General features: G+C 36.5%; 7 protein-coding genes across 11 annotated transcripts; 3 read left to right on the top strand and 4 right to left on the bottom strand.

Annotated features, from left to right (window-relative positions):
- Positions 1 to 4,267: 4,267 nt before the first annotated feature.
- LOC117921003 lies at positions 4,268 to 9,650 on the top strand. Its single transcript, XM_034838738.1, has 6 exons — positions 4,268 to 4,511; positions 5,467 to 5,729; positions 5,838 to 6,049; positions 6,261 to 6,528; positions 8,474 to 8,798; positions 9,350 to 9,650. Exons 1-5 carry the CDS (start codon positions 4,418 to 4,420, stop codon positions 8,768 to 8,770), a joined length of 1,134 nt encoding a protein of 377 aa, XP_034694629.1. The 5' UTR covers positions 4,268 to 4,417; the 3' UTR covers positions 8,771 to 8,798; positions 9,350 to 9,650.
- A 397-nt stretch (positions 9,651 to 10,047) lies between these two features.
- LOC117920865 (germin-like protein subfamily 3 member 2) lies at positions 10,048 to 10,924 on the bottom strand. Its single transcript, XM_034838529.1, has one exon. It carries the CDS (start codon positions 10,918 to 10,920, stop codon positions 10,240 to 10,242), a length of 681 nt encoding a protein of 226 aa, XP_034694420.1. The 5' UTR covers positions 10,921 to 10,924; the 3' UTR covers positions 10,048 to 10,239.
- Positions 10,925 to 14,375: 3,451 nt separating this feature from the next.
- Positions 14,376 to 22,064, top strand: LOC117920062 (protein ABSCISIC ACID-INSENSITIVE 5). 2 transcript variants are annotated; one of them, XM_034837413.1, is made up of 5 exons: positions 14,376 to 14,572; positions 15,673 to 16,755; positions 21,154 to 21,225; positions 21,316 to 21,351; positions 21,652 to 22,064. In XM_034837413.1, the coding sequence occupies exons 2-5, from the start codon at positions 15,751 to 15,753 to the stop codon at positions 21,745 to 21,747; spliced, it is 1,209 nt and encodes a 402-aa protein (XP_034693304.1). In that variant the 5' UTR covers positions 14,376 to 14,572; positions 15,673 to 15,750; the 3' UTR covers positions 21,748 to 22,064. The 2 variants fall into 2 exon arrangements, with proteins under 2 accessions (XP_034693304.1, XP_034693305.1); XM_034837414.1 differs by lacking the exons at positions 14,376 to 14,572; positions 21,154 to 21,225; positions 21,316 to 21,351; positions 21,652 to 22,064 and adding an exon at positions 20,440 to 20,588 and having other exon boundaries at positions 15,546 to 16,755.
- Positions 22,065 to 25,211: 3,147 nt separating this feature from the next.
- LOC117919573 (F-box/LRR-repeat protein At1g67190-like) lies at positions 25,212 to 27,629 on the bottom strand. Of its 2 annotated transcripts, none has more exons than XM_034836754.1 (2): positions 27,285 to 27,629; positions 25,212 to 27,177 (listed from the first exon to the last, which is right to left on the bottom strand). In XM_034836754.1, the coding sequence occupies exon 2, from the start codon at positions 26,752 to 26,754 to the stop codon at positions 25,477 to 25,479; it is 1,278 nt and encodes a 425-aa protein (XP_034692645.1). In that variant the 5' UTR covers positions 26,755 to 27,177; positions 27,285 to 27,629; the 3' UTR covers positions 25,212 to 25,476. The 2 variants fall into 2 exon arrangements, with proteins under 2 accessions (XP_034692645.1, XP_034692644.1); XM_034836753.1 differs by having other exon boundaries at positions 25,212 to 27,121.
- An 878-nt stretch (positions 27,630 to 28,507) lies between these two features.
- On the bottom strand, positions 28,508 to 35,023 carry LOC117919580 (iron-sulfur assembly protein IscA-like 1, mitochondrial). Of its 2 annotated transcripts, none has more exons than XM_034836764.1 (3): positions 34,802 to 35,023; positions 31,582 to 31,702; positions 28,508 to 28,940 (listed from the first exon to the last, which is right to left on the bottom strand). In XM_034836764.1, exons 1-3 carry the CDS (start codon positions 34,989 to 34,991, stop codon positions 28,847 to 28,849), a joined length of 405 nt encoding a protein of 134 aa, XP_034692655.1. In that variant the 5' UTR covers positions 34,992 to 35,023; the 3' UTR covers positions 28,508 to 28,846. The 2 variants fall into 2 exon arrangements, with proteins under 2 accessions (XP_034692655.1, XP_034692656.1); XM_034836765.1 differs by having other exon boundaries at positions 31,582 to 31,699; positions 34,802 to 35,021.
- Positions 35,024 to 36,108: 1,085 nt separating this feature from the next.
- Positions 36,109 to 53,901, top strand: LOC117919578 (cell division protein FtsZ homolog 2-1, chloroplastic). 2 transcript variants are annotated; one of them, XM_034836763.1, is made up of 8 exons: positions 36,109 to 36,412; positions 37,246 to 38,016; positions 39,077 to 39,376; positions 41,785 to 41,875; positions 46,038 to 46,162; positions 46,961 to 47,053; positions 53,316 to 53,381; positions 53,469 to 53,901. In XM_034836763.1, the coding sequence occupies exons 2-8, from the start codon at positions 37,360 to 37,362 to the stop codon at positions 53,595 to 53,597; spliced, it is 1,461 nt and encodes a 486-aa protein (XP_034692654.1). In that variant the 5' UTR covers positions 36,109 to 36,412; positions 37,246 to 37,359; the 3' UTR covers positions 53,598 to 53,901. The 2 variants fall into 2 exon arrangements, with proteins under 2 accessions (XP_034692654.1, XP_034692653.1); XM_034836762.1 differs by having other exon boundaries at positions 36,109 to 36,431.
- A 346-nt stretch (positions 53,902 to 54,247) lies between these two features.
- On the bottom strand, positions 54,248 to 56,658 carry LOC117919577 (pentatricopeptide repeat-containing protein At4g14850-like). Its single transcript, XM_034836761.1, has one exon. The coding sequence runs from the start codon at positions 56,630 to 56,632 to the stop codon at positions 54,587 to 54,589; it is 2,046 nt and encodes a 681-aa protein (XP_034692652.1). The 5' UTR covers positions 56,633 to 56,658; the 3' UTR covers positions 54,248 to 54,586.
- Positions 56,659 to 57,426: the final 768 nt, after the last annotated feature.

Genomic DNA, 57,426 nt, shown 5'->3' with positions numbered 1-57,426 from the left:
AATATATGTAAATTATTTTCCTTTCACCTGGCAGAATAAAATAATTAGGAGTGTTATTGTTTTAAAAGGATTTAGATCTTTATGTCATAAAAATTAAGTGGGAAGTGGGAGCTTAGATGGTGGAATTAGGAAGTGAATATTACTATTAAGCTTAAAGAAATTCTTATGAAAAATTAACATAATCTCGATAAATAAATAAAAAAGGTTGGTTGAAGAATTTGCTAAATATGACATTTTAAAATGCTATTTTATTTTAAATTTTGAGTTAAAGTTGTTTTAAACAAACATAAGATCTCTTACATCCAGATTCTTACTTGTCTATACAAAGTAATTTTTTAATTTTTTTTATTTATTTGGTTTTTTAAGTTTAATTTTTTAAAATTTTTAATTACATTAAAAATTAAAAATTATAATTTTTATAACTTTTTTTATTTAAAAATAAATTTTATTCTTTTATATGTATTAAATATAAAAAATAACAAAATTATTTTTAAAATATACATAATGGGGTGGCCCAAAATAATACTCTTTGCAAACCCACTTAAATTTCAGAAAAAAAAAAAAAAAAAAAAAACATCCATTACCATCCAGCGAGCGTGATGATGGGTCGCAAACCATCGACATTCAATTACTGTTGGCCCAACCTTCTCTTTTGTAGTCTTTAGGCAATAGGTTTTGGATAAGGTGGGTCAAAGACTCAAAGGATTCCCAAATCTCAAATCCAGCGGCACGAGGGTCGACTAGTCAGAGTTGGAGGGCTTTTCGATACCTGCTGGGGTTGATCATTGAGTCCCAAGCTTGAGAGGGACAGGAATATTTGAAGATGTAGAGCCCATTTTTGCCAAAGGTTAGGATTTAGGGTTGCCAATTCAAATTCAAAGCTGGGTTGGGCCATGATTTGGGTTTTAGGGCATATTTGGATTATCTTCAAATCTAGGGATTTATTTCCCCACCTATTGGCTATTGCCACTTGTAATCACATGTGGAATAATTGGTCACATGACCGTCCACCTCAGCAATCGTGCGGAGATCCTAGTGGCATTATAGTGTGGAGAGTAGGTTTACCTACGTGATGACTAAAGAGTAACTTTAGGACATGCCTATTGTTATTCTTCCAACACATTTTATGACCTATTTTTCCCATAGAGCACTTTTTACGAAAAGCAAAGGGTCTTTTTTAAAAAGTGTTTTCAAATTCAGGTACGAAAAAATCATTTTTTTTTTAAATTTTTGGTTGTGATATATATATAGATATATATTTAAAAAATAGTCGTTAAACAAAGTAAAATTTTTTTACTTACTTTTGGTAATTGTTTCTAAAAATAGATTTTATTTTTATTTAACAAATTTTGATAAAAAGTTATTTAAAAAAAGTTATTTTAAAAATAAATTATTTTATGATAATATATTTAATCATTTTCATTTGTTTTATAACAATTATTCTAAAAAATAACTATGTAGATATATAGGATGATCGAAAATAAAACATTATAGATAAAAAATAAAACTTATTTTTAAAAATATTTGAAATCAAAATATGTTGGCAACATTTTAATTTTTAAATAAATTTTATTATAAAAAAATACATGGATTTTATTTCTATTAAAGATCAATCTAACATCATCCAAACATCACTTATACGCATCGGGTGTTAGTTATTAGTATTTTTTTAAATTGTGAGTAGAAAAGGAAACAAAAAAATTCTGTAGGTTTTATGTTCCTTCCTATCAATGAATCGTCAATTAAAACACGAATTTTACAAGTGTTAGTTTATCGAATTTAATATCATCCAAACTCATGCATAGAAAATAATGAATCATACCTGTAAGGACCTCTCCTTGGCAACCATGTGGCAGGTTGCCTCAGTACCCCAGGCACCCTTCTGTTGGACATGTGGCGTCCTTCTGCCTCTGTCCGAACAGGCGCAATCAGGTAGGGACCCCTAATCCGACCCCAAGAGTCGATGATCGGCTATCTTGTACCCCTCTAAGAATGCATGATGCGTTCCGAGTAGGATCCCTAGTCGGCTTCCATGAGCAATCATTCTTCCTCCCACCAAAAGTACGCTTGATGGGACGTCTTCCTATCATTTCAGTCGACCTACTACGCTCTGCACCACGCTGCCTGCAGAGTGAGGTGACTAATGAGCCACCAGGTCCCTCGACCAGCAATCCTTGTCAGTCGTCTAAAGAGTGATGATTGTTATACCACCATATGTGTAGCCATCATGACTGTAAAAGTCAAAAGACCATCTCAATATAGATGTGACGGGACTCCAAACACTATAAAAGCTTTCTTGCAACTCAAAGGAGAGAGAGGTATTTGAATCCATTCTTTTTCAAGCTCCTAACACGGGGAGGCATTCTCTCTAACTACTCATCTGACTTGAGCTTCGGAAGGTATGTTCGAACATCCTATTCAGACATTTTTTATAGGAACAAAGAATGAGCGTTTCTTTCAATTGACTCAACATCGACAATATATATATAATAAAATGTAACATTGTCATTAAGTGTACTTTCGATTCCAACACCAATACCCAAAATCTTTAATTATAATATCTATTTGAATTAATTTTATTTAAAAAATCTCATTAATATCCCTAGATTTTCTCATTAGATAAACAAATTATAAATTGACCTATATTTAATAGATAGAATTTATTAATTTATTAAAATAATTTAGAACCCAAAAACCAAAATAATTAAATCAAGTAAAATTGAATGCATTTGATTTTTTAAGAAGCCCATGAGCTTTAAAAGATATATTGGAATTAAAAAACCAACTAAAATTTTGTTATTTAATTTTAAAATATTTTTTGAAAACAATTTTAAGAAAATGCCACTAAAAAGTATAAGTTATAAATAGGGGTGATAATGGTGTTGATTTTTTTCCGGTACCTACATCACAAAATTGATAATAGAAAATATTTAAGATAAAGATAAATTGATTCAAAACAAATTTGAATTTTTTTTGAAAACCCTAGACAATATGACTTTTTCTCGTTCCACCTCATCCAGATTATATATAATTTTTAATAAAAAATGATTTTAATTGATTATTTTCATTTTTTTTAAATATAAATAAAATATTAATCTTTATAAAAATTTATAATAATTTTTATTTATAAATTATATTTATTTTTAATAAAATAAAAAAATAAAAATAATGAAAAAAAATGAAAAATGTTGAAAAATTTTTAGATCGGATGAGGCATAAGGTAATAGTATTTCTTATATTTGCCCCATTCAATTTCAATTATTTTTTTTCGATGAAAATAGTTATAAATAATTGGGACGGACTTGAGATGAGAAAGATTCTCGTTCTTATCCTAGTTGTAAAAGAATTTAAGTTTTAAAAAGTATAAGGTGGTGTTTGTTTTTTTACTTAATTCCAAATAGAACCTTAATACTTAATAGTATTAAATATCAGGTTGTTTGTTTTTGTAGTATTTTATTTATATTAAGTATTAAAAAGTAAAAAAAAACCATTGTGTTATTTTTTCTATTTAGAAAAAGTAACATATTTTGACTTTTTCTATTTAGTAAAAAGTTTATAATAAGTTAAGAAAAAGTAAAAAAACAAACAACCTAAATTCTAAGGCTATGTTTGGTTCCCGGAAAATTTGAGGGAAAATTTGAGGGAAAATGCAAGGGAAAGAAAATACAAAGGAAAAGTAGAAGAAAAAAAAAGTGAAGGAAAATAAAAAAATAGATTAAAAGTTGATAAATTATTTTTTTTATTACTTCAAACTTATTTTATTTATTTTAACTCATTAATATAAAGATTAAATAATTTAAAAATACATAAGTTTTTAATTAGTTTTAATTATATTTGATTTTTTTTTATATTTTTCATAAGACAACCAAACATGAGAAAATCATTTTCCTTATCAGTTTTTTTTTCCTTTGTACTTTTCGGGAACCAAACGTAGCCTAAAACTAAATGGTTTTCAATAAAAAACAAAAAAAACAAACACCACCTAAGTCTAAACTGAAAAGATAAGAATAATTTTTTCACAAAATAATTTCTACTGGGCAAATATCATTTTGTTTTTCTATAGACATGGTTTCATACCTTATTTTAAGAAATTGTTAAACATCTCATGAAAATGTAATGGCTAACATAAAGAGAGCATCCAAACGCAGCATCAAAATGTAATGGCACTTTCAGTAATAAAATTCTATCGATTGGGGTATTTGAGTATTTCCCATGTTTTGAAATTACGAACAAGTCCTCCAGTCAACTCCAGTGTCTTATCGAACGCATTGCAGTCGAGTCCAGGGTGATTTGTGTGGAGAGAGAGAGCAAATCCAGCCAGATCTCTCAACCTTGCTCCGTTTCCGAGCTTCTGCAGAACTTTTGGGCATTTTTGTTGGTGGGTATTTGAAGTGGGTTTTGGGGTCGGGGTCAGAATATGGCGGGGGGAGTGAACAGGAAGATATCGGCTGCATCAGCCCGGGCTCATACCAGAAAATCTAGGCAAAGTTCTTCTTTTCGTCTTCCTTCTGGTGGGTGCTCGTTAATTTTTTTTTTATTTTTTTTCTGGGATCTTTTTTCACTTTACCCTTTTTTCTTTCATTTCTTTTTCATTTTTCTTTTGAAGTTGATTTATATTCCAGTTTTGTTGTTATTGTATTGTTTTTCAAACTGCCTGCACAACCAAATTGAACGAATGAGCGATCAAAACGTAATTAATTGGTGTGGTAAGGCATTATTAAGAAGGGGAAAATCACGATGAAGCGATCCACTAATGGAGTGAAGAGACGCCTGTAGGTTTTTTGCGAGGAAAGAAATGGGGAAATGATAAAATTCAGTGACTTGTGTCTTTGAACCAAACTCCTTTGAACCTTCTCTATAAAAAGCTATGAACAAAAACCCAACATTTCATGCCTTTGTTTCCAGTGCAATTCTGAAAGCAACGCCTAAACCCAACAGTTCTTTATCACTTAACGTGGGCCTGTAACATATGGACTAGACTCCAAGATATGGTATATACTTGACTCCAACTTAGCAATGTTTCTTTAACTACTTGTGGCCAAAATGGGCAGCAGCATTATGCATTCTGCCTCAGTTGGGGAAAGGCAATGCTTGTATGCAATTTGGACAGCAAGGAAGTTACTCCTCTTGAAAAAGTAAACAGTTTGTATCTTGTATCAATATAATAAGACATGCATGAATTTGTGAATCCTCCCAGCACTGGTTAAAGCATGATCACAATTTGGATGTGCCCTTGATGTTCATTGTTACTGAAGATGCTCCTTATTTGGATTTTTAGGCGTTTATTGGACCATATTGAAACTGTAAATTGCAATGGTTGGTCGAAGAGGAATTTTGCCTGTGAAACATGAAATCTAGTATAACAAATTCATTCCCCTCTTTGTGTCTAGGCTTTAGTATGTTGCTTCTCAGTTTATTTGGTTCAATATTTTTTGACTATTTTCAATTGGAACTTAAAAATTCCAGGGATGTTCAAGAAAATACTAGTGGTCTTATTGATGGGGTTCCTGGCCTGGGCTTATCAGGCAATCCAATCTCCTCCTCCCAAGATATGTGGCTCTCCAGATGGTCCCCCTGTTACAGCTTCTAGAATAAAGCTCAGTGATGGAAGGCATTTGGCTTACAAAGAACATGGAATCCCAAAGGATAGAGCCAAGTATAAAATTGTTTATGTTCATGGCTTTGATTCCTGCAGGCATGATGTCGTTGTTGCCACTTCTCTTTCTCCGGTAGCTATATTGGTTTATTTTTCTGGTACCTTTTTGGCTATGTTCTTGGACTTTTAATGCATTCCAGTTGAATTGAATATTATTTGGCTCTCTTGTGGGTTCTTCCAGGAAATTGTTGAAGAATTGGGCATCTACATTGTGTCCTTTGATAGACCTGGTTATGGAGAGAGTGATCCTAATCCTAAAAGAACTGTGAAGAGCATACCATTGGATATTGAAGAGCTTGCTGATCAGTTAGGACTGGGATCCAAGTTCTATGTAATTGGTTTTTCCATGGGTGGACAGGTGATTTGGAGTTGCCTCAAGTATATCCCTCACAGGTATGGTTGAACCTGCTTTTTTCCCTTAGGAAAAAAAAAATGGAAAGAAAATGTTTCCCTTGGTCTCTAAAGAACTGTTTGTTGTTTATGAATTTTCTCCTAGCATATTCTTCTCAGTTGCATGCAAGGGAGGGAGGGAATTGACATGCCAAAAACAATAGTTCAAGATCACATGTTTTTATCCATCTTAAGTCTGGTACTTGTGACACAGGCTAGCAGGTGCAACACTGATAGCTCCAGTGGTCAACTACTGGTGGCCTAGCTTTCCTGCAAACGTATCTAAAGAAGCCTACTACCAACAGTTTCGGCAGGATCAGTGGACACTTCGTGTTGCTCACTACACGCCATGGCTTACCTACTGGTGGAACACTCAAAAGTGGTTTCCTGCTTCTAGTGTTGCAGAACACAGCACTGATATTCTTTCTCACCAAGACAAAGAGCTCATGCTTACTAAGCTTTCAAAGAGAAAGGGATATATGGTATTCATCTTTTTCCAAGAAATTCCCTGCAGATGTCTTTATTAGTCATTCGTGGCACTGTTAGAGAATGCTATCAAGCAGCCTTGTTATTAACAGAATGGCCTGAACCATAGCATCTTTGGTGTTGGTCAACATCAATGACCACCATCAGGATGTTATCATTAACTCGTGGTTCATCATCACTAAATATATAATTTTGTGTTATCAATGATGACGTGGCTCATTTAGGGCTCTGTGGTGCCATCTTTGTGGCTATGTGGCTTTTCCCAAAATATGCCAACTATTATTTGGGTCTTGCTTAAAAGAACAGTTAGCACCTCATTTTTTTTTGATGAATAAAGAGACAATATATTAATAAAAAGAGGCACTTCAAGGACAGTTAGCACCTCATAGTAACAAGGTTGAAGGAATTTGTATTTTACTGAATGTTTAGTTTGAGACACTCCCATGCAATATTTTTCATATGATTTAAATGATAGGAATTATATTTTTCATATGATTTATATATACATAGTTAATGCTTTCCTCCAAATTTTTTGTAGAAGCTAATTGTCACGAATTTAGTCTTTTCCTAAGCTTGTGCGACACTTAGACAAGTCAAGACACTTGATCTTGCTAAGTCAGCCTTTCTCCCAATGCTTAGTTGCTAGACTAAAATGTTCACAACTTGGAAGCTTTAGAAGGCATAGTAGGCAACTCTTAAAGAATGAAATCTTTTATTACTTAAAGGAAGCTTTACAAGTGCTTTGGGAACTCACTTGCTTGGTTGGTTAGGTTCTTGGGAGGTGCCTTGGCCAAATGAGGCCTTTACTTATTTATAGGCACCTGAGGAAGTCTCTAGAACCTTGGAGGGTTCCTTACAAATCAAGAATAATAAAAAAACTCTTACACTAATCTATGTACAAGGGTATGTACAAGATGACTTTGGAAGATTCTAGAACACCTCATACTATTCTAATGCTCTCATAGCCAAGTGTAGAGATGTGTGGATATCTCTAGCCCTCTCTAGAAGCTTCCATGCTCTTCCACTTTGTAGCTAAGTATAGATGTCTCCAGAGGTCTCTAGAAGCTTCCCACCTCCTATATAAGCCCATGGGGAAGGTCATTTGAAGCATCTTGTGACATAATGCTCTCCTTTAAATTTTGACACCATATGTCTCAATAATAATGACTATGCTGTTATATTTTTTATTTCATCCTTTGAATGTAATGGATGTTAACCACAAAGAGGACTTCTACCAGTGGTGTGGAGTTTTTGTCAGTATTTGTGCTAGGGCCTTTGTGGTCTGTCCTTTTATTGTCTTACTGTGAAGAACCCTTGGAGTTTGTGATCCTCTTGGAGTAGAATTTAATAACATCCTATTTGTTTCAAAAATCAGGATCCTATTTTTTTTCTTTCTTTCTTATATTTCCTACAAAATCAATAGGACTTCCAAAATGGTCCAATGACTTGAAAAACTCTGAACAATTGTCACCCATCTATAATTATATTCTACTCTTGTCTCCTGCCATGAGAACCACTGAAATTGGGATATTCCTTATGGCTGATTAATTGTTGATGATACTTTTGGAAATTGGATTCCTCATAGTTAGGACCTTGCATGTTTTGTTTTTTTAACCGTCCATAAATTCATCAAGTGAAACCAGGTTTAGCGACCAGAGACTAGGTTCGTATTCATTCTCAATACCCCAACGTGCAGGTTTTGGTGAAGATTTTTTTTTTTTGATCCAACTGAAGTTGGATTCTGTTTGTCTGTTTAAGTGAGAAGAATCTTTATGGTTATTCTTACATTTCTTTTTTCAGCAAAGTTTCAGTGATAGTCTTCTGTACGTACAGTAGACATCTAATCAATCAGTAATTTGTCTGTTTTCTTGAGCTTCTTTCCTTTGCTAATACAGCCATTTGTTTCTTATTTAATATTCCAATTATTTGATCCCTCCTCAGGCGCAGGTGAGACAACAAGGAGAATTTGAGTCCATCCACCGTGACTTGATGATTGGATTTGGAACTTGGGAATTTGATCCCATGGATCTAAAGAACCCATTCCCAAACAATGAAGGTTCTGTCCACCTATGGCATGGAGATGAAGACGCAATGGTGCCTGTTTCACTGCAACGCTACATTGCCCAACTGCTCCCATGGATTCAATATCATGAGTTACCAGGTGCTGGACACTTGTTCCCATATGCTGAAGGAAGGACCGATGCTATCATTAAGGCACTCTTAACCGGGGAAAAGTAGCTTCCACATATATAAAGAGCTAGCGCAGGTCGGCTTTGGTGTGCTTCCTTTGTTTATTATCTGTTTTGGAGTTTTGAAATTGCTTCTGGTCATTTTTACATTTATGGAAAATTTTGTACTTCCCATTGTTGTTTCCACAGTTCCATTTATGATGAGAACACAACTGTTACTCCACACTTTTAAACAAGTGAGGACAACATTCTGATACTTCAGTGGATTCCCTTATCTCTTGGTCTGCAGAAAAATGATGAGATGGGTATTCACCAGCCCTAGGATTGTTTCTACTAATAGAATAACCTAAGATTTCAGAATCTCTGTGGATTTGCAAATGTGGTTCAGATTCTCTCTTCCCTGTCTCAAAACGTCTGTTTCTGTTCAGGGTCTGCATCTATGTAGGTCATGCATTTTGCCCAAGTAGGCCAAACTGCCACTCTTTCCTTAAATATTCAATGTGCAACTGAGCATTGCAGCTCATCAACGAAACCGAACATGTTCAAAAAATTGATAATGATATTTTCCAGAATATGAAGTGATATATATGCCTTGATTGCTGATATTTTTTTTTCATTTTTTTTTCAGAAATTGAAGTGTATACGTAATGTGCCTTGGTTTTCCTAATATCACTAAAGCCTTCCAATGGTCATCATCATGAGATGGTTGGATGATGCCTCCCCCTCTTTGCTGTACTTTTCTTTAATTTTCGGCTTGACAGCTCCACCATGCTGTGGAATGATGGTCATGATAGTAGCCATGACTATTTTATGTAGAAGTCTTACTTTTTTATTTTAGTTTTTAATTTTCCAGTATGGTTAAACAATTAATAAAATTGTTTTCATTTGTAATTGATTCTTCCCTTGTGTTGGAAGAAATGGTTCCATAATGATGTTGTGTTGATGAGTCATCTTTGTATTATATTAAAATTTAGGTATTCAATTTGATACGTAAAGTTAAACACGACATAAATAATAATCAAATTTAAAATACTAACAAAATTGTATGACCCATTTAAAAATTAGGTTTTTTTTTTAATATGACGAGGTTTTATTTGAATTAATATGATTAATTTATTAATTTGATATATTCATGATTCAATTGATCTATCTATCTAATTAAATAAGTCAATTGTGGGTTAAATACATTATGATTACAATTATGTTAGTTAGCACAATTATTAAATAGGTCAATTTAGATCAAATTTATTTTTTCTAGGTTAATGAAAAAATATTTATTAAATAGATTATATAGATGGATAGGGATTTTCGTCCAAACATAATGAATCTATGAAAACCATCTCTCTCAAACTTTGTTGCAATATAGCATTGGAACGCAAAAAACTCATTTCGTAGTGTTCAAACAATTATTCTGCGTATCTAATTTATCTCTCAATAATCAAAGAACAAAACCAGCAAAACATGCAATTAAGTACGAGACCCAATTCACCAAAATAGCCTTTCTTGGCGGGCTCTAACTTAACCTTTGGGAACAAACTTTCTTCTCATCTTGTCTATTTGCTTAGGAGTCATTCCAAAAGCCTTCTCCAGAAGCTCATCTTTGATCTCAGACCCAAAAAGGGCAGATGGGATCTTTTGAACTCCTGGGTTTTGGCTGTTGAAACATCCAAACACTGTGGCAGGCGATTCTCCAACGTTCATTTGGAAGTGCACTAAGCCTCTTGGAAATACCATCACCTCTCCTTGCTCAAGCACCGTTGCAAAAACCCGGTTTGTGGAATCCACAAAACCTGAATATACCTTTCCTTGCAACACGTATGTTATTTCAGTAGCTCTAGGGTGGAAGTGTGGAGCATTGATTCCACCAACTTGGATATCTGCTCGAACAAACGACATGCCCAGTGTGTTAAGCCCCGGAAACATTTGTGGGGTGACCGAGACGGCTGCGATCCCCATGTTGGAGAATTCTTCTGCCTGTTTTTTCAGGCCGGAGAAGACAAAGTCATCGGTGGTGGCCTCCGATGAGTTCTTGCATGGGACGGTATCCAACCGGGCAGCTCTTCCATAACCCCATTTGGTGTTGGGTATGCAGAAATCTTGAAGTGGGTCTGGATCTGAGGCCATTGCCATATCACTCATATAGCAATGGAGGGAGAAAATAACTAACAAAACGGTCAGTTGTGGAGACATTCTATTCATGCATTTCTTTGGAGCAGGTTTACAAGGGTTATATAGAAGGGGAACATTGAAAAATTACTTGAGAGCCCCCTTTTCTCAAAATCCAAATAGTGATGAAATTAAAAAATTTAATGATTTAATTGTAGCTACCAGCCAATGTGCCCTCTTATGCAACCCCACTATATATCTAATGATGCCATTTGCTAAATACCCCACCAAATTTTTCATAAAAATATGAACCGACTCATATTTATGTGACACGCCCAAGAATTGTGACCGAGGCTAAATTTATGTTTGATGGGTATGATTAGAGGCAGGTGGGAATGATGAATATGATGACTCATGATGATCCATTTGGAGTAAAGCCATGAATATCGGAATCAGAAGAAGAACAGTTCGGTAAATTCGGCGTCACCAAGTGGTCCAATTCCTTTGCTTGTGGGTGAAGGAAAGAGAAGTGATGCTAATGCATGCATGAGCATGAATCATTAATTCCACACACGTTGGTGGCCTCATCATTCTTGGATCAAACCCAGAGTCACACCCAACAAAAGAAGCAGCAAGATCTTGCGCTTAGGCTTGGGCCTGATATGAAATAGTTGAGGCAGACCATTGGTGCCATAGGGTTGGGCTCCGTAGGTGTGGGCCTTGGAGTCCTTGGGTCCCCAAATTTAGGGTCCGGTCTCCCCTACAAGCCCACTAGATATTTCTACGAGATTCAAACTTAATCCAAGTTGATTAAACTTGTCGCCCTGTTGGGATAGCACTTACTAGGGTAGTAGTCATATTTAATATTGGTGCACAATTAGCAATTGGGGCTCAATAAGGAAGAAAATCTAGCTAGCAATGGCCTGTGTTCGGGGGTTGATTTTGATGCTACTTCTACTGCAAAACAAACGTCAGTGGGATTATATTATTGCTAAGGATTTTAATGGAAAAATTGTTAAATCACCTACAACACATTACCTCTATGGTCATCCTATGATGGCAGCACCTTACATTGCAACCATCCAGATTAATTCATGGCTCCCCAACCATTAAATCTACGCATGGCTCCCATGCCCCAAAGGGAGAGGAGAAACTTAATCTAAGAACAAGGTATCCCTCTTTTTCTTTCTCCATAATTGCCTTTATAAGATCTTGAATTTGACTTGGACGTCATAGATCAATTTTCCCCTTGGGATATTGGGCATTGATCTTTGTATTAGTTTTCTCTTACTCTAGCAAGATGAGTAAGATTGAAATGCCATGAATTGGACATTTGAAATCCACCTCATTTGCACCCCCAAAGATGAGTAAACGTTGTGAAAAATGTATATCTTTTTCTAAGTGGATATATTAATTTTATGCTAAGATGTTAAATATTCATACCCTATACATCATAAATTTATTTATGTTCTTTTATTATTTAAAAAAAAATTATATTACTTATTTGGAAAAATAAAATTTATTTATTATAAAATTAAATTTGTGATTAAAAAGGAAAAACTAAAAAAAAATATTTATCAAATATATTTTAAAATAGTATTAACATATATTCTTTATGTATAAATATACATAAAATTATTTTTATATATTGAATAATATAATATAAATTTTTTTATTTATAAAATTTAAATACTTTAATTAGAAATATTGTTAAATGTAAAAGAATTTTTTTTAAATAAAAAGTATTTGAATGTAATATAGTTTTTATTTTTAAACATTAAAAAATAACATTTTTTTTTTATTTCACAAATTTAGTATAAATATTGCATAACATAACATATCTTATTGGGTATGCTATATCAAGATATTATGTTCATTAGATTTAATATCTAACGATATTGTATCTCATGATAAATTATACCCTAAGATATAATTATCCTATCTTATCCTATCATGATAATTAAATGTAGCATAAATGAGTTTATATAGACTTCCTTGTAGGTTTAAGTAACTTAAGCCTATGTTAGGCCTAAATGACGCTTGACACTCAAGCTCCCATTCCTTGATAATACTTTATTCGAGAGACTTATTTGGTTACGCATGCATAAGGATAAGGATACTTTTATACAAGTAGAAAGTTGCACAAATACTAATAATTGACTTACCAATTATGTTAATTAATTAAATATAATCCATTGTATTATTGGATTAAGTAACTTAAGCTCACATAATAGATTTTAGTTACTTAACTAATATTCCATCTCTCTTCGATTCAGAATTAGACAATTTTTCATCTTCTATTTTCTAGAGAGAAAATCTCAAACAAAAAAGAAGCTCTCATATTCCTCTCTATGCCAGAATCTAAAAGAGTCACGGGATGGAAGACATTTGATCATCAATATACACTTTATCAACTTCGAAAAAGATGTATGAATATCCAAATCCAATGCGTGCCCCGAAAGACTAAAAAGTAAAAGTTGAAAATTTACATCCATTTTTGCTTACATGCTCCCTCTTTTCAATCGAGCATTCAACTCATAATCCACCTATTTGAGTGGCCCCAGATATATGTAAATCGAAAAGGAAGGATTTGCAGAAGGCGGCTTCTTGGGTGGGTTGTGGTTGGGGGGTACAGAATCTATAGCACCTCCACATGCGGGAAGTAAGTACCATACGTCTTCTCATCTCTTGTTGCATTATCCATGTCCGTGCATCTCTATTTCCCATATTAGGTTTGTTGGGGGTGGGGGGTGGGTGGTGTGGTGTGGGGGCTCCACACCATGTCACTTTCTTTCTAAACATGTTTCACATCCCGTATATGTTGCCGTCATTGCGTAGTAGGGCCGTATCTTTCATTCACCCTCCATACCCAACCTTAGACAAAAAGAAAAACCTAAAAGAGGTCGATAGATTTTAGGAAAAAATTAAAATTCTAAACATGACCGTCAAATCGCCACCAAATGGCCTGCCCCGAAACTACATTCTTCCTAGGAGTGTACTAAAACATTTCAGAACAGCCGCTGCCAAACCACTAACGGGTAATAACGGCGGTCAAGAATTCCACCGAAATTATAAAAGAAACCCCAGGGCAAATACGTCAGTGAAAACCACATATCCAACAAAAGCCCACCTGAGCTCCAGCCTTATATCCAATGTTCACACACATGGCATTGGCGCAGTGGAGGCCAAACTTCATCCTCATCCGCTCATTGATGGGTCCAACCATTCAAAATCGCTTACTTGAGAAACACAGATAAGAGCACTTACACCAGAGACTGCTCTCAGCGCAGAAAGAGCGAAACACACGCGTCGGCCTCGGGGCAGTCGAGGCTGCTGCAGGGGACACATGGCGCTACGTGTCGACAACTCCCTGCCCCCGAACCCATACTAGACACTAAACAGCGGACTCCAATTTTTTATTAATTGGAATTTATCCGGTGTATCACCACACGCTACTCTGGGACCCAACCAGTAGTGGAAAAAAAATTAAATACCCAGACCCCCACTTCTGGGATGCGGAATAAGAAGGGTCCACTCTCCACTCTGTACTCCCTGAGTGTTAAAAGGCCTTCCCAAGTTCGTTAATGGTGGTTGCGGATATTGCTTCTCTCCCCCCCAACCAAATGCATTTGGTTTTCTAATCATTTCTCAGGCTCTCACCACTCCAAGTTTCTTGATTTCCTCTGCTCCCAGCTTTCGATCCTTCGTCTCCTGCTTTGTGACCATAATCGCTAATCAGAATCAGGTAAAAGTATACCTCTTTTTTTTCCTTGGCGGTTCTGGTAGTTGTTGAGTAATGGGTTTGCCTGATTGACATTTTCTTTGATTTTTTTCCTTGACTTTATGTGATGAGTTTGATGTTTGAAGCTCCATGGATGATTCTTGAACTCGAACTTCCAGGCAATTAGTCGCAGTTTAACTTTTGTGGGTTTGGGTTGGGAAGACATAGGAGGACGGAATAGACTAGTATCTTCTAGCTTTTTTTAATTTTGTAAATTAATTTGAAGAATAATTAAGGTATCCAGTTCCCTCCCAGCTTTTCCGAAAGTGAAAATATTCTCGGTTGGCACCACTAAAAAATTAAACAACTTATTATGAACCGTACTGTGGAAGAAAAAAAATGAGGAAAATAGAAAAATAAAAAGCTTATTATTAATTTTTTCATGATTTAAAAACATAAAAATTGAAGAATTTTTTCAAACCTTTTTTCTTTGCTTAATCAAGTGAGTACTTTTTGAAATCGTACATTAAATAAATGTTGGCACAACGCTTTGGATCTTCATGGCTTCTTTTTCTTTTCTTTTTCGCAATCGCTTTCACGGGTCTTCATAGTTAATAGATAGAGGGTGGAGGATGAGGATGGTGCCCCATACATTGATACTCGCACCCGTGGTACCTTAAACATATGGAAATGCAACAGACTGCTCAGAGTTACGCATATGAAATTATGAATTGAATTGGACCAGGAACATAATTCCCTGGTGGTCAGAAGCTTTTCGGGACATTGGGAACTTCAAAACATGATAATTGAAAAAGGTTGAAATACGTAATGGGGTGGAATAGGATAATGGTTGCAACTTTTTCAAATACATGAATATGGAATGCAGTGGGGCACATGCCCAACAATTGGAGGCATGGTTACCCGAATGGGCCATGTTGACTGGTGCGTGTGGTTTAATCATTCGTGCCTAAGCTCTTGAGTTCTCAGGGTCTCAAGACTCAAAAGAGTCAAGAGGCCCATGCTAGATTTCTCGTTTATTCCGCAGCATGTATGCCTTTTTTCTCCGCCCAACACTGACCACTGCAGAGGCTCTGATGCGATACTACGACTGCTTATTTGTGTAGATAACACGCCCATCTCAGCATCTTCTACTTCTGTGAAACGCCACTAGGTGGTTTGAAGCCTCCAAAGAGAGAAAATAAATGGTGGGTTCGGAGTCGGAGACTTTATCCCAAAGCGAGGTGGAGTCGGGGTTACAGGAAGATCAACAGCCCAAGAACCATGGGATGCCATCTCTGGGAAGACAGTCCTCAATCTACTCCCTCACCCTGGATGAGTTTCAGCACACCCTCTGCGAGAATGGGAAGAATTTCGGGTCCATGAATATGGATGAGTTTCTCACTAGCATATGGACTGCAGAGGAAAACCAAGCCACCAATTTTAACCACATTAGCAACTCCCAGATGTCGCTCAGTGAAACTTCCATGGAGAAACCCATTGCTAAGCAGCCGACCTTGGCCCGCCAGGGCTCTCTAAGTCTTCCTGCACCGTTTTGTCAAAAGACTGTGGATGAGGTCTGGTCTGAAATCCATAAAGCTCAGCAACAACAGCAGCAGGACAGCGTTCATAATGCTGAGTCTGCCCATCGCCAACCTACTTTAGGAGAGATGACTTTGGAGGATTTCTTGATCAGGGCAGGGGTAGTTCGGGAACAGCCTACAGCAACCGCTCCGGCGCAGCATCAGCAGCAACATCAGTACGGGTTGTACCAAAATAACAACACCATCAGTCCAACTTTTGCCAGACCTGTTATGGGAATGGGTGGTGGTGCCGGTGTTGGGAGTTTTCAAACTTTGCCCCAAAGCAGTGGGGCTGCCGGAGAGTCCTCTGGCTATGCCGGGAATGGTAAAAGAAACGGCGGCTACCCGAAGACTTCAGCTTGTTTTGGAGGTGGAGTGGGGAACGGTGGTGGTGTGTACGGGCCTGGGCAGACGTTGGCAATGGAGTCGACCGTAAGTCCAGTGTCTTCCGATGGGATGTGCCCGAATCAAATCGACAACGCTGCAGGTCAGTTCGGTTTGGACGTGGGTAGCCTGAGAGGAAGGAAGAGGATCATAGATGGCCCGGTGGAGAAGGTGGTGGAACGGAGACAACGAAGGATGATCAAGAATAGAGAGTCTGCGGCGAGATCTCGAGCTAGAAAACAGGTACTTGTTCACAAATGCAACTGTCTCTGAGAATCATCATAACGCATTAGACTGGAATCACTAAGTAGATTAAACCCAAATGAAAATAAAATGTGCTGAATGTTTCTTGCCATTTGATCAATTTCAGCTTGCCTTTTAATGGCATTTTATATCATCCACTTATATTTATCATCAACCTTTGATAACTAATCTCATCATCACTGGACATCTGGTTAACCATTGTTTCCCCACCTCTGAAGAGAGTTGTCATTTGGTTAGCTTTGAGTTAAGTATTACCCCATATGGCTGGTTTATAAGAGGGTCCAATGTCTTTCTTTCTTATAGCCACCACCTTTGTTAGCTTTTGCTTATGCCAATTCTTGCATTTTCCTGGCATTTAAGAGATATATTCAATAAGTTGAATATTTAGTATTCAGGATATGATAAGGCATTCCTGCCACTACTACCATTAAATTATTTGTCATTTTCTTTATCAAAGAGGCACCGATGAAAGAGATCCTTAATCCTTTCTATTAACATTTATAGATGACAGTATTGATTATTATTATTAGATTTCACAACTAGTGGTATAGGACTGTGGGTAGTTGAACAGTTGTTGCTGTGAGTTGATAATTACCATTAGACTTCACAACTTGTTCCTTCGATACATATGATTTTTACTTTTATAAGTTTTTCTTTGTTTGTGGAAGTCAATATACAAGTTTGGCAATGGAAAAGAGGAACAACACTATCTTTGTGGAATAAGATCGAGAAAAACATGAATGAGGAATGGTAAGGCAAGCTTGGTTTCTTGGCAGGACCTGCAACTTTTCTTTGTGGGATAAGAACGAGAAAAACATGAATGAGGAATGGGTAAGGTGAGCCTGGCTTCTTGGCAGGATCTGCAAGTTTTCATGAGACACAAGTTTCAGTCTGTTGAACAGAAATCGCATCTAGGATACCGTCCAAGTATAAAGACTCTTACTTCGGTTCATTGAACAGAAATTGCATCACACTAACGGTCAAGTAAAATGATGTCAAAATCTGTTCTTGTGAGACTTGTTGTGGGTCATCATAGAATAATGGCAAAATAAAATAATGACCATGGGTGTTAGCTGAGAAAAAGACAAGATAGAGTTATGGCCAATAATTTTGACTTATTCCGTCAATTGATATTGGCTGGAGGAAGAAAATAATGGACAAGATGTAATTTTTTCTTCCCAAATTTTCATTGGTATGAGATCTTGGTGAAATCATCAATATATTTGGCTGGCCTGAGTGGATGAGTCTTGATGACAATTGGGTAGTATTGACTCTCAGTTTGAAATTGGAACCAAATTTGAGGGTCTTTTGCAGCCAAACAAGGAGATCTTAACAAGACCTCAAGAATTTTGAGGTTAGCTACTGGATTTGGGAGAGAATTTGGCGTGGTGTCACTTGTTGAATTCAATGTTCTTTGCTTTACACCTGAAGGCTAGAAATGGTAGAAGATAGCTCACACTAATTAATCATAATACAAGAGAAATGGTGAATGCAGTTAGCACCATCCCGGGGTGGAGCCTGAAGCCTATATTATAAGTTAATTGTATCAACAGCCATTTGACAATTTCCAAAACTGCAATTAATGAGGAGATGGATTTTTGAATGATGAAGAAAATTAGAACTCTGAAAAACACTCTGCCTAAAGTCTGGATTAAATCATGAAGATAGACAGGACCGCTAGGATTCTAGTCATTCAGAAGAGAGAATGGAGGTGGTTTGTGAGCAGGAGGAAATTATCAAAAGTTCCCATCCACATTTTAATGCGCTTTTAACTGCTTCCATTTGAACTCTTAAATGGAAATACCCCAGTTCTTAAAATTGATTAACTATTGTATGATGTATCCACACAACCACCCACCCCCACCCAAAACCCCTCAAACGTGTCATTTCATGGTGACTCAATAAGTATGGAATCTAGTTCATACTAGTTGTTGCATGTAGAACTCCTTTTAAAAATGGGCCCATGATGGAAGACGCTATGAATCAAGTTGTTTGGTAATAACACCCAAACAACCTCATTGCAATCCACCATCCATTTGCTTTTTGACTGGGAAAATTGACCAATAGGTGCAATTCCTTTTTGGTAATGGTTTGGAACTACTATTGTGAGATCATAAATTTGACTAATACTTCGAGTTGAGGAGCATGTGATTGGTGCCCAAACCAATGACAAAATTGTAATGCAAATTTATTTATTATGGGAGATGGGCAGGTACTACACACTGTTATTAGAGAATTTTTGCATAACACATACGCTGTATACATAGGAAGTCTTGGAACACAATGGATCAGAGGACCTGGACTCCATCATAACTGAAGGTTGAAGTGGTACAAAGCTTGATGGGCAGGCAGGGGGCATAACTTTGTATACTAGTGTTTCAAGGCATGATAGATGGCACAGAAGGAACATTCATGGCCAGAAAAGAGGAAGGGGGGCCCACAATGAATAGGACATGGAAGGAAAAAAAACATTAGTTTGCAGGAGAATTAAGGATATCAAGTCTGGAGGAAGGAATAAATGGACAACATATGTGTTATGATCCCATGAATGGTGGTCAAAATCTTTGGTAAGGTGAAGTCTAAGAGTGAAGGCATGTAGATGTATGTGATTATTTTACAACTGATAGAAAGCAAAAGCTAAGATAGAAACATATATATATATCAAGACTACTGAATGTGCACAACAGAAATGGAAGGGACAAATGCGACGTATATATGTAAAAAATCTTCAACAAAAGTTAGAATTAGGATCCTGTCTTGGGATCATGACATTTACTACATTTCATTTTCTATTTTTTTTTCCTCTCATTTTTTTCTTTTGATATATACCATGATATCTCCTATCAACTACAGAGAGTTTTCCTAGTAGGCTAACATTATATATGTAATGAGTTTCTTTTAACTAAGTAGACACATTTTAAAGTCATGAGGACCAATTGGGTTGAAAATAGATAGTATCTATTATAAATAGTATTAGAGTGGTTTCCCGATCTCATGGTTTAGGTGTAGATACAAAGAGTAGAAAAACATTATATGTTTTAGGACTCAACGGTCATATCTTTTTTTTTTTTTGTGCCCTCTAAGAATTTTTTTTATTTTTTATCTGTGAATATAGGCATACTTGGCCAAACCACAGTAAAACCTTATACCTTTGTATGAATAATTTTTATCTTTATATTCTTGCATTAACATGTTAGAACTGGAGATTCTGCCAGCATAATAGAAACCATATATACAAATCTGTGGTAATCTCTATTTGAGGGTCAACTCTTGCTAGATGAGCCAAATTTTCCAAGAAAGAGGAGAATTGGTACCAATGATTTCCTGATTGATCCTGATGAGCAAAAATGCTATGGGCTATATGAAGTGTAAGACATTTTATGTTGCAATCTATCTGGTCTGTCAGAGCAGAAATCATTTCCAATAGCCCACATTTGTTGGAGTTGGGATAGTCCTGTCAAAACATAGTCCACGAATCTAGTTATAGGAGCTTCCAATTTTCGTTTACATATATTTTAATTTAGTTGGAGTGCTTCCTACAATTATCTCCCTGATTCATCAATAGTGGCTCAGAAACTACCTTCAAGTGTTTTCTGGGCAATATCAGGGCACAATACAAAGTAAATGTTTGATTCTGAGAAATACTCTTTATGATCCTCTCAGACAACTCGCTAGATCATCTTCTGGAAACAGGAACAGAAATTGGGAAGTCCTGGATGAAAGGCATATCTGGTTAGAGAATCACTTAAAAGGTAACTAACGAAAACCTAGCACAACTTCAACATTAATGGAAAACATACAAAGGAAACCAAAAATGAGGCTCAGTTTCTATGTTGGTGCATGATTGGCATTGGTAGGAGATACTGAGATAGCTTTACGTTTTCTTGCTAGCGTAACCTGATGTATGCGTATCTACTTTATTGGAACGAATTCAAAAGAGCTGCATCATGCTACCTAACTAGTGCCCTAAGGATACTTGTTATGGTTCTGACATTTGAACCTGTAAACATTCTATTGACTTTGATTGTCGCCACTAGCATATTAGTTTCCACCAAAGAATGTGTTGGGAATTGATGAAATATGCACAAAAGTAGTAGGTTTTTTCAGGTAATAGAATTTTTTGTAGTGAGAAAATTGAAAATAATTTTTCCAATTGTTTGTGGACAAGAAAAGAATGAAAGCAGTTTATGCCTTTAGAGTTTGGAGTAGATTGTATGGTGGGTTCCTCAGAAACAAGTTTCACAGTACATGAAGGGGTCATGGGGAAATTTGTTACAGGAAATATTCAACTTCCATTAACAAAATACACAGTTTTACAAAATTAACTTGGAACTAGGTGTTTGCTTACAATTACATGTTACATATATCTTTTTGCAGGCTTACACAGTTGAACTGGAAGCAGAATTAAACCAGTTAAAGGAAGAGAACACCCTTCTTCAACAGGCTCTGGTAAGCACAGTTTCACTTCTTATTCATATTTTACTAGTTAATTTGTTGTTATTGACAAGAGTTTTGCATTCAATCTTGTAATCAAAACAGGCAGAGGCAGACTTTGAGAGGAAAAGAAAGCAACAGGTAGTACTTATATCATCTTTCTTACAGTGCTTAAAGACTGATGTCTCTATTTTCTTCAAAACCCATGTTCTATAGTCGGTGTGAAAGCAACCACATCCCTCTTAGGACAGTCCCTTCTTGTAGCCTTGCATCAGGAAAACCCAAGTGTGATTAGCCTGATAGCAGGCTAGCAATTTTCGGTTTCTCTCTCTCTTTAACCAGGCAGCCATGTTTCTCTTTACTTCTTTTAATTTATGAAATTCATGATGCAACATGCAAGTACTACTCGAGTATTTATGTGTAATTTCAACCTGTATGCAGTATCTAGAAGAACTGAAAATGAAAACTCAGACCAAGGCAGAAAAAGCTAAAGAAAAAATGAAGAAGATGAGGAAGACTTGGAGCTGCCCATTGTGAAGCAAAGAAAGAACAGGGTAGTGATAGCATGGATGGTTGATGCATGATCTTCCAAGATGTGATCTTCGATCACAGACCCTTTTGACTAGAAAAAGAAATTCATGAATAATTAGATGGGTGGGAAGTGTTAATCTTATGTTTTTGTTTGTAGTACGTTGCACATAGACACATAGTGTAGTCAGAGACTTGTGTGTATGCTCTTATAGATGTGTATTCAAGCTATTGTTCCAGTGTTTCGTGGGGACTCCATTGCAGTTTGGGAAGTGTGAGAAAATAAAATGGATGGAAAAAAAAAGGGAAATAATATTAATTTTAAATTTTGTAATATCATTTAACATAAGAATGATCCAAGTATTCTTATGTTATATATTAAGATTTTAGTTTGTAGCTTGGAAATTGGCTGGAAGCTAGGTTTAGGATAAGGTTTATATTAAAATATATGTCTACATATTTATAAAGGCAAAATTGGTCAGATGGCTGAGCAGGGGTTTTTACGACACTTTTTGAGAACCAAAGTCGTACCATCCTTGGATCTGCAATTAATATTAAATTTTTTTTTTCTTTATTTTTTCCTTTCCTTCTAATTTTTCTTGAAAAAAGTTTATTTTTGTACACTTATACGAAAAAGAAAATATAGAACTTAAATTTATAAAATATAAAATTTAAACTATAATATAAAAATAATGGGATAATTATGTTTTGGGGTAGATGGACCCCCAAATTAACAAAAGGTCCATGTAACTCTTTAAATTGAGCCCAAAATCCAATGAAAGTATGAAAATTGAGTTGAAGGATATCATCCAAAGTATGAAAATTGAGTTGAAGGATATCATCCTTTAATATTTTCAAAAATGACCTTTGTTGATTTTGAGAAAAAAAATTAATATTTTTTAAAAATACTTTTATTTAATTTAATATTTTTTATGTAATTTAATATTTTTTAAAAATAATTTAATTTAATTTAATATTTTTAAAAAATAAATTTATTTAATTTAATATTTAAAAAAATATTTAATTTAATATTTTTGAAAAAAAAATTAATTTAATATTTTTGAAAAAAATTATTTAATTTAATATTTTTGAAAACTACTTTTATTTAATTTAGTATTTTTGAAAAAAAAATATTGAAAAAAAATTATTTAACTTAATTTTATAAAATATTTTATTTGTATTCTTAAAGGGTATATTTGTCCGTTAATATTTCATATCCTTCAACTTAATTTGAAGAGTTATATGAATCTTTTATTAATTTGGGGGTCATCTACCCCAAAAGATAATTCTCCCAAAAATAATTAGTATTTCATGCATTTTTTATTAAAAAATACTACCTTATTATATAGATACTATTTTTACTCATCCTAAAAACTTACTTTTTCCTTTTTTTTTTCTCTTTATTTTCTTTAATTTTCATTTCCTCTCAATTTGAGAACCAAACACAGCTTAAGTGTTCCAATAATAGAGTAAACATAAAAAAATGCTTTGTCGATTTCTCCCATTGCTAACTGAAACTAGGAGGACCACTCCAATATCTTAAGTTACGTTTGGTTCTGAAAAAAAATTGAAAAAAAAATAAAAATAAAAAGTACTAGAAAAAAAGTGAAGAAAAATTAAAAATTAATAAATTATTGATATATATTAGTTTAAACATTTTATACTTTTTGAATTTTTTCAATATAAATAATAAATAATTTTTAAATATATAAAAATTTAACTAATTTTTATTAAATTTATTTTTTTAATATTTTTCATAATACAACTAAATAAAAGTGAATATTGTTTCCTCTATCTATACTCAGTTACTCACTACACATGTAACTTGTCTCATTTTTCTTGGGTGTTCCCCTGGCCCTCTTTCTAATTTGGTTTATGTTTCTCCCTTTCTCCTTGCCCGTAATGATCCCAACGAACTGAGATGAAGGGTTGTGTGAGTGTGTTTTTTCTCCTCTTTTGGTCTCTCTTCTATTATTAACAATCATGGACATGGAGATGCTTCATCAACTTTGTGTTTGGCTACATAAATTGGGGGCCCAAAGAAAACCACAAGCTGTGTCAATTTTAAAAAGTTAGGTGTGGAAAATTTCAACATGCTAAATAATAGGGTGAGATAAGGTAGTGAAAAACATCATTTTGATTAGGTGGGGACATGACAGTATGGTTAAGCAACAATATAAACAAATGTGAAATTAGCAGCGGAAGGAGTTGAACAAAAACAGGGGAAAGAACAGGAGAGGGAGGAGGAAGAGTCAGGGGCAGGCAAGAGGAAGACCAATGAGGCCAAGAAATTAAGAGAGGCAAAGGTGGGTATAAAGCCTATGTTCATCCATCAACCCGATAGTTGATATTGACCCAAATCCTGTAAGTGCATCTCCCCATTTGCATTGAATAGATATTAAGATGATGGCTACATCTAACAGCACCAAAAGAGCTACTTTGAACTAGATTAACAGGAACTGATTCCCTATCTCGAAAATTGACCCCATTCCCAAAAGGCCCAAGCCTCCTATAACCACACTCTGCACCCACATGAAGCCTTCTCATCTCATTCATGGGGAATATGATTCATTCAAGATCTTAAATAATGAACCAAATCACAAAAGGGACCACAACCATGAATGTCTATTATGCCAGATTTTTCACTGATAAAGACCAAATTCATTTCATTTTTAACTTTTTTCCCACTTTTTCATTTCTAGAGTAAAAAGAAAGGAGTCATCAAACAATCAGCTTAGAAATATTATTACAGTCACATATGATTCTAGGTCAAGCTAAATAGGAGTTCTGTGCTCACAGCAGATGTAATACTAATGCAGAGGATGCAACTTGCAAGCATTATCGGTAAATGATTGAACATAAAAGGTGTATAGTTGGTTTTTTAAGTCTACGATCAATCTGAAGTGCAGTAGGAGTGGAGGAAATTGCCAGTGGAACAGAGAAATCCATGAAGACTGGAGAGGACATCAACGGGGAAAGCACTCTGCCAGGTTCACAGCTTTGGCAATCCCTCCTCAATTCCTATAAGTTTCATTGTTGCATGCATACTCCCAGATGGGATACTTAACTTGTTAGCTACAGCATTTCACAGGGCAATGTGCCTGGTGCTAGAATCCATTGTTTACAGCTAGGACTACTGGGGCATCCAATTCCCTGCCCTCCAGTGAAATGCCTTTTGCACTTTCCACACACTAAAATGGAAGCAGGTCCAAGAGAAGACTTTGCCTGGATTGTGCAGAAAGGTTACCCACATATGGATAAACAATCACAAATATTTAGTGAGGAAAACTACACGGAAAACTTTAACACCATCAAAGTTCAACATTTACGCAGCTGCCTTCTAAAACCATATGTAAATAGAAAAATGAGAATCACAAAGATTTGCAATGGTATTTAAACTAGTGCAATTGTACAATGAAAAAGAATGTCTAATCCAGAAACACAAAAAAAAAAAAAGAAACAAAGAAAGAAAATAAGAACAAGAAAAAAGAAAAGCATGAGGCATAACACAAGAAAATAGAACAAGAAATCAGAGCAAAATATTGTTCCCTTTTACACAGAACCAAAAAAATTTACACTTGCTCAACATTACTAATTTATCCAGGCAGAAAAGGAAGACATTCCAGAAAATAGAAAAGGAAAAATAAGGGTGACGGAATCCTCATGGAGCATCATTTACCTGCTTGTGCAAGTCATGCTTGACAAAAACCTGTATATTCTCAAAAGAATTTTGCAGAACTATTCATATTCAAACTGAACCTCTACATGCAAATATTTCCTCATGAGCCAAACAATGGATGAAGTGAAATTCGCTAAAATCAAACATTCTTCATGAGTTTTAACCTCTGAAATAATCCCAAAAATGATCAATTTCTTAAGATTGGGGCATCTGTCTACGAGTCCAGCTACCCAAGGTGAAAAGAGATAGCTCATTACTGTCCATCCAAGTTCCAAGACAACCACATTCTCCAAATGAGTTGACCCCTGCAAGCCATAACCATCTCTTAGATCTCCATCTCTCAGATCATAACTTAAGGATACATGGGTTAACCGTGGGAAGCAAACAGAAATTGCCTCCAAATCCACAACTTCATCCTCATCATCAAACACAACACCCCAAAGCCGAAGCCTCTTCAATTTGGATGATCTTGAGATCATATGGTAAAACTTTGGCCACATGATTGTGAAGTTGCTAACATCCACAACCTCAAGATTTTCAGTACTCTCACCAATGTCGAGATGGATCACACTAACATCGTCAATCTTGAGAATCCTCAAGGCTCCCTTTCCAATAAGCTCAAAAACATCAAGAGTACAATCTTTCAAGTCCAAATTCTCAAGGTTATCAGCCTCCAACGTAAACTTATCCATACTGATTGCTTCGACATAGATATCCTTCAATGAGGGACTGGCCAGCTCCATTGTGGCTGTTGCATCTGACAGCGCAATATCCAGGTTGATAAGGACCAAGACCTCAATTTTTGGGCAGGCAGTGAGAAGAAGATTTAGGTCCAATGCAGAAATACTAACATTTCTCAGTGAAAGGGATTTCAAGCAGGGAAATTTCTGATAACTGGGTTCAACACCCGTAATAGAATTTTGAGCCAAATCCAAGACTTCAAGCTTTTGCCTACTGCATTTTTCAAGTATGTTAATGCTTGGGGTGGTCCTCACATTATAGTATAGCTGTCGCAAGGTTTCCCTAGTATACATGAGCCAGGCAATCACCGAAGCAGCTGAGAACTCATCAACATCATCCATACAAATTGACAAATACTCTAATCTCGATGTTTGGAATATTGTTTCAGTTATAAGAATTTCCAATCGACTAGTTGTGAGATCATGGTAAACAGGCCAATCATTGGAATTAAATGAAAGAGTGTGTAGGTGATTCTGCCAAGCCTCTCGCCACTTCCGGCAAGTTGCAGATGCGATCACCACATCTCGTGCAGCTCCAAGTCGGGACAGTATGTTTCCGATCACTTCAACAGGAAGATTCTCCATAACCAAAAACATTGAGAGAAACTACCTTCAACCAAAGCCTTTGAACTTGCAAAAGACGAGATAAAATAATCCATACCCACTTACAGATCTCATCGAGATATTAAATCCACCACCCGGGTTTCTCAGTGTAGATGACAAAAAGAAGAATTGATCACAGGCCACAAACCACCACACCAGCAAATCTTCCCAAAAAAAGTCAAGATACCATGACTTAATCAAAGATTCAGAGAAAAACCCAGATCAATATTTTGGGTCCCTTATGAGATTTGGGATTTAAGAAATCAAATTCATAAGCATACCCAGATGGTTCCAAGTCTTCAAAGGCAAAGAAAAATGAAATCTGGCAGCGGGGTCCAGAAAAGAGATTTCAAGCAACAACCTACAAAGTTAAGAACTTTGCATCAATCGACCAAAACGGTTCTACAAATCTAATTCCTGATACAAAAAAGGGAATCAAAGGAACAAAGTTTGTCTCAAAACATATTGAGACAACAAAATAAACAAAAAGGAGATTAAAGAACAACATTTGAGATAGGGCTTACCAGGAGGATAGGAGAATGAAATCAGAGACCCCTCAGACTAGAACCACCACAATTGGGTATGGAGGAATCGGAAGATGGGATAGAATTGGAAATATCAAAATTCCGATGGGAGGAGCGAGGGAAAATATGAGGAAATGGTCAACTGTCTCTTCCTCTGGTCTAGTACTCGTGTGGGAAGTGTTCGCACGTGAGAATACCCACGTCACCAGTCCATCACTCGCAACCCTCTTAACCGTGATGGTGCCACTACTCCACTGTGCTCAGGTTTAGTGTTGAAAAGAAAAGGTTACGGCTAGGGTTTTGTAATTTTCATAAAATAGTATCATGGTTTTAGACTTAACCCAAAACACCCTTTCTTGGAAAATATTTTTGAGCCAAAAAATACCAAAAGTTTATGCCTGGAAACACAAGCCTATTTACTTTGATAAAAAATAGCCAATAGTTTTGTATAAAATCTACCATTCTATTTAAAAACTTGAAAATAATACCTGATTTAAAAATCTACCTCGATATATTTTTAGGCCTAAAAATATTCATTTTTAACAAAAATATCCTTTTATTTTACTTGTAAAAATAACTTCTCTATATTAAAATGAATGATATTTATGTTAAAAAAAAGTTATTTTTAAAGTTTAAATTAATTAATTCTTAATAAATTTAAGATGAAAAAAATTCTAAAAAATATGATATGAAAAATATTAGTTTTTTTTTTCAAAATTTTAATATATCTTTATAATAATTAAAAATTTTAAAAATGAGATTGAAAACTTTTATATTACATATAAGTATCTAACTGAGAAAATTGACATTTATATACCATTTACCCAGCGTCACTAATATTGCAAGCATGAGATTGTATTGGGGAGAATGTAATGGTAGGATACATTTGTGTATCGTATACTAGAAAGCGGCAAATTAAAATGGGATGGTGTCACACCACCATTACACAATATTTTTCAGCATTTTTAAAAAGATAAAATCAAACCCTCCAAAATAATGCCCCTCCCTTGCCAAAAAAATCAGGGCAGATTTCATTCTTCAAACATCCTGTTATGGACCAGGGCCCATCAGGTGGAATCCATAAACTACCATCAAGGTATCAATCAGGTACAAGTCACACTTCATGTGAAAAAAATTAATGCTCTTCTTTCTCTGGACCACGGTTCTAAGTTAAAGAGGAGATTTTAAAACATTTCATGCTAAGGTAACAAATGTGGCCTATAAAACACTGAACAACTCAATGATCCTAGAATTTATTCATCTCCTGTGGAGAAGGGGACAATGAAGGCCCATATAAGCACTGCCATTAAAAATATTTTCCATTCTGTAATTTCCACAAGCCAATAGTTCTGAGATGTCTTACATTATAAAGATTATGTGCAGATGTAATAATTATGTTAACAAAGAATATCATAGAACTTCCAGGTGTTCCTAGGCTTTTATTCTTTTACTATTCTTGCAGCAATTGTTCATAGCTGTTAGTGCAAGGCTTGATAGGGTAAGGAACAGGATAGTGGAAGCTCTCACCAAGTACAACTTTGCCATAATCCTTCACCACCAACCTACTTAGCAGCTCCAGGATTGCCTGTTGTCATGAAAGATTCACCACAACCACACTGCCCTTTAGAGTTTGGATTGATAAATATGAACTCAGACCTGCCCAAAGACAAGGGAAAACAAATTAAAGAAGGGTTTTAATCAAGTTAATGGTGTGCCTATTTTGGTTCTGGCCATGATTATCTCTAACAAAGAAAGAGCAGCCAGTTATGTTATGCAGGTAGAAGCCCATCAAAAAATAATAATAATAATAATGTATGTTTCGGTGCATGGATGAATTGTATGTCCTTGGGTAATTTGAAATTGGGCCAATCCAAAACTTAATGTCATACACCTGTCTGGAGGAGCTTCTAAAACAGCCAGAAATGCATTTCGAGTTCAAACATGGATTTTCTTTATGTTTGGTTAACAAAAGCTCCAAAACCTTATACACATTTTCTTCCCAAATGTGGTTCCAACACAAGCAGCCGCTGACCTGGTTCCTTTTAACATATGCACATGAATTTTTCTCTTTTTAAAGGTAAAAAAATAAAATAAAAATTTAACCACCTTTTTCTCCACTTACCCTTTGTGAAACCCTCAATTGGTTCTCCCCTCTCTCTAACTTTACCCACTTCCCATCTCTACACCAATGTTTTCAAAACCAAACCGGTCATTGAACTGGAAAAGTTATTGGTTCACGGTTCACTAGTTGGACCGGCAGTCGAACTGGTGACGTCATAAATATATATTTTATATATTATTAAAATTAGAAAAAATTAATAAATAAAAACAATAAATTCTATCTAAATTTTGATAGTATTTATCATGTTTGTTGAGTTTTTTCACAAAATTTTTTACTTGTAGATGTCAATCAACCAATATTTTCAATAAATTAAATTTTCAATGTGCAATAAATAAAAAAATATATAAAAAATTAAATATTAAACATATCACTACAATTATAATCAAGAAAAAAATTAAGAAATTAAATATAAAACATCAAAAATAAATTTTAAAAAACAAAAATGGAAGGCAAGGCTCTTTGGGAGGTTTCCAACATTGTGGAGGGGCTCTTTACCGTCGAGGGGGGGGGGGGAGGGACTTTCCAATGCGCCGCCGGGGGTGGGGGGTGACGGGGCTTTGCAGGGGGGGATTGGTGAAAATAATTTGTAGCGTCTTGGGGGTAAGGTTGGGAGGTTTCCAGCGCGCAGCATGGGTGGATGGGGGGGCTTTTTAGCGCGCGGCGGGAGAAGGGGGGTGGGCGGGGTTCCCAGCACCAGGGAGGTGCTGCCGTCGGGACGACGGGATTTGCAGCGTTTTGGGGGCTGGGTGGGGGGGCTTTTCATTGCGCGGCAGGAGAGGAGGGGGAGGGGGGGTTTCCCAACGCTGTGGGGTGTGGGACAACACTCCAAGCTACAGTGGAAGTACTGTTTCCGGCAAGACGACGCTCCAGGCGACAGTAGAGGTACCAGCCGCACGAGGAAGGGGGAAGGAAAATGAGCTGCTGGGACCGGAGGGAACCCACCGGTTCGTCAGTCGGACTGCCAGTTCAAGCAGTCTAATTCTGGTTCGATCGCTTTCCGGTCCAATTGGCCGAACCGAACCGAAATTGTGACCTGTCGGTCTAATCCGGTTTTTAAAACCATGCTTCACACTCACTCCTTTCAACAACAACAACAGCACTCTTATTCACTTCTCTACAATTATTGCTTAATAGCATATAACCCAAGTCAAACAAGCCCATATAATAATTAAGATAAAGTTGACCAAATTTCAACCAGAACTCCAAACAGTTTTTCCAGTTTTCATTGGAACTAACAAAAGATGCTAAGATATTCCTTGTTCTTGAATTCCAAAGCTAACCATTTTCAAAATTACTAATTATTACACATTTACAAGCAGGATTTTTATTTAGATCTTACTCCAATTCAATTTATGTATCCAATCAAATGCAAAATATACCTAATTTTCACTATTATACTGTGAACTTTGAAACTATAGGTTGAGTTGATGGTCATAGTAGTGTCATGTTAGCAGAAGCAACAAGATTAGTGAAAGGTCAAGGGTGGTAGTGACATTGGGGTTGTGTTGGTGATAGTGAGGTGAGACTTATGCATCGAGGCTGGTTATGATAGTGTCATGGTGGCAACCATGGAGTGGAGGTGGTAAAGATGGCAGCAATGTAGGGGTGGCTTTGGAGGTTGTGACACAGTTTCAGTATTGGCTGATGCATTAGTGAACTGATGATAACGCAGGTGGATGTAATGGTGATTCAGTGGTATCTATCTGGGTACTATATGGGGCTTCTGTGGAGAGGCAGCGGTCAAATTGTTACTAAGGGAATGGTGATGGTATTGATGATGGTGGAGCAATAGGGGTGAAGATGAGTGTGGTGATTTGATAACATTCTTGTTTCACCCAAGTGAAGAATAAACTAACATCTTCCTTGAGCATTCAGACAAGGAGTGGGAAATATTTTCTTCATTCTAAGAGTACAGGTATTCTATTGATTCTAACATTTGGTATTCTATGGCCCAATTCCATTTGCCCCAAATGCAGCACAAGGATATTTGGTAATCAATTGCTTTGGTTTTCAGTAGAATGATGGGTTATGACAGATTTGAGAATGAAGTACTTCCAAAAAATAGAAATAAAAAATGATATAAGTAAAGCCAAACATGTGCACATATGCATGCATGCTTTTCTTACTATGCCAACATATATGCTGCGCCTACAAGCCCAAAGAAAATTTGAGTACCTGAGTTTGTCATCTACAAAATCCATCTTTGTACCAATGACATGCATGAGAGCCTTTGGATCGATCAAAATCTTTACACCCTTATCCTCAACCAACTCGTCAAACTTCCCTTTGTCATCTATTAAAAAAGAGCAATGATAAATTAAGAATTGTTCACAGTCAAATTATATACCAAATAATGGCTTCCAAAACAAAAAGATCCCTGGAGTAATTAATTACATGAAAAAAGGTTCTGATCAGAAAATTCTCATAATGCTATGTCTAACCCAATAGAAAGTCACGTTATCATGTTACGATCCATAACAATACAAGGAGCATTTTATGAGCAACAAAAAGGGAAGTATCAAGAACAAGGAAGAAGAAGAAAAAAATAAAGATGTAATTTTCATATATTTTTATGTTGGTCACTTTCCAAGTCCACACAAGCTTAAAACATCAACTAGAAGTTAAAAGAAAATGGCTCATCATCTCAGTAACAAATAATGTCAAATTCAGCTCAAAGAAAGACATCACAAATTGAAAAGCAAACACAAAAATAAAACAGGTATCATAATATACATACATAATCTTTTACATAAGAATATAATTGTTGAAAGCAGGAGAAAGGGGAACACCCAAGAATACAAGGAGTATGCATACCCCTGTGGTGGGAAAACAACAAGTTACAGCTAGGGATGGAAGAAATACGGAACATCACCTCCTGACAGGCGCCATAACTCAAACCCTTCCCACATCATCAGTGACATCAACAAAAATTGCTACTGTGGCTTAAAAATCATTATCAATGACCATGTAAAAAGTATCTAAAAAAATAATTTCCATGAAATTCTAGCCTTATACTTCTGGGCTCCCAAGCTTTCTTCCATTGCACTCTTTCCACAGCCCCCAAACAAACCAGTGCCTATGCATGTTTTTGTACATAAACATGTCAAAGAAAGGAGCAATGAAAGCAATTTTCTGAACATGGTGCACTGTTCCAGTCTCCAGTTATTCAAAAGGCCATTTCCCATTCCTAGGACAGATGATGGCTGAAGTATATGTCTTAAGGCTGCTTGGAGGACAGTTGATTGAAGAATCACAAGGTCCCCTCAAAAGGCTTCAGAAGACCAAACAAAGATCTATGACTATTGGCCTCCTAACTAGGCCAATATGAAGCATACTAAACACATGGCAACTCTAAAGAGGCAATGACTGTATAAGAATGAAAGAAAACCAAACACTGGAGATAATAAATACAAGTTGTATAAGGAAAGACAGAATGAAAAAGAAGGGGGAGGTTTCATTTGCAGAAATTATTATTTATTTGTGCTCCACAGATTATAGTTAGGGTTCAATTGGCAAACTCTATTGACCAAGTGATGATGATGAATCTCTAATATATACGTCAAGAAAGAGACTTTGTATCAGTTTTAATTAGAGTCGGATTAGTATTAATTGAAATTAAATTAGGATTAGTATTAGTTGGAATTAAATTAGAATTAGTATTAAAAAATCCTAGTAGACTTTGGATTTCTTAGAGAAGCCTATAAATAAGGCTAATCAATGCAAATCAAAGGGATGAATTGATTGATATTAATAATATTATGTTTTTTCAGTGCAAGTGTTGTAATCCTCAATTGTGAGACTCCATTGGTTTCTTTTAAGTGAGACTTGGTGAGACTCCTAGAAGGCCTTAGTGAAACTCTAAGGTTTCCATCTTTTCTTCGTTATTTCTTCTCTCTATGTTTTTATCTTATTTTTTTTTCTACGATAAATTTCATTCCTTGTTCCTCTCTACCCTAAAAAACAAAACCCTAACCCACCTACTTTTGAATGTAGGCAACCATCCTAGGGTTGTCTTACATCAGTTTTGGTATCAAAGCAAAAGTTCTTAGCATTAAGGCATATGCAATTGAGGAGTAGAGCAACGTATGTAAACATGGTTGAAGGCTACAACTTTTTTATGCAACCACTAGTGAACATACCAAGACTAAACAAAGAGGAGGATTGACAATGTACTAGTATCTTCCAAACTCATGTTGTTTGTCAAAGGAGACTATGTACTTTGATTATTGATGGAGATAGTGGTTTTAATCTAGCTTCAGAGGAGCTTGTTGTGAAACTTAATCTAAAGACAGAAGATCATCCAAATCCCTATGAAATAGCATGAGTAAATGACACATTTATTTTGGTAAATTCTCATTGTCTAGTGACATTCAGCATGGTGTGATATTTTGTCAATGAAAGTTGCCTATATTGTGCTTGGAAGACCACGACTCATAAGAGCACTTGCACACTTGTGCGCAATGGGCGAAAAAAGATCCTTCCTTAAATGAAGGAAATTCCACCAAGTGATGAGGAATGAATCTCTAATATATACACAAGAAAGATAATTTGTATTAGTTGTAATTAGAGTCCAATTAGTATTAATTGGAATTAAATTATGATTAGTATTACTTTGAATTAAATTAGAAATAGTATTACTTTAAATTAAATTAGGATTATTATTTGTTGTAGTCAAGTTAATTATATTATAGGATAATTAGAATTAGAGTCGTAATAGGTTATTAGAATCCTAGTAGAATTTTAATTCCTTAGAAAAACCTATAAATAAGGTTAATAGATGCCTATTAATAAATAAATAAAGCTAATCAATAAAAAATAAATGATGAATTGATTGATATTAATGATATTATTTATTATTAAGACTCTAATATTTATCAATATTAAGAAGATTTTCATCTTTTCTTCATCATTTATTCTCTCTATTTTCACCCATGTATTAAGATGTATCCAGCCCAAGATATGGTCAATATGTAAAACTCCTTCGCTCTAAAACCGTGGGTTTAAAACAATTTCAGATGCTACAAGCATCACAATGAAGCAAATCCATCACTTGCGCATTTGCAATTGGCGCCCACCAGAGGAAATTGGATTGAGCAACAAAAAACTGCATTGATGGCTACAATTTCTGCAATAACCTCATTTGCGATAATGGATTTGCGTATATAAAACCAATAAGCCTCCACAACCGGGGAGACAATGAAAATGAAATTCCCGATTCGCACTCAGGGCCCCAATTCGTGCAACCAAACGCACCACATTCGATCTATTTGTACGCTACGTGCCCGGAAAATATTTTCATGCTCATAAAATTTAAGGAGGAACGATTTTCCTTGGAAACAAACGACACAAAAGAAGAACAAAAAGAAAAACCGAAGGAATTTAAAGAGAAAGAAACCTGCGTAATTAAGGGTATAGGATAAGCCGTTGCAGCCGCGAGCCTTGACGCCGAGGCGGAGGAAAGTGCGCTGACGCTGCTGAAGGAGGTGCCGTATTCTAGAAGCAGCAGCGTCCGTTAGGGTTAGGGCTTGGCGCCTTAAGCTGGGTCCGGCCTTCGCCGCTGCTGCCGCGAGAAATGAAGATGCCATAGACCACCCCGCGCTATTCCAATTGTTCCGGGCACACTCCTTAGGTGAATTAATCATATACCAATTCCATGTCGGCTCCATTTTCCTCTCTGGGGTAATTTCGTCATTCCACCTTAATTTGGGAAAGTCAAAAGGTTAGAAGGAACTCAATTCAAATTTTGTTAATCCGACTATTTATTATCTTCCAAATTTTACTTACATTATGAATTTAAATGATTCAAAATTTTTAGACAAAGCATTCTGTTTTCAAAACGGAAGCAACCTTTGAGGGAGCAAACCCAATGGAAATTTTATTTTCGATGTAATGTAAGATAATAAATTTATTATATATATTTATTTCCACTAATAGATATATATAATAAATTTGAGTCACGATAAATTAAATTGAACCTAATGACAATCCAAATCTTTAGATTCAATCTCATCATCCAAAATATGTTTTGTATACAAATATTATGACTTATTTGATAATTATTTATTTTTTAAAAAGTTTTTTATTCTAAAAAATAAAACCTGAAAACTTATTTGATAAAAAAAACTATTTTTAGTTTTTTAGATAATATTTTCTTTTTGTTTTCATTTGTTTTTTAATGTCTATTTTAAAAAATATTTATATAAATATTTAGAATGATTAAAAATAAAATATCACATATAAAATTTATTTTTAAATTTAAATAAAAGTTAAAAATATTTTAAATTTTTAAATAAACTTTTATTTTACAGAAAATTAAATAACAGTTTTTTAAAAATGTTTTTTAAAATTGGTACCAAATAGGTTCTTAAATTTTCATATATTGTGTAGATAAAATGATATGAATTATACGGTAGTTTATAAGAAATCAAATATAATATTATAGCTAAATTTATTTTTTAAAATATTTATTTTATTTGTAAATTTTTAATTTATAAATAACAAATTTTTATTAATAATTTTTTTTTTGAAAAGTGGTACATATATGAAAAAATCCCGTTACTCACTTGGACTTTTTCATGGCATGAAAGTTGAAGGGCGCGTCATTAGAATTGTGGGGGATGTATCTACCGAGCTATTTTGGAAGGGTGCCCCAATGTTGATATTGGAGGGTTGTTTTTTGTAGGGAAAAAAAGGGGTTTAAGGGTTGGGGGTGTGAAGAGAGCCAATCACCTAAACCCTCGCCGATAAGGAGCTCTTCTCATGTCTTTGTTCGCAACGAACCTTTTCCTCCTCAGTTGGAGCCCACACACACCTCATTTCTTCCCAAAAACCCACTTTAGCTGCTTCTTTCCTTGTTTGCTATAATCCTCAGCAAATCTTCTTCCTTCAATTTTATCAACAAAATCCCCACATTGCCACACACTGCCTAGTGTCCAAGCGTCTGAACCCAAGACTCTCTTTCAGTTCCAAATGCGTTCGGGATTCGCTGTTTCTGCAACGCTCTCAGGTTTCTTCCTTGAACCCAGGTGCCATTTTCTCTATATCGTCATAGGATTGTTCTGGTTGTCAATTGTAATGATTTTGTTGTTGATGATGCCTCTGTACTTGTTGCATTTTCTGTTGTTCTCCTTCTTGTTTGTTGGGTTTCTTGGATTTTAGGGTTCTGCTTGATCTGAATTTTTGGTATACTCGCGGGCCATTGTCGTGGGTCTGGTTTTACTGTTTTTGTGCATTTTCTGTAATTAATGTTGAATTTTGCTCTTTAGATCGTTTCTTTTCCTTTGCCATTTTTCTTCAATGTGCACTACTTGTGGTGCTTTCATGCCACAGTGCTGGGACTGTAGGCCAATTTGCATTTGTGGATTGTAGGTTTCGAGTAGTGGTCTGCTATATCATGGCTGTTTGGCATCTGGGAAAGGAATTAGGAACATGCTATTGGGAAGTACTCAATAATCATTTTAATCTTGCAGTGCAAGAGCATACGTACCATGTTGATCGCAGGTTAATGGTCGATCTCACAGTGTAAGAACAGATATACTTTCTTGAGTACAGTCTACCCTTCTTCAGAATGGTATAAGAAGGGTGCTGTTTTATTTTCTGGCTACATTTTCCACGGAATTAGGCTGTAATTCAGTGCAGGTTGCAAATTCCAACTAATATAGTTTAGGATGTATGGCCTCATCACACGGCACTAACACAATTTTTTTTACTTATTTTGTTGCATCAACATGAATCGAACCTAATCGAGGTTGAGTTTGCTTACAAAAGATTCATATGTTTGTTTCTTTTATGGGCTTGTTGTAATTGTTTTTGTGTTATGCCCCCTTTTTTGTTAAACAGGTCTGTGAAGAACAATAGGCTGCAGAATAAGAAATTTAGTAATTTGGGTATTTAAATTTTCTGAAAATTCTTCTGCTCGCCTTGCGCCCGGGATTTGTGTTTAGCTGTTTTAAGATGGCAACTTGTATGTCATCATATTTTACGCCTTCTGATACCAGAAACCAGATGGAGCTACTAAATGTCCTTGGAAGAAGAATATCATTGGGGAATCACCAGAGGAGAGTTAACTCCTTGAAGACGTTTGATGATAAGAATGAGATGTTGGGTGCAGGCCAAAGAATTTCATCAAGATTACCCCAGTTCAAATGTTCAGCCAATTCTCACAGTGTCAGCCCATACCATAGCAAGGACCCTTTTCTTGATCTTCACCCTGAAGTATCAATGCTTAGAGGCGAGGGGAGTAGCAATGTAAGTAGTCCAAGGAAGGATGCTTCAAGTGGGAGTGTGACTGAAAGCATAAGAGATTCATCTGGTCCAAGCAATTATAATGAAGCCAAGATCAAAGTTATTGGTGTTGGAGGTGGTGGGTCTAATGCAGTTAATCGAATGATAGAGAGTTCCATGCAGGGTGTTGAGTTCTGGATAGTTAATACAGATGTTCAAGCCATGAAAATGTCACCTGTATATACTGAGCACCGTTTACAAATTGGTCAAGAGTTAACTAGGGGTCTTGGTGCGGGTGGGAACCCAGATATTGGTATGAATGCAGCCAAAGAAAGCAAAGAAGCTATAGAAGAGGCAGTTTATGGTGCAGACATGGTCTTCGTTACTGTAAGTTCAAACTCTGTTTAGACATTATAAGATAATAAGATATTTGATGAAAACAAAAGTTATTCAAAGTAGAGTGTAATTTTTGTGCAAAAACTGTTATTTATTGTCATACATAATCTAAATTTAGTGGCTCAATTATGGATCTTTTACCACTGTCAGTATCTTATATGGTTGTCTCCTCTTCTTTTTTGTGAGAGCTTTTGGATGATAATGTTGATAGAAGGGGAGAACCCTAGAATGTAATAGCCTTTTTTCTATTTGGTGTGTTATCTTCTTAATCCATGTAATTCATCCTTGCTATTACTCCAACTAGCCATAAAGGATGTAGCTGATCTCTTGTTTACTTAAAAGTTTCAACCTGAAGGAATTGCTATTCTATTATTATTGTTATCATCAATTTCATCTTTAGCTCTTTTTTTGGTGGATTTTGGCATCTTGTTTATTGATTGCACTTCCTACTTAATTCTAATGCTTCTTTGGTTCACTAATCAGGTCTAAATTAACAATATGGCTTTGAACTGCATGATTCCAGGCTTCACAGTTTTCAATTTTTTTTTTCTTTTTAAATTTAGCCAAGTTAAATTATTGATGTAGCTTCAATTAAAAAACTTATGTGGTAGTCATGCATCCCTGGCTGAATAAGTTGGGTGGCAGCTGGTTGAGATAATGGTTAAGATACATGAGACAGTATTAACTGAGAGGGTTTCAAATTTAATGGACATATCCAATCCTGATGTTGTTTTGAAAAAAAATTGTCAATTTTGTTTAGTTGAATAAAAACTTAGATATTTCTAATGAATATTTAAAATAAGAGCAATCTGGTGCAAAAGTATAACATGGAAAGTTTTTGCAAGTTAGCATAAATAGTATATTGACAGCATAAATAGTATATTGATATGTAAAGTGATATTCATAGAAATGCTCTATGACTTTTATTATGATAAAATATTAAAATTTTAAGAGCTTTATACTGTTAAAAACTTGGACAAGGTAAGCTAGCCTTCCATTCCTGTTTTTATTTATTTTTTCTCACTTCTGGGCCTTTAATTTCTATCCACAGGCTGGAATGGGTGGAGGAACTGGCACTGGTGGGGCTCCTGTGATTGCAGGGGTTGCAAAATCAATGGGTATCTTGACAGTTGGTATTGTTACGACCCCTTTCTCTTTTGAGGGACGAAGAAGGGCAGTTCAAGCTCAGGAAGGAATTGCAGCTTTGAGAGATAGTGTTGACACACTAATTGTCATTCCAAATGACAAGTTATTGACTGCTGTTTCCCAGTCAACTCCGGTAACTGAAGCATTTAATCTGGCTGATGACATTCTTCGACAAGGTGTCCGTGGTATATCAGATATAATTATGGTATGTGATATGTAGTGAATTTGTTATGAGAACATCAAATTCCATCTGGTTCCTTCTATGTTTTTTTTTTCTTATAAAAATAGAATTAGGACTAGAATTAAAGAAACAAAGCAAGAAGGAAGAAAGAGAAGAAGAGTAGAGAAGGAATCTCAAACCTATGATTTAGGAAACATGTTAGTGATTTATTAGATTGGGTTTCTGTATATATAGATTCAAGATACTCCAAACATAGTTATTTCTTGTCTTTCTTCATCTTCCTTGGTACCATGATAATGGTAATTGATTCACTTTAATTTCTTGATAATCACAATGAGAGCATTCTAATTTTGTAAGAAAGGTTACGTCTATATTTTCTATTAGTTTCCTTCAAATGGATGATGACTCATGCTTTTACTAGTAGTCCATTCTATCATTATCCAAGTTTGGCATGTGCGATATCTATGCACCAACTTGAGGGGGAGAGTCGGTTATGTACAACTGTATATAGCCGATTGTGTGGTTATGATTTATTTTGTATAGTTGGCTATCCTAAAATAGCCTTGTGTACTTTGTATAAATACTCTTGAGATATATGAGAATATTCCTTCAACGATTTATCAAATAAAATCAATTTGGAGAAGAGAGATTTAATTCCCATTGCTAGCTTCCTAATGAGGAGGAGTAGTGGCCAAGTTAGGTTATAGGAAAGGGGATATTAGCACCGTAGACTTCGGTCTTACCCTAGAAGCCCCCTATAAGTCAATGGTTGGTTGACATTTGTTGGAAGAGAGGGTCCACAAGAGATTGGCTATGTGGAAAAAGGTGATACCTTTCTAAGAGTGGAAGACTCACTTTCATCTAGGGCACTCTATCAAGATTGCCTATTTACTGTATGTCTCTTTTTGTCATTCCCATTTAGATGAGTGAGGATTGAGAAGATTCAAAGAAATTTTTTGAAGGGTGGGGTTTCATTAGAGAAAAACCACACTTAGTGAGGTGGATAATTGCTTGCATAGAGAAACTTGATGGAGACCTTGGGATTAAAAATCTCTCAATTCTAAATAGGGCTTTGCTAGGCCAGTGGAATTTGAGGTTTGCCTCAGAAAATGAATCCCTATAGAAGCAAGTTGGGAAACATGGGGAGGAGGAAGGAGGTTGGTGTTCCAAGGACAATAGTGGTGGTTTTGGGGTGGGATTGTGAAAGGTCGTCAAGAGAGTTTACAAGAATCTTAATGGCAAAACCTCATTCATTGTGGACAATGGTAAAAGTGTGAAGTTTTGAAATGACAAATGGTGTAATGATTCACATCTAAGAGTCTTTCCAATCTTTGTATTTCGTAGCTATGACAAAGGATGTCTAGGTGGTTGATGTGCAAGGTGAAGGTGGACATTGGAACACTCACTTTTCAAGGAATTTGAATAAGTGAGAGATAGAAAGGGTTGAGGCCTTCCTCTTGAGGCTTCAAGCAAGGCTATGAGTAAATATGAGGAAAGAAGAGATGCATTGGATGGATGCAAAGAAGGATAAATTTTTAGTCAAATCTTTTTATAATTTCTTGGGGTAGGAAAGAGCAGAAGAGTTTCCAACATGTGTTATTTGAAATGCAATGGCTTCGATCAATGTAAGGTTTTTGCATGGGAAGCTTATTTGGGAAAGATTTTGACTTTGGATAGACTACAAAGGAGGGTTGGTCCCTAGTGAATTGTGTTTTCTTTGTAAAGAAGATGAAGAGTCATTAGATTACATCTTTTTGTATTGTGCTAGACCTAAGTGTTATGGAATTTGCTTTTATTTGTTTGGATTGTAGGGATAATATCAAGTTCGGTTAGAGAATTCCTCTTGGGGTGTTTTGTAGGAAAGAAATGAAAGAAGGTTTAGAGGGTTATCCTGTTGTGCATATTTTGGTGTTTGTAGAAGGAGAGGAATTAGAGAGCATTCAGAAGCAAAGAAATTTCTGATCAAATTATCAGATCTACTTTTCTTTGCAACCTTCTTTTATGGATTAAGATGTATAGAGATGGGGTTGCCCTAACCATGATGGATTTTATTGATTTGTTGGGGTCCTTGGGAAGAGACTTTTTTCCTAAGCACCTTGTATTTTTTTGCTTTGCCTCTTGGCTTACTTTGTATACAGTCTATGTACTTTGTTGCACCTTTTTTAGGTCCTATTAATATTTTTTTTTTCCTATCAAAAGAAAAAAAAAGATGAGCATAAATGGACTGTACTTCTACCAGTATGGGTAACATTTGGTGGTGCATGTCACAGTGAATTTTATTTGGGTATGCCACTTCTAAAGTTTTCTTCATGTCACTATGCTTTGTTCAGATAACTAGATTCATTGAGATTTTTTGGTTCAAGATTGTGTACAACTTTTGGGGTTCATATTGTTGTTCTTCTCTAAATGGCGGTGAGTTACCTCAACTGCAGATCCCAGGATTGGTGAATGTGGATTTTGCTGATGTGCGAGCTATCATGGCCAATGCGGGTTCTTCATTGATGGGCATAGGAACTGCAACTGGTAATTTTAAGAAGCTAGTTTTACTAGAATGCACATATTCTTCAACTATTATATTTTGGGACATTTCTAAAAATATTCACCATTTTGTTTCTTGTTTACAGTATAAAATTTAAAATCATCGAATAGTTGCTAATCTTGCAGTAAAGTTATAATATTCTCTCTACTTTCTCTGAATTTCTTGGGTAAGAGCTCAAGAAGGGTAGGTGATACATGTTGCTTGTATGTGTTCTCTAGCTGAGAACGGCTGAAGGTCCAGACAGTTCTTTCTGTATGGCTGAATGAAATGGTCATAAACCATATAGATAATTCTTTTTTACCCAATTTGCTGCAGCGTGGTTTCTGCAGAACAATGTGAAGTTATATGGAACTCATTTAGGAGCCACAGTTCATCTATAATTAATTCTTCCATTATCATTGCAAATTTGTTCAGTTGAAATCTACAACGTGGTTTCTGCAGAACAATGTGAATTTATATGATAACCCTTTTACCAAGGCCTGTTTTGGATCATTTTCTTATTCTATTGGAGGAGGTGGGGTGAGAAGCAGTAAGACCCTGTGCAGATTCGAAAACATGTGGCTTAAGGTGGATGGGTTCAAAGACTTGGTGAAGGGATGGTGGGAAGGCTATCAGTTTAGTGGGTCTTCTAGCTTTATTTTGGCTTCCAAGCTGAAGGCATTGAAGGAAGACATTAAAGTTTGGAATAAAGGAGTGTTTGGCAATGGTGCAGTGCGTAAGGCCTGTGCTCTAGACCAGATCAATTTCTTGGATGCCAAGGAGAGGGAAGGTCGTCTTTCTACGGAAGATATGGATGCTAGAAGATTGGCAGTAGAAGATTACAGTTATTGGGCTGTTCTTGAAGAAACCTCTTGGAGGCAAAAGTACCAAGAGGTTTGGTTAAAGGAAGGGGACAAGAAATACAAGGTTTTTTCACAAAATGGCCAATGCAAGGCGCAGTAGGACTATCATTGGGAGAATTAGGATAAATGGAGAGTAGGTAATCGAGGAACCGGAAATTGCGACAAAGATTGTTCATTATTTCAAGTTGCTTCTGTCAGAACCTGTGGGGGAGTGGAGACCTAGTATAAATGGTCTGCTTCTCAAGTTGCTATTGAGAACTCTATCAAGTTGGAAGAGGCTTTCACAGAGAAGGAGTTCTTTGAGGATCTTATGGACTAGAACAGGGATAAAGCCCCGTGACCTGATGGTTTTTCCTTGCTAGGAGGTGGTGAAGGAGGAGATATTGAGCTTTTTCAAAGAATTCTTTGAAAGGGGAACTTTTGTGAAAAGTTTAAACTCCACCTTTCTGGTGTTAATTCCAAAAAAAGGTGGAGCTGAAGATTTGAAGGATTTTATGCCCATAAGTCTTGTTGGCAGTTTGTATAAAATTTTAACCAAAGTCCTGACTAATAGGTTGAAGAAGGTTATGGGAGATCTGGTGTTGGATTTGCATAATGCATTTATGGAAGGGTGACAAATTTTAGATGTTGTCCTTATTGCTAATGAAGCCATTGATTCAAGAATGAGGAGCCGTAGAGGGGGGATTGTGTGTAAATTAGACATAGAAAAAGCTTATGACCATGTAAATTGGAGCTTTCTTTTGGAGGTAATGGGAAAAATGGGCTTTAGTCAGAAATGGATTGAGTAGATTCGGGTTTGCATTTCCACAGCTAGTTTTTCAGTTTTGGTAAATGGGGTTCCTTAAGGTTTTTTTCAGAGTACAAGGGGATTGTGATGGGGGGATCCCCTATCCCCTTACCTCTTTGTGTTGGTTTTGGAGGCTTTAAGCTCTCTTTTGAGAAGGGTGGTGAACGGTGGCTTAATCTCAGGCTTTAGGGTTGGAGGGGGAGGTAGAGAAAGAGTTCTAATTTCTAACCTCCTATTTGCATATGACACTCTTCTGTTCTTTGATCCTTGTCCAAATCAGCCCACTTATTTAGCATGGGTTTTGCTTTGATTTGAGGCCTAATCAGGTCTAAAGATTAACTTGAGCAAGAGTGAGCTTATTCCAATAGGGGATGTCCCCTAATGTGAAGGGGCTAGCTTCAGTATTGGGTTGTGGTATAGGAAAACTACCTACTAAATATTTGGGCCCACCCCTTGGTGCTCCCCTTAAGGCTAAAGTTGTTTGGGATGTGGTGGAAGAAAGGTTCTTCAAAAGATTGGCTTTTTGGAAAAGGCAATATCTATCAAAAGGAAGAAGAATCACGTTGTTGAAAAGTACTTTGTGTAGCCTCCCAATTTATTTCTTATCCCTTTTCATTATTTCTAAGTTGGTGGCTAAGAGATTAGAGAAAATCCAAAGGGATTTCCTTTGAGGAGGAGGAGCTATGGATAAAAAACCTCATCTTGTGAATTGGTCGACAATTTGCAAAGATAAAAAAAGAGGGGCCTTGGTATTAAGGACTTATCCACTATCAACAAAGCTCCTTTGGATAAATGGTGTTGGAGATTTACCTCAGAAAGGGATATGCTATGGAGAAAACTAATTTCCGGAAAATTTGGGGAAGAACTGGGAGGTTGGTGCTCTTAGGAAAAGAGAGAAGGCCATGGAGTTGGATTGTGGAAGTCAATTAGAAAAGTATGGGGAACTTTTAAATCAAAAATAAGATTTGAGGTGGACAATGGAAGAAGAGTCAAATTTTGGCATGACGTGTGATGCGATGATATGCCCTTGAAGGATTCTTTTCCTTCTTTATTCACTTTTGCTATTGCTAAGGAGGCATGGGTGGATGAGGTTCGGGAGGTAGAAGAAGGAATGGTCACTTGGAGCCCTTGCTTTTCAAGAAATTTTCATGATAGGGAGTTGGATGTTGTAAATAATTTTTTTCTAAAACTTAGCGAGTTTGGTAGATTTAGAGAAGAGGAGGATAAAATGGTTTGGAAGCTACCAAGAATGGGGTGTTCTCTGTAAGGTCTTTCTACAATGCATTGGAAAATATGGGTGAAGTGACTTTCCCTTCAAAGATAATTTGGAATTCTTGGGCTCCAACTAAAGTAAGTTTTTTTGCTTGGGAAACGACTTAGGGCCAGACCCTAACTATGGACCAGCTCAAGAGGAGAGGATGAGTTTTGGCAGGTTTTTGTTGTATGTATAAAGATGCAAATGAATCAATTGATTATCTTCTCAGCCATTGTGGGGTAGCTAGAGAATTATGACACTTTCTCTTTTCCTTCTTTGGCATTTTGTGGGCTCTTCCTTTTTCTATTAAGGATTTATTGGAGGGATGACATGGTAGCTTTGTGGGTAGGAGAAGGAAGGTTTGGAGAACAACCCTTCTTTGCTTTTCATGGATAATTTGGAAGGACTGAAATCAAAGAACTTTTGAAATGGAACAACACACTATCCAAGCCCTCAAGGATTCCCTCTTAACTAATCTGTATATCTGGTCTCGAGGGTCTAGGAGACAGGCAGGAAGGCCCATCCTTCTTATTAGATTTTATAGAATGGGTGGGCTCTTCTTCTTAAAAGTGGTTTTGTAGCTACTATAGCTGGTTTTTGTTTCACAGTTGTATACTTCCGATATACTGTATTTGCCACTTTAGTTTGGTATCCTTTTTATAGTCATTAATATACATACTCTTATTTGCCTATCAAAAAAAAAAAAAAAAAAACCTAAGATATGCCATTATTTTGCCAAAATGAATAACAGTTCAAAGATGGCAGCCCTCAAGTAAGGTAATTTGGCATACAGTGGTCTGGAGGCTATAATACTGATGAGAGAGTAAACGATAAGCTGTTTATTAGCATGCATTTTCCTAGAGATACTGACATTTACCTTTTAATTTTTTATTTTATTTTTTAGTACTTTTTAGTTTATAACATGAAAATGTTTGTTCAAAAGATACTGGAAGGAAACAAATATCTGTTGCCCATTTTTTTGATAAACAGCAAAGAGCATATATTAAGAAACGCCAAAAAAAGGGTGCACACCCAATGTATGCAGGCAGTATATACAGAATAAACCAAAGCAAGCACCAATTGATATTTGTAATCCATGCCAATAGCTTGTGATCATGCTCATATTTTGTATTATCTGCATTCCATTGAGCAGCAGATTCTTCTCTGGATTGAATCTGTCCCAAAAATAACTATTGCATACAGAGGAAGCAGGGTACATGCATTAACCCTAAGTGATTTATTGTTGCTTGTTCTTTGTGTAGGAAAGACCAGGGCAAGAGATGCTGCATTAAATGCCATCCAATCACCTTTACTAGATATTGGCATAGAGAGGGCAACTGGAATTGTGTGGAACATAACTGGTGGAAGTGATTTGACTTTGTTTGAGGTCTCTCTTTCTCTCTCTCTCTCTCTCTCTCTCTCTGAGTTATGCTCATGGACTTGACCTATATTTATATGTTTTTCTTGGTGCCATACTTTCTTTATGCATGTTCTGAACACAATTTCATGTGCTTGAAATTATGGCTCATACGAGAACCAAACCTTTCTAGGAAATACTGAAATTGTTGCTTCCTGAAGCCTAGTCTACCACAATCTCTGGAAGGCCTATATGTCTTCAAAGTGGATAAACAATATTGTAAAAGGGGCCTTCGATTTCTGGCCACTACCTTTAGAATTATTTAATCGCCATGGCCTAGTTACATGAAAAGAATAAGGATATATCTATCTTTCCATTTATATATGCAAATAGATAGTCTCTGTTTGTGTGAATGTATATCATGATTCTGTTAGTGTTTTTGTCTTTGAGGTGGCCAAAATGTTAGCTCCTGTTCTGCAATTTGCATGCATGTTTCTGTAGCTTTCGTCTTAGTTTCAAAAAAGGCAGTTGTGAGGCATACTCGACCAATTAAATATCTGATTTTGCTTCACTCTAATCTGCTAGTTCTGAGGCAGTTAAAACAGTTTAAAGTATGAATTCCCTTCCATTTGGCATAAAGCCTCTCACTTTTTAATTTATGTTTTCTGTAGGGAGCTGTCATTTGGAATCCTAATTGAATAAAATGCTGAACTGAGTTTTGTGGTTCTGCTATCTGCTATCTTCTAGATTGATTGTGGTCATGCTCTTCTATAGTTCATTATTTTCTCTTACTATAATCTGCAATGCTCATGTAAAGATTTCTTGCAGGTAAATGCTGCAGCAGAGGTTATATATGACCTTGTGGATCCTAGCGCTAATTTGATATTTGGAGCAGTGATAGACCCATCACTCAGCGGTCAAGTAAGTTATTTTATCTTTTAAACATGGGCAGCACCATCCTTTAGCATAACTAATTCTATGGATGACCATCATCACTTTCAAATATAAGCTCAAGGGAAGGTCGTTTGAGCCAGTTGTGACACTAAGCCCCTTATGGGGAAGTAGAGAAACGTTTTCTATTGGAGGCTCTCAGTAGGCTGTGTGCGCATGTGTAGTCTAGTTTGCATGGACCTAAGAAGCGATTGTTCTTGTGCCTCTAAGCGTCAAGCAAGGTTTTCAAAGGTATTTCCGATGGGCCCTTCAAGGCTTGCCATGGGGCATGGTGTAACATAAACACAATGAGACATTGTTAAACACACAAGACCCCCAAAAGGCATCAAGAGTCGTTTAATCCGCAAATATTAGTATTCTGTGACATGGAACAACCTAAATTGTCATTTTCACTTGTTCTATTCTTGAGACCAAATTGGTAACTAGGAGTATCTAATGTGCATCTTGTTTAGCTTACAATGAAAAGGGAATCGTTCTTCCTGTTCTTTTTGGACATACCTGGTGGATACCTATCTGAAAAATTGGCATGTTGGACACATTCCATACTCAAACCCTTCATATTATGTTCAACATGGGTGCTTCACATCCTTCTAAGTGTGCATGAAACAAAAGGCAAAACCAATAAGGGTGATGGTTTGTACGAAGGATTATGACTCTTTTCTTTAAATTTGACAAATTAATGGAGAAAGATAGTTATTATTTACTTGGATTTTTACATGCTAAATATTGCAATTAGAATGCCCTTCTTGCCTTTCTTATACTATAACCAATTTTATGGATGGAACAAATTGAACTTTTTGATACCTTGAACACGTCAAAAACTGGTTCTCAAGATAGACTTGTGGCTCTGTGTGGAAATATGGGATTATGATTTGTAATTAAGTGCCAAGATTATAGGGATTGTGTTAGGATACTTTCTATTTTATGGATGAGAGAATCACTCCTAATTAGTTATTGTTTCCTTAGAGATAGTGATTGTGCATATTATATGGCTTAGATTAGGAATCCCACTTGTATATATATAGGTCACTTTGTATTCAGTTTTGACACAGAAAAAAGAAGAATATTTTCTTCATGGTATCAGAGCATTCAGATCTGAACCACGTATAAAAAAAAAAAATCATCTTTTTCCATGGAGAGCAGAACAGAAAGATTAAACTCGGAGGTGATGTCCAGACCTGAAGCAGTTCACTCCGGCAATGCCAGCACCACAGACGGCATCATTCTTCCCATAACAGGTCATAAACTCAATGTGCAGAATTTTATTCAATGGGCTCAGTCTGTTCGGATCTTCATCTGCGGGAAAGGTAAGGAAGAATACCTTACGGGAGCCATTGTTCAGCCGAAGGAAGATGATCCAGGATACCGAACCTGGAAGTTGGAAAATAGTATGGTGATGTCTTGGTTAATTAACTCTATGACCAATGACATAGGAGAAAACTTCATGTATTATGGCACAACAAAGGAGATATGGGATGTAGCTAGAGAGACCTACTCCAACATTGATAATACCTCGGCGATTTTCGAAATCAAGAGTATTCTCCAAGATTTTCGACAAGGAGATTCAACTATTACCAAATATTTTAATATCTTTACACGGTATTGGCAACAACTCGATATTTATGAAGAATTGGTTTGGAAGTATCCCGAAGATGGACTCCTATACAAGAAGGTCATTGAAAAGGAACGCATCTACAAATTTTTACTTGGCCTTAATAAGAATTTAGATGAGGTACGTGGAAGAGTTCTAAGTATCAAGCCATTACCTAGTGTTAGGGAAGTTTTTTTTTTAAATTCGCAGAGAGGAAAGCAGACAAAAAGTGATGTTGGGAACCCAAAATTCCTCCAAAAATCTTGAGAACTCAGCCCTAGTTGCACGAGGAACCCAATCCAACAACAACAACCACCAAACGAAGAAGAATCGTCCATGGTGCGACCATTGTAGAAAACCTAGACACACGAAAGAGACTTGCTGACATCTACACAGTAAACCTGCTGATTGGAAACCTTCTCGGTCACAGCAAAACAGAGAAGGTCGGGGTTACACCGCTGCAGCCGAAGAAGACACATTTGGCACTAGCTCAAATCCTGGACCGTTTAGCAAAGAGCAATTGGAGGCACTACAGAAAATGTTCCAACAAACTCTTCAATCAACTGGAACAACTATTGGTACCGCATCTGTAGCCCAGAAAGGTATTTTTTCCCATGCCCTAAATGTTAGACAGGAAAATCACACTACATGGATAGTGGACTCAGGAGCTTCAGATCACATGACTGGGAATCTCATGGTTTTTCATGAATATACTCCTTGCCATAACAATTCCTCTGTTCGAATTGCCGATGGAACCCTTTCTAGGGTATTTGGCACAGGTTCAGTTATTATTTCCAAGGATATTACTCTTCACTCCGTGCTCTATGTTCCGAAATTGGATTGCAACCTATTGTCTATAAGTAGACTAACACAGGATCTTAATTGTGTTACTAAATTCCTTCCTCACATGTGTGAATTTCAGGCCTTGAACTCTGGGAAGAGGATTGGCAATGCTGAGGTGCGTCCTGGACTTTACCTTCTGAGAGCTGAGGAAATTCGAAGGCTACCAATGAAGACTGCTTGTGTAGTTTCCAACCCTAGTACCAAGACGGATAGTGTTGTTATGTTATGGCACTACCGATTAGGTCACCCAAATTTTTCATATCTTGAAAAACTATATCCATCATTATTCAATAAAAATTCCAAAAATTTTCAATGCGAAATATGTCAATTGTCCAAACATACTCGCAACTCCTATTCCATTCAACCATACAAACCATCTCATCCTTTTTCCTTGATTCACAGTGATGTTTGGGGGGCCTCTAGAATCAACAACATTACAGGTTCTAAATGGTTTGTCACCTTTGTTGATGACCACACTCGAGTGACTTGGGTATTCCTTATGAAGAAGAAATCAGAAGTGAGGGAAATATTTGAAAACTATAACAACATGGTTCAGACGCAGTTTCAGGCAAAAATTCAAGTCCTTCGGACAGATAATGCTCGAGAATACTATCACAACATTCTTGGGTCATATCTTCTGAAGAATGGCATCGTACATCAAAGCTCGTGCATTGATACTCCACAGCAAAATGGAGTTGCAAAAAGGAAAAATAGACATTTGATGGAGGTTGCACGATCCCTCATGATAGCTTCAAACGTGCCTAAACAATTATGGGGTGAAGCTGTACTCACAACAACCTACTTGATCAACTGAATGCCTTCTAGGATTCTTCAATTTAAAACCCCGTGTCAAATCCTCCTCGCTGCATATCCATCCGCTCGAATAATCTCGTCTATCCCAATCAAAGTCTTTGGTTGTACTGCTTTCGTTTACATCCATAAGTCCCAACGTAGTAAACTTGATCCGACAGCCACTAAATGCATCTTTCTCGGGTACTCACCAAACCAAAAAGGATACAAGTGCTACTCTCCAACAACCAAGAAATTCTACACTTCCATGGATGTCACTTTCTTCGAAAATCAACCCTTCTACCCCAAAACTGCAATTCAGGGGGAGAACTGGTCCACAGATGAATTCCAATTTTGGGAAACCGAAATCAGCACTACTTCTCCTTTGAGTTCATCATTACCTCCTCAAACAGATACTACTCTTTCTGTCCCCGAAAACAATTCCTTGGATGTCCCTTCTGTCACACCTGAGTCAACTACACAAGGCAGTAAAGAAGTAATAGTTTATTCTAGAAAAAATTTAAAGGAAAAGCCCGAGAAACCTCCTCAAAAGGAGCCCGAGGACAACACTCCACCTGAGCAGAACCAAGAATTGGACCAGGATCCAAGCAACCCGAACTCACAACCAGGTAACACAATTTATGATCTAAATTCCAGTAATGACCTTGATGATCTTGATCAACCCATTGCTTTAAGGAAAGGTGTAAGATCCTGCACTCAACATCCAATCAGTAATCATGTGTCCTATGGAAAGCTTTCACAGAATTTCCAAGCATTCATCACTTCTCTTGAAGATGATCGTATCCCATCCAACATCCAAGAAGCACTTCAACAACCTGAATGGAAGACTGCTGTTCAGGAAGAAATACAAGCATTGGAGAAAAATGGGACATGGGAAATCTCATAATTACCAGAGGGTAAGAGGCCTGTTGGATGCAAGTGGATATTTACCGTGAAGCACAATCCGGATGGAAGTATAAACAGGTTCAAGGCTCGACTAGTAGCTAAAGGATTTACTCAATCCTATGGCATTTATTATGAAAAGACATTTGCACCAGTAGCAAAGCTCAACTCCATCAAAGTGTTATTGTCAGTTACAGTAAATTTGGACTGGAATTTGCACCAACTTGATGTCAAAAATGCATTTCTCAACGGAGAACTAGAAGAGGAAGTCTACATGAAGATTCCACCTAGTATGGAAACTCCAGAAAATTCAGGAAAAGTGTGTAAACTGAGAAAGTCCCTATACAGTCTAAAACAGTCACCTAGGGCCTGGTTTGATCGATTGACTAGAGTTGTGAAAAAACATGGGTTCATCCAATGTCAAGCAGATCACACACTGTTTATGAAGCACTCCAAGGAAGGTGAAATGACTTTGTTCATTGTCTATGTTGATGATATTATAATTACCGGAGACGATGAAGAAGGGATAGGGAATCTCAAGAAGCTGCTAGCAAGAGAATTTGAAATCAAAGATCTTGGACAACTCAGATACTTTCTTGGCATGGAAGTTGGTAGAACTAAGGAGGGAATTGTGGTCACGCAAAGGAAGTATGTCCTTGATCTACTTCAGGAGATTGGAATGCTAGGTTGTAAGCCAATGGACACGCCTATGGATCCTATTGGTAAGATTGATAAAGATAATGACAGTCATCCAACTGACAAAGACAGGTACCAGAGGTTAGTAGGAAAGTTGATCTACTTAACTCACACAAGGCCCGATATTGGTTTTGTTGTGAGCATGGTAAGCCGCTACATGAACAATCCCACTGAAAGACACATGAAGGCCGTATACAGAATTTTACAGTACCTTAAAAAGAGCCCGGGTAGAGGACTCTACTTCAAGAAAACCTCAAGTAGGGAAGTTGAGGTATTCACAGATGCTGATTGGGTAGGATCCTTGACAAATCGGAGGTCAACTACTGGGTATTGTTCCTATGTGTGGGGAAACTTGGTGACTTGGAGAAGCAAGAAGCAGCCCGTAGTGGCGAGAAGCAGTGCAGAGGCAGAATTCAGGGCAATGGCTCATAGGATATGTGAAGGAATGTGGCTCCAAAGAATACTCAAGGAACTTGGAATTATATCAAACTCCACTATGACAGTTTTGTGTGATAACAAGGCTACCATAAGTATTGCAAAGAATCCAGTTCAACACGACAGAACTAAGCACGTGGAGATAGACCGTCACTTCATCAAGGAGAAACTTGAAGGGGGAACAATCGGACTTATGTATATTCCTTCAAGTCGTCAAACAGCAGACATTCTGACAAAGACACTTCCAAAGACCACCTACGAAAACATGAAAAGCAAGTTGGGAATGCTAGACATCTACTACCCAACTTGAGGGGGAGTGTGGAAATATGGGATTATGATTTGTAATTAAGTGTCAAGATTATAGGGATTGTGTTAGGATACTTTCTATTTTATGGATGAGAGAATCTCTCCTAATTAGTTATTATTTCCTTAGAGATAGTGATTGTGCATATTATATGGCTTAGATTAGGAATCCCACTTGTATATATATAGGTCACTTTGTATTCAGTTTTGACACCAAAAAAAGAAGAATATTTTCTTCATTCTGTCACAAGAGAAGTGCAGTTTTACAAGTTTTTTTAAGAAGCAGAAAATCATGATTCTGAAGCAAGTGCATCACCTATAGAAGATTCCTTTAAGTAAATCATGTTTGGAATGCACCCATAGAAAATGGGGAAAAAAATGAGTTTGCTTAGAATATTTTATTAGATTTGGAAGCTCAGTTCTCATTTATGATACAGGTAATAGTGGAAGATAGGATGGAGAATGTTAGATAAAATGTATTGGAGAAAATTGGAAATGATGCGCTTGGGTCATAATTTCTAGGCATGTTTAAGTTGGACAAGAGAGTTTATCATTTCAATTTTCAAATGCAGAATGACTTAGATTGCGTTATTTCACTGACTTGGTTATGAACTAATGACTTGATGATTTTGGCATAAAAATAATACTTACTTTGCATTGACTTTCATTCAGGTAAGTATCACTCTTATTGCCACTGGATTCAAACGCCAAGAGGAAAATGAGGGGAGGCCCCTCCAGGTATCTGTCACTCTATATAATTATAATCCAAAGAGTAGTTCTATCACTTCCACTTTCTAGTTTTACTTGATTTCGGTCAAAATGCAGGCAAGTCAATTAGCACAGGGAGATGCCAACTTCGGAATGAGTCGACGCCCTTCTTTCACTGAAGGTGGGTCTGTGGAGATCCCAGAGTTCCTAAAGAAGAAAGGGCGCTCACGCTACCCAAGAGCATGAAATAACTTTATTTTTATTGTAATATTCCTCTCCTCTTTCAAAGAAATTTCTCCTTCAATCCGACATCCTGTCTTAGGAATTTGAAACTCCCCTTTCTAGTGACAACTTACTGCTCATGGCCTTTTTTTAGTGGGTTTCTGGCTCTGAAATGATATAGAGTATCCTGGTTTGAAATGTAGCAGTTCCTAAATAAAAGGTTTCAGATATGGTTTTCTTTCTTTCGCCTTGAATTGATGATGTTAAAAATACAACTAGAAAGTTTGAAATTTTTGAGCTTGTTAGTAGTGAAGCATTATTCAAATTAGCCCCGATTCCTTTTTTTTTCTCTCTCTATCTCTCTTTTGTAAAAGGACCATTTGCTGGAGTGGAATCACTTTGTAGTTTATACTTTAGAGCAATTGGCAGTGGCTGACCAGTCATGCATGGCAAAGCTACTTTGGTTTCGAGGTTCAAATTGTTTGTCATTTTTGCCCACCAATCACTTGGACTCGGTGCTTTAATAATCTTTGTCCATTAGTTATTGGGACTATTGATTATGGTAATTTTTTCTTGAGCCCATAATGCGCAAAGTTTTCTGTAAATTGAATTGAATTTATTTTCCCTCGGTGTTTTTTCATCATAGGCAATCAAGATAAATTTGCGGTCCATGATGCACAGAAGAAACCCTTCTACGAAGCTTTATTATACCTTGGCAGTGCAGCATCATGAATCTGTCATAGTCCTGCCTTGAAAAGAATCATATGTAAATTTGTCTAAGGAAACAACAATGTGAAGGAATTGAATTGAAAATAACTGCAGAGTCCTCTTTCTGAGCACTCCTTCGTAAGATGAATATATACTCTTAGCATGTTCCAGTCCCCAGAGCTTCCTTTGGGACAATCATATCATCCTATTTGCCAATGCTGGCTCAAAAGAAGTGTCTTTTCCAGAAGTATCTGGTAATTGTTGGCATTGGATTCCCTTAAAGCAATATTTGAGCCATGGAAATCTTACCAGTAATCTCCACAAGAACATGACCCATCTGTGAAATGGTGGAATCTACTATTGTCCCTGACGATGATCTTTCTTCCTGTAACTTTAGAAATGAACTTGATTGCAGAATGGCAATCTACACACACCCTTAGATTCTTTTTCACAATGATAGGCTTCCCAATAGGCATGCTTATAAGTGCAAATGCAACAGCTATCCTCTCACTGTGACGATGAAGCAGCTTCTCCTTCATACTATCATCCATGTCAAGTGGAACAGAATCTGTATGAGGAACATATCCAGCTGCTTTTATCTGATCCAACAGACTGTCAAGCTTCTCATAGATTGCACTCTTTCTCGGGTGAGACCAATCTTCAGCTCCAAAAACATGGGTTTTGCAGCCAACATCAACCCAACTATAACCAGGCAATTTCTTCACATTCCCATCTCTCATCCTCATCCTTACACTCCTTACATCCTCCCATTGCCGCTCATTTGCATAAATATTTGACAGCAAAACAAGCGCCCCACTATTCTTGGGCTCAAGCTTCACTAGTTCTTCTGCTGCAAGCTTGCCCATCTCCTTATCACCATGAATCCTGCAAGCCCCTAGAAAAGAGCACCATCCAAAAGCATTTGGCTCAAAGGGCATTCTGTTTATAAATTCTTTAGCTTCTTTGAGCCTTCCAGCTCTGCCAAGCAAATCAATAACACAAGAATAATGTTCTTCTCCAGGCACTACTCCATAAGTCTTGTCCATGGAATAGAAATAGTCTAACCCTTCCTCCACCAATCCAGCATGGCTACACCCTGTTAGAAGGCTGATAAATGTTATTGCATTTGGTTTCACTCCTCTATCAACCATCCTCTCAAAAATTTTTATAGCATCTTTTCCTAAACCATGCTGACCAAACACACTCACCAACGAGTTCCATGCAATCTCAGTTGGGTCACCAATCTCATCGAACGCTTGTATTGCGTGTTCAAGCAAGCCACATTTCCCATACATGTCAACAAGAATGGAAGAAACAAATGGGTCCTCGTCAAAATTGATTTTCATCACTTGGGCATGAAGCTGGGTCCCTTGTTCAAGTGCGGCTTGGTTAGCACAAGCCTTGATCAAACTGGAAAAAGTGAACTCATTAGGTTCAATACCCTGCCTTCTCAGCTCGACAAAAACGCTCAAACCCTTCTCAATTTGTTCAGTCTCAACATACCCATCAATCAAACAAGTGTAGGACACAACATTTCTACACTCTGAATCAATCCCAAACACATTCGAAGCACTTTCCATGTCTCCTGCTTTGGAGTACATATCAGTGAGGGCATTCCCCACGAAAATGTCTGATTCAAATCCCAATTTCACAACACTTGAATGAACAGACCTCCCAAATTTGCATGCCTTAAGTGCCCCACAAGCGCCTAAAGTACTACAAAGCACATGTTGGTCAATGGTGACTTCCTCATCAATCATCTTCTTAAAAGCTAATAATGCTTCCTCAAATTCCCCAATTTTGCTGTACCCATCAATCATGGCGGTCCACGACACCTCATCCTTGCACGGCATCTCCTCAAAAACCTTACAAGCATCAAACATCGCCCCACATTTGGAATACATATCCTCTAGATTACTACCCACGAATAACTCAGAACCAATTCCAAATTTTAAAGCAAGGCAATGCATTTGCTTCCCCATCTCAATTGAGCCCAGGGACGCACAAGCTCGAATGGCACTAGAAAACGCGAACTGGGTTGGGACTTCCCCACAAATTCGCATTCCACAAAAGGTTCTTATGGCCTCTGAAAACTTCGAGTTCTGAGACAACCCAGAAATCATAGCTGTCCAAGAAACCAGGTTTCTTTGAGGCATTGTGTCGAACAGCTTGAGAGCGTGGTCGAGTTCTCCACACTTGGAGTACATATTGACGAGGTGGTTTGTGAGGAAGGTGCATGGTGTGTACCCTGCGCAGATTAGCAGAGCGTGGAGCTGTTTTCCTCTTCGGAGCCGCTTGGTTTTCGCATAGGTCTGGAGAACGTGGGCCAAGGCGTTAGTATCCCTCAGCATGCGATTGATCGAAATTTCACCAGAGAGGGACCGTTTAAGAAATTGGGATTCGAAAGAGATATATATTTACAATTTATAAAAAAGAAATGTGTTCTTTTGTAAATGAGATACTTTGTGGATCGGAAATGGACTGGGCCAATTTCTTCGTTGGGCCTCATTACCAACCTTTGAAAATGGCTTTTATTTAAGCCTGCTATATTGTCAGTTTGGCACTGCCTTGCCATTGATTTAAATAACAAAACCAAGAGCCCTTAAAAAACACTTTTATAGCATAAAAAGGGCTTTTAGAAAGAAAAAAAATTGTTTAATAAAATTTAGAAAATATTTTTAAAAATTAATATTTCTTAGAAAACTATCGGATCGATAAGGGTCGTTTGGCCATATTTTCTAAATCTTATTTTTTAAAATAGGTTTTTAACTAGCAATATATCCACATAGTATAATTTATTTATTTTAATAAATGTAATAATAATTCCATTAATCTTATTCATGATTAACAAGGTAATAATTTGTTATATAAAATTTTCTTTTAACTTAATATCATAATGTAGAAAGATAAATTAATATTTAATCTCAAATAGAATAATTACCATTGTTACAAACCTACAAAATTCATAACATAAAAGTTTTATAATTCTTTTATTTTCCTTCATTAGACTTAATTTAAGGAATCATTTCTCTAATCATACATTGACCTAAAATGGGAAGATTTAGACTGTCTTTGTTTGTTTTACTTAAATTTAAATAAAACTTAATTTAATTTAGATCTAAATACAACTTAACGGTATTAAATA

Source organism: Vitis riparia, chromosome 8 (assembly GCF_004353265.1).
Source record: "Vitis riparia cultivar Riparia Gloire de Montpellier isolate 1030 chromosome 8, EGFV_Vit.rip_1.0, whole genome shotgun sequence".
In the NCBI taxonomy this organism is placed as follows: Eukaryota; Viridiplantae; Streptophyta; class Magnoliopsida; order Vitales; family Vitaceae; genus Vitis; species Vitis riparia.
The sequence above is the reverse complement of the archived record's forward strand: the minus strand, read 5'-3'. Positions and strand labels throughout refer to the sequence as shown.

What these genes read in the sequence shown, in the direction of transcription:
- LOC117921003 (XM_034838738.1), top strand. Translation starts at nt 4,418, where the DNA reads ATGGCGGGGGGAGTGAACAGGAAGATATCGGCTGCATCAGCCCGGGCT. An exon ending in TTGCCACTTCTCTTTCTCCG is followed by an intron (nt 5,730 to 5,837) that starts GTAGCTATATTG and finishes GGGTTCTTCCAG; the next exon opens with GAAATTGTTGAAGAATTGGG. An exon ending in CAAAGAGAAAGGGATATATG is followed by an intron (nt 6,529 to 8,473) that starts GTATTCATCTTT and finishes ATCCCTCCTCAG; the next exon opens with GCGCAGGTGAGACAACAAGG.
- LOC117920865 (XM_034838529.1), bottom strand. Translation starts at nt 10,920, where the DNA reads ATGAATAGAATGTCTCCACAACTGACCGTTTTGTTAGTTATTTTCTCC.
- LOC117920062 (XM_034837413.1), top strand. Translation starts at nt 15,751, where the DNA reads ATGGTGGGTTCGGAGTCGGAGACTTTATCCCAAAGCGAGGTGGAGTCG. An exon ending in CCCTTCTTCAACAGGCTCTG is followed by an intron (nt 21,226 to 21,315) that starts GTAAGCACAGTT and finishes TAATCAAAACAG; the next exon opens with GCAGAGGCAGACTTTGAGAG. An exon ending in AGAGGAAAAGAAAGCAACAG is followed by an intron (nt 21,352 to 21,651) that starts GTAGTACTTATA and finishes ACCTGTATGCAG; the next exon opens with TATCTAGAAGAACTGAAAAT.
- LOC117919573 (XM_034836754.1), bottom strand. Translation starts at nt 26,754, where the DNA reads ATGTTTTTGGTTATGGAGAATCTTCCTGTTGAAGTGATCGGAAACATA.
- LOC117919580 (XM_034836764.1), bottom strand. Translation starts at nt 34,991, where the DNA reads ATGGCATCTTCATTTCTCGCGGCAGCAGCGGCGAAGGCCGGACCCAGC. An exon ending in CTATACCCTTAATTACGCAG is followed by an intron (nt 31,703 to 34,801) that starts GTTTCTTTCTCT and finishes GCTCTTTTTTAA; the next exon opens with TAGATGACAAAGGGAAGTTT. An exon ending in TTTGTAGATGACAAACTCAG is followed by an intron (nt 28,941 to 31,581) that starts GTACTCAAATTT and finishes GTCTTTGGGCAG; the next exon opens with GTCTGAGTTCATATTTATCA.
- LOC117919578 (XM_034836763.1), top strand. Translation starts at nt 37,360, where the DNA reads ATGGCAACTTGTATGTCATCATATTTTACGCCTTCTGATACCAGAAAC. An exon ending in CAGACATGGTCTTCGTTACT is followed by an intron (nt 38,017 to 39,076) that starts GTAAGTTCAAAC and finishes TTCTATCCACAG; the next exon opens with GCTGGAATGGGTGGAGGAAC. An exon ending in GTGATTTGACTTTGTTTGAG is followed by an intron (nt 46,163 to 46,960) that starts GTCTCTCTTTCT and finishes GATTTCTTGCAG; the next exon opens with GTAAATGCTGCAGCAGAGGT.
- LOC117919577 (XM_034836761.1), bottom strand. Translation starts at nt 56,632, where the DNA reads ATGCTGAGGGATACTAACGCCTTGGCCCACGTTCTCCAGACCTATGCG.